The sequence below is a fragment of the Lathyrus oleraceus genome, chromosome 7 (assembly GCF_024323335.1).
Source record: "Lathyrus oleraceus cultivar Zhongwan6 chromosome 7, CAAS_Psat_ZW6_1.0, whole genome shotgun sequence".
Lineage (NCBI taxonomy): Eukaryota > Viridiplantae > Streptophyta > Magnoliopsida > Fabales > Fabaceae > Lathyrus > Lathyrus oleraceus.
This window is the reverse complement of record NC_066585.1, coordinates 166309317-166381016: the sequence shown is the minus strand read 5'-3', so window position 1 is coordinate 166381016 and position 71700 is coordinate 166309317. Positions and strand designations below refer to the sequence as shown.

At 36.2% G+C, this 71700-nt stretch overlaps 6 protein-coding genes across 10 annotated transcripts; all 6 read left to right on the top strand.

The window, feature by feature from the left end:
• The first annotated feature begins 11698 nt into the window (after positions 1-11698).
• Positions 11699-12892, top strand: LOC127105660 (probable ribonuclease P/MRP protein subunit POP5). Its single transcript, XM_051042857.1, has 4 exons — positions 11699-11829; positions 11965-12149; positions 12250-12387; positions 12561-12892. The coding sequence occupies exons 2-4, from the start codon at positions 11975-11977 to the stop codon at positions 12707-12709; spliced, it is 462 nt and encodes a 153-aa protein (XP_050898814.1). The 5' UTR covers positions 11699-11829; positions 11965-11974; the 3' UTR covers positions 12710-12892.
• Positions 11972-29289, top strand: LOC127105659 (probable ribonuclease P/MRP protein subunit POP5). Of its 2 annotated transcripts, none has more exons than XR_007795099.1 (3): positions 11972-12149; positions 16303-16465; positions 28880-29289. XR_007795099.1 is itself a non-coding variant. In XM_051042856.1 (3 exons), exons 1-3 carry the CDS (start codon positions 16053-16055, stop codon positions 16785-16787), a joined length of 462 nt encoding a protein of 153 aa, XP_050898813.1. In that variant the 5' UTR covers positions 16051-16052; the 3' UTR covers positions 16788-17092. The 2 variants fall into 2 exon arrangements, 1 of the variants encoding a protein (XP_050898813.1); XM_051042856.1 differs by lacking the exons at positions 11972-12149; positions 28880-29289 and adding exons at positions 16051-16227; positions 16639-17092 and having other exon boundaries at positions 16328-16465.
• Positions 19855-21171, top strand: LOC127105658 (probable ribonuclease P/MRP protein subunit POP5). Its single transcript, XM_051042855.1, has 4 exons — positions 19855-19985; positions 20122-20306; positions 20407-20544; positions 20718-21171. The coding sequence occupies exons 2-4, from the start codon at positions 20132-20134 to the stop codon at positions 20864-20866; spliced, it is 462 nt and encodes a 153-aa protein (XP_050898812.1). The 5' UTR covers positions 19855-19985; positions 20122-20131; the 3' UTR covers positions 20867-21171.
• Positions 19871-33348, top strand: LOC127105661 (probable ribonuclease P/MRP protein subunit POP5). 4 transcript variants are annotated; one of them, XM_051042860.1, is made up of 4 exons: positions 19871-19985; positions 32306-32490; positions 32585-32722; positions 32896-33348. In XM_051042860.1, the coding sequence occupies exons 2-4, from the start codon at positions 32316-32318 to the stop codon at positions 33042-33044; spliced, it is 462 nt and encodes a 153-aa protein (XP_050898817.1). In that variant the 5' UTR covers positions 19871-19985; positions 32306-32315; the 3' UTR covers positions 33045-33348. The 4 variants fall into 4 exon arrangements, with proteins under 4 accessions (XP_050898817.1, XP_050898816.1, XP_050898818.1 ...); XM_051042859.1 differs by lacking the exon at positions 19871-19985 and adding an exon at positions 23952-24066; XM_051042861.1 differs by lacking the exon at positions 19871-19985 and adding an exon at positions 28044-28147.
• LOC127105656 (probable ribonuclease P/MRP protein subunit POP5) lies at positions 23936-24966 on the top strand. Its single transcript, XM_051042854.1, has 4 exons — positions 23936-24066; positions 24203-24387; positions 24488-24625; positions 24799-24966. The coding sequence occupies exons 2-4, from the start codon at positions 24213-24215 to the stop codon at positions 24945-24947; spliced, it is 462 nt and encodes a 153-aa protein (XP_050898811.1). The 5' UTR covers positions 23936-24066; positions 24203-24212; the 3' UTR covers positions 24948-24966.
• Positions 28161-29289, top strand: LOC127105662 (probable ribonuclease P/MRP protein subunit POP5). The gene is made up of 3 exons (XM_051042863.1): positions 28161-28468; positions 28569-28706; positions 28880-29289. The coding sequence occupies exons 1-3, from the start codon at positions 28294-28296 to the stop codon at positions 29026-29028; spliced, it is 462 nt and encodes a 153-aa protein (XP_050898820.1). The 5' UTR covers positions 28161-28293; the 3' UTR covers positions 29029-29289.
• Positions 33349-71700: the final 38352 nt, after the last annotated feature.

Sequence of the window (71700 nt, the reverse complement as noted above, 5' to 3'; positions counted from 1 at the left end):
TTTTTCCGAATGTTGATTTGTAAATCCATTCGATGTGTGGTACACGTCCGCTCCTCATTTGTTTTGGGTAAAACAATTTTTCGTCAATTAATACAATATAGCTTTCGCTAAAATCGACCAACAAACAAATATTTTCTACCCAGAACTACGTAAGCCTTGAGTTCTCTATTGAGATACGTAGGAGCAGGATTTGTAAATCTTGCCAGGCCCATTAATAAAAACTTAGGTTTAGTCCCCTTCGTTGGAAAAATCCCAAAACATTCTTCTCTTTCCTACTCTTTATTTCCCACTTAATAACTTGAGAAGCCTAACATTTCTAAGCTAACATTAACGTGCACAATTAACCTAATGGTTCCCGTTGAGTACAACGGACATGAGGGGTGCTAATACCTTCCCCTTGCGTAATCGACTCCCGAACCCTGATATTGGTTGCGACGACCATAATCATTGTCGTTATTTCCTGGGTTTTATCGATATTTCCCCTTTCCTTTTTAGGAATAAATAAAGTTCGGTGGCGAATCTGTTTAGTCCATCATGCGAGCGTGTGATTGCGCTTTGCTAAGTCGTGTTCTCATTTTTCGAGGTGTGACAGATGGCGACTCTGCTGGGGAACTCTCCCTAAGTGAGTCAAGCCTAGTTAGGTCGTTTGTTCGCCTTTGTTTGTTTACTTGTTTGGATTTTCTTTCTTGCTTTTGCTATCTTTATTGTCATATTGATATAAATCTGTTGTATTGGTTCCACTATACTTTGGTACTTGGATACTCTGATTGCAAACCTTGAGGGAAAGACTTTTTACCTGAGTCTCGAGTAAAAACATAAGATAGGACGAGGTTGAGTAGTGCGGGTCCGCGGGATGAATTTCTCGTTGGGTCAGTGGGAGAACCTTACTTAGAGTAGATTCTTGAGAGGATGTTGTCGCTCGGAAAGTAAGTTGTCGTAAGCTTTGATATTTTCTTTAGGATCCATGACTCTGAGGACCATTTCTAGAACCCTAATCCTTTGGCCAACTAGGAAAGATGGTTGCGTAGTGTGGGTCCACGAGATGAATTTCTCGTTAGATCGATGCGAGAACCTCACTTAGAGTAGATTCTTTGGATGGAGTTGACGCCCGACAAGTAAGTTGCCACAGGCAGCAAACACTCTAATGGATCCATGACTCTGGGAACCTTTATAACCCTAGATCATACCCGGTGAGAATCTATTCTTAGAAAGTAATTGGATTCATCAGTATCTCATACTTTTGAACCAATATATTAAGAAAAAAACAAATATGCATGGCTTGCATTGCATTCATTCACATTCCATTGCATCTGCATCTCATCATAATGCATGTCATTTTCACAACAAAATACAGAAAACTCATCTATCCTTTGTCCATGATCAGCAAAGCGATTCCTGACACACGTTTAGAACAAAGAACCATGTCTCAAGAGATGATGGACGAGCTAAGAAAAAGTCAAGAAGCATTGAAGGAGGAACTCAATCTTTTGAAGAGCCAAATGGGATGGGTCGTGGAAACCCTGCAAGCCTTATTGAGAAAAGAGGGTCATCCCATACCTATTGCTGCAACGGAGGGAGTTATTACTCCACATCCATCTGGTGTTACCCCAAGTCAAGGGAAATTCTATATGGAAACTCCTCATTTACCGATATATAGACCTCCATCAAGACATTTTCATCAACATCCTCTGGCTATTCCTCCTCAAAATCACCGAAGTCAGGTTCAGAACAAAAATCAGAATCAGAATAAGGGGAACAATGATCACAATGACCCGATTCCGATGCCATATAGCAAGCTCTACCTACAGCTGATCCAGAATGCTTTGGTAACCCCTCGAGCTCTCACACCTACGTCACCATACCTGCCATGGTACAATCCAAATGCAACATGTGAATTCCATAAAGGGGCAGTGGGACATGACCTGGATTCTTGCTTAGCGCTGAAAGCCTTGGTACGAGAACTGATTAACAAAAAGAGCTTAGTCTTTGAAGAAGATCACCCAAAGATCAAGTGCGGATACCATACTGGAACAATGGGGCACTCAATCGAGGAATGCAAGAGTTTTAAGCTCAAGCTGCAAAAATTGATTGACATAAGGTCACTAACACTCAAGGAGGAAGTCTCAGATACATATATCTTGATTTTTGGGTCAGGTAATGAGAAAGGAAAAGGACCCCTGAAACCCCTCAAGGTTTTGTTCCACAAGGAAGAGGTCAAGGATATGGCTAACGATATATCATCATTTCTTGGTAAGAGCATTGATATATCGCCTTGGATTTTCAATGTCACGACCCATGCCAACGAAAGAAAAGGAGAAGTAAGTAGTGGATCCAAGAGGGTTGCGTTCAACGATGAGATTGAAGGAAAAGAATTTGAAGATCATTGTGTCAATGTCAAAAAGCTTGTTGATCCCAACTTTCAAGTGGCTGAAAATGAGCAGTTAGCAATGCCCAAAGTGCCATACCAGCAACCACTACCTTTTGGTCTTCATTACCAACAATCCTGGTTTGCTCCTCATCCAAATCAACAAGCCCAAGGCCCGAGATATCAAAATCGTCAAAATCAGCCTAGGCCTCAAAATAACTTGGAAAGAAGAAATGTTCCTCATAATCCAATCCCCATGACATATAGCCAACTTCTGCAGCCTCTGATTCAAAAATCGTTGGTGGTTCCCAAGTCTCTCAAGCCAGTTCCACAACCTTACCCACCCGAGTATGACCCAAATGTGCAATGTGGATATCATGCCGGATCAGAAGGGCACTCAACTAAAGACTGCAACGCTTTCAAAGCCAAAGTACAACAGCTTATTGACAACAGGTACATAGCCTTTCAAGAAGGAAGCTTGGTGGTGAACGTCAACCTATCGCCCGGATAAGTGCGAATATCTCAAGGGGTGTCCCCCTAAGTTAATGGATCAAGTTTGAAGAAGTCATTCCCTAAAGCTGGCAATCATTTGGTTGTTTCAGCATTTCTTTTGTAGTTTCCTTGCATGTTGGTTGTTAATTGCTTTTAAGCATTGTTGTTTTCTTTGAATTGGTAAGATAAATGAAATGTTTATGCATCTTTTGAATTAATCCATTCGTATTCACTCGTTTTTCATTTATGTTAAAAACAAAAATACTCCTCTCATTCACTTTTGTTTATCAAACCGTTGTGTTAACAAAGATTGGAAGGAGGATGATGAAAACAAAACACCTGAAATTGTTCTGGTATGCTTTTGAGTAAAACCTTGTCGATGATGTAAGGCATTGTTTCAAATCCCCAAACACTGAAGAGATAAGGATTTACTCCCTAGTCAACCACTTTAAGCCTAGAAGTTGGAGTTTATTTCGGATCTAAAACCCTTAATCTTAACCTGGGGCAGGGTAGTCGTGTTCAGATAGTTTGACCGTGCATTCAATCTTTCAAAAAAAATCGTCCATATGTACACCCTCCAATTAGGTTCAACCACATGTTATCCTTCACGCACATGTTGAAGTGTCGAAGAAGTTGAGAAAAGCTAAAATTAATGTTGGTTAATCCTCATCCACCAATAATGTGGCAGTCAACATGTTTAAAAAAAACAGAAAAAAGTCCGCTAAGTCAAATACCACAAAATGACTTAGGCAAAAGTTAGGGCATCCCGGTGGACCGAAAGCTTCAAATAAGCGGTCCAGGCAAAATTAGGGATAAAGAAAATCAATCAAAAGAGGTCACCAAAATCCTCAACAAAAACAAAATAAGGTGACTGCCATTTCAAGGAAATCTCATCTTGAATCTTTATTTTAACTTTCGCACCTTCGAAGTCGAATGCTGGTATTGAATTAACTGAACGTAGGAACTGGAGATCATCAAGAAGAAGGGGTGGGTAAAAATTAATTTTGAGCCTTATATCCTTTTGTTTCAAAAAACCGTGAATCAGACCACATTACAACCCTTAAAAGACCTAATTGAGGCAGGGTCTATTTTGAAAGCATATTGTAGTAAGGTTGTGTTAACCTGACTCCAAACGATCTTTGTTAATCATTTGATAGCACCATCTTGCATACTGTGAGTGACTAAATCATCATTGTGTTCTTATCAGTGACCCATTCACTTTATTTCACCCATTCATATCAATAAATTTTAATTTCAATTTTTTTTCATAAGCATTGCATTAAAACTACCATTTTTTGAATGAACAATCTTATTTGCAAGTCAGCATAGCATCAAAAAAATTCCAACAATATACAGTTTAAGAACTTGATAAAGTGACAAAAGTCCAGTCGGGGGAAATCACTCTGAGTATCAGTCAATCCGGGCCAATCACCCCAAGGTTCAATTAGCCAAGAGTAATTTGCTTCAAGACTCGAACTGGGGCAAGCCACCTCAGAAGCTCATTGAGTCCAACTATCCAAGGACAGTCAATCAAAAATCTACCATTCCAAGATTTGGTTAATCAGGGACAGACCACTGCAAGTTTCAAACACTTGGGGCAAGCCATCTCGAGGATGCAACATGGCAAGTTATTTACAAACTCACTTTCAAGATGAACATCTACAAAAACCCAACATAATAGGGCAAGATGAGCCATAGAGGGGCAACCCCCCATTCATGCTTTCAAACTGGCCAAACAAATTTTGCCATATACGTCTATGACTAGTGAGTTTAAGATGAGTGCCCAAAAATTATGCTAGCATGATTCATTAATCCTCCAAAAGGATCGCATTGGATAAGTTGTGGTTGTCAAGCTTGATATAATTCTCCTTTGACAACATCTATCACAAAATATTTGGTTGAGTTCTCGGTGTTAAGGAATCATGACTTCCATAAAAAGCCTTTACAAACTCACAGTCCACTCAAGTGTCAACATTCTCATATCATGATCATTCATATATCATGCATAAAAAAATCCAAATCATGCATAGCCTAAATGTACTTCGTGCTCATTTTGTATTGACCCAGGTCTTGTTGTTGATCCTATATTCTTTGACCTCTAATTCCAGTTTGTCTTTGGTGCCCTTAAACCATCATTCGGTTTTCGCAGTCATTTTCAAGTCCAACTCAGTTGGCACCTATCAAAAAAATTTGTCCACGAGGTTCAATTCCTTTTTGGATTATCCGATGAATTTCTGGATTACTCCATTATTTATTGATGTGTTTCCATAACTTGTCTGATGTATTTCCAGATATTTCTCCACTTATCTGATGTATTCTCGAATACGTTTGTCTTGTATTCTGATGTATTTCCAGAATATCACTTGTAATTCTGATGCATTTCCATAATTCGTTTCTTTTACTCTCCGATGAATTCTAGAACATGTCATTTTTGTTCTGACGCACTTCCAGAACTTCTATGCCATTCCTTGGCATTATTTCAAGACTCATTGGTGTCTCTTAAAATTCAGTTGTTACTAGGCATTATTCCAAGCTCGGTGGTCACTAGAACTCATTTTAAACCCAATTTTCGTTGGCATCACTGTCACTCCATTTGTAAATACAATCGTAATTGATATCTGAAGTTTGGTTGACGCCAACATCATTTCAAAGTCCAATTGTTGTTGGAAAACTCCGTTGTAGCCGATATTTGTTTTACTAATGCCTTCGAACAAGTCCAATTGTTGTTGGCAAAATCCGTTAAAAGTTGGTTGTAATCCATTGCTTACGGGCAAAGTCCAATTGTTGTTGGAAAAATTCGTTAAAAGCTGGTTGTAATCCATTGCTTACGGTCAAAGTCTAATTGTTGTTGGCAAAATCCGTTAAAAGTTGGTTGTAATCCATTGCTTACGGTCAAAGTCCAATTGTTGTTGGCAAAATCCGTTAAAAGTTGGTTGTAATCCATTGCTTACGGTCAAAGTCCAATTGTTGTTGGCAAAATCCGTTAAAAGTTGGTTGTAATCCATTGCTAACGATCAAAGTCCAATTGTTGTTGGCAAAATCCGTTAAAAGCTGGTTGTAATCCATTGCTTACGATCAAAGTCCAATTGTTGTTGGCAAAATCTGTTAAAAGCTGGTTGTAATCTATTGCTTACGGTTAAAGTCCAATGGTTGTTGGCACATACAGAGAGTTTGATTACCCTGTTTTTTCTGATGGTTCCGTGAAAGTCATGTATGACTCATCATCTTGAGGAATTCCTAAAAGCTTGGAGGTTTTTGTGTTAGAAAACTCCAATGATGTTTGGTTTTGTTTGATTTCTTTGTAAAGAATCATTATAGCCTTTTGCATGGATTATCTACTTTTAAGAAGACTTCCGCTTATCTTTGTTTTGCATAAGTTCCCTGTTAGAAATCTCCAGAACTGACAGATGTATTCTAAAGTGTCAGGTCATGTATGAACTTGTTGATGGAACTTTTTTGTATGTTTTCCAGTATTGTCAGGCCATGTTTGAACCTGTTGATAGAACCTTTTGATATCCCCCAGCATTGTCAGGTCATGTTTGAACCTGTTATTGAAACTCTTTGAATATTCTAATGGTCATGTCATGTATGAACCTACTGATGGAATTCTTTGATTTTTTTCAATGTTGTCAAGTCATGTATGAATCTGTTGATAAAAACCCCTGTGAAATTCCCCAGTTTCTTTTCCACGGCATTTTGTTATCCCCGGTGAGTTTCCACCCTTATTTTTTTTGTTTTTTGTGGGCCACCTTTATCACATATCTCCATCATTCTCCACAGATCTTTGTTTCATTCTGCATCCATCATAAAACATCATGCTAGGGTTTATCTTATGTCTGATCATATCACTAGCAAACCAAAAATAAAAACGAGTCATTCATACATTCATAGCATCTCATATCATATCATATCATTTTCATTTCAGGATCAAATTCGGGTCTTCTTAGTATTTAACTATCTCCCACTATGATCATATGAAGAGTATACTGCTTCATATTCTCATGTTGAAGATACTTAAATAGGGGCAACTGTCACACCCCAATTTTGATCCTGAATCGCTGATTCAATACATTCATCATAGTTATTGCATCTCTACATATCATACCATGCATTCCATACCGCATAGTGCCTAGAATATCAGTCGAAATAATTTTTTCGGATCTACAGGCAAACCGGTTGAATTAATCGACGGATGTGCGTCAAATCAGTGGACGATTTTTTTTAAAATCAAGCTTCCAGACATCAACTTTATTAATCTACGTTTCGTATAGTTTAATCTGGTATGCTCGATTTATTTTTCAGCTAATTTTTCTGCCACTTTTTGATCAGCTTGAGCCTGTTTAACCGGACAAAATTTATTTCAAAATTAGATCAAACGCTGTATATTTCTGAGAGTTTTATTTTATGCTGATCATTTTCGTGCATTCAATTTAATTTTTCAAGCACTTTTGTGCTCGACTTTATTTTATTTTTGAGTCATTTTATTTTTATTTTTATTTTTGTTAGAATAATTGAAATATTTAAATAGGATTAGTTGTGGTTTTTTTTCAATTTTATTGTATTTATTTTTTAGTGTTTTATTTTTATTTAATTTATTTTAGTTTTAAATTAATTTGGTTTCTTAGATAAATATCCAAGGGTATTTGTGGTATTTGCATTAACTTGTAACCCTAAGGACTATTATATATTTGAACTTATGCATGACCATGAAGGATAACCAATAGTACACAGGCGACCACCCCCATATGCCAACGTCTCTCATAGTGTTTTAGGGAGAAACCTCATTTTTCTACCATTTTTTATGAATGTCATGTACCTTATCTTCTCTTCATATTCAGAAAGAAAGTCAACTTAACTCACTTCATTTCCTCTTATTAATCACAACCCCTCACAAACTATATATCATTCATCTTCCATGTAAAAAAAACCATGAAGAAAACCAAGATCTAAACATCACTCTTCCACAAACTTCCATTCTAACACTCACACCATGAAAACCAACAACGCACTCATGCTTCCATTCATCACCTTCATCATGAAACTCATTAAACCATAACACCTCATTCTCATCTTTTATTATTCTTCATTCTCACAATCTTCATAAACATAACCTCTTCTAATGATAAAAAAATCCTCTCCATTCAAACCAAAGATAAACATGAAGACATCACCTATTTCTACACTCTTAATATTTCCTTCTACACTCCCTCCACCATGAATAACTCAAAAATATTTCCAATAGATCTAACCTCCATACTAGAAAAAAACATTTCAATCACCTTGTTATAACTCAACACCATTGACCACCAAACTCTACACTCCGTCGTACCCCTCCATCGTCAGACCACACACCGGTCATCTTTTCGGTACCCCTTTAATCACTTTCTCTTGTTTGTTAAAATATTGCCATGAGTTCTTTTTATTCTAGATCTAAAATTTATGTTTAAGTTTTGTTAACTTGTGTTTGAGAGTCTTTGTTAGTTTTTATGATTTGAGAACACCCATGAAGAAGAAAAGAGACATATTTGACTTTGTTTATTGTTTTGTTTAATTGTTGGTGTTGTTCATGGAACCTATGAGAGGGTGATGTTTTCGTGTACCAAGGCCATGCGAGAGAGAGTTGTTTACGGAAATGTTTTTCATCAACTTTTTTCCTACTGATATGAAAGAGATAAATGGATGTTTTTTTTTATGTTTACTCAACTATAACATGTGTCACCGTCTCAATAATCTTTATGAATTTTTATTTTTTTTTAAAAAGAGACCTGGGATTTTATTTTCAGGTGAGATGTTGCCCCTATCCCCTTTGTTCTCATATGTTTGTTATTCTCCTTCTCTTCTTATTACTTTATTTTTTAAAATTTAATATTAATATATAAATTAATTAGGCGTTTCTTTATTTTTTTTAAAAAATAAATAATAATAATAAAATATATAATTTAATTAGTATACCAAATCATTTTTCACCTTTTATTTATTTCATTAAATTTCTACATTTCTTATGATTTAGTTCAATCATTTTAGTATTTATTTAATGATTTAAATCTTTACTTAATTAGTTTATTAAATCTTATTTAATTAATTGCTTTACTTTAATTACTAATTGTTTGGTTAAATAATGTTTAGTCAGTTAATTATGTAATTTTGTTACTCATGTTCATATTCTCATACATGTAAATAATCATGTTCCACATCTCACTATCGATTAAATAAATGTTATTTAATTAATTGCTTTACTTTAATTACTAATTGTTTGGTTAAATAATGTTTAGTCAGTTAATTATGTAATTTTGTTACTCATGTTCATATTCTCATACATGTAAATAATCATGTTCCACATCTCACTATCGATTAAATAAATGTCTTAAATAAAATCTGAAGAAAAAGATTACTCTGGATGGAATATCCAGTCGTAATCCCGAATATTAGGCCCAAGTTGTAAGAGCTTGCAAGCCTTATATTCGTCTTCTCTTCAAAACACTCCAATATTCAAATCTATTTTTCTCAATAAAATTTGAAGAAAAAAATTACCCTGGATGAGATATCCAGTCTTAATCCCGAATATTATGCCCAAGTTGTAAGAGCTTGTAAGCCCTATGTATTCGTCTTCTCTTCAAAAATATTTGTAAATATTCAAACGTCTTCTCTCAATAAAATTGAAAGAAAAAGATTACCTGGGTGAAAGGTCTAGGCGTAGTCCCGAGTATTAGACCCAAGTTGTAAGAGCTTGCAAGTCATAAATATTCGTCTTTCAAACCCAAAAATACATCCAACCAATCAAACTCTTTTTCGTCGTCGTGCGATTGATAAGAAAAACCTTTTCAAAACAAAAGACATCTTGTTTTAAGGAGATGTAAAGCAATGCTTCGGCCACAATTGTTGAGTTGAGATAAGTGACGTTTTTCCGAATTTTAATTTGTAAATCCATTCGATGTGTGGTACACGTCCGCTCCTCATCTGTTTTGGATAAAACAATGTTTTCTTCGATTAATACAATATAGCTTTCGCTAAAATCGACCAATAAACAAATATTTTCTACCCAGAATTACGTAAGCCTTGAGTTCTCTATTGAGATACGTAGGAGCAGGATTTGTAAATCTTGTCAGGCCCATTAATAAAAACTTAGGTTTAGTCCCTTTCGTTGCAAAAATCCCAAAACATTCTTCTCTTTCCTACTATTTATTTCCCACTTAATAACTTGAGAAGCCTAACATTTCTAAGCTAACATTAACGCGCACAATTAACCTAATGGTTCCCGTTGAGTACAACGGACGTGAGGGGTGCTAATACCTTCCCCTTGCGTAATCGACTCCCGAACCATGATATTGGTTGCGACGACCATAATCATTGTCGTTATTTCCTGGGTTTTATCGATATTTCTCCTTTTCTTTTTAGGAATAAATAAAGTTCGGCGGCGACTCTGTTTAGTCCATCATGCGAGCGTGCGATTGCGCTTCGCTAAGTTGTGTTCTCATTTTTCGAGGTGTGATAGAGTGAAAATTTGGATCGAGAATGGAAGAGTTTTTGGTAAGGGTTTGGAGTAGAAAATAAGTATGGATGTCTGATCATGCAGGTGAGCGTTTTATCAATTTATTTCAGAGATGCATCTCCGAAAATATCTGACATGCAAATGTAACAAAAATTTCAAAATCCCGCCTCAAACCTCCGTAGATGAATCTCCGAAAAATCCATTGGACTGCTCAACTATCAATATATTTGTTAAAAATACCCGAAGATGCATCTTCAGAATAATTTTGTGTTAATCTGGGATGAGACTTGTTTAATGCATCATAAAAGTGGTGCATGGTGTGTTTGGAGATACATCTTCGAAATGTGAAAAATATTTTTCGATTTTTTATAAGATGTTTTTCCTTCCTGTAGGATGGGATAAGAAATTCTCATTTTCTTATCATAATTATATTTTAAATTAATTTTCGAGTAATAAAAACAATTTTCTAAAATATATTTTAGTAGATTAATTTTTGATTTGGGAATAATTGTAATAGGCAGTCATGAAAATTCTCTTTTAAAAAATTTAATATTAATATGATACATCCAATTTTTTTTACAATTCTATCAAAATATTTATTATAAATTTAAATATTTTTGCTGTTATAGACAAATATTGCAAATATTGCAGTTGAAAAATATAAAAGGTAAAAGAATATAAGATCTTATAATTAATGAAGAAAATAGAATGATTAATAATATTTTATAAGAGCCCTGCACTAATTTTTTTTGTACACTTTTAATCCATTATAACCATTATAAGTGCTATTTTGAGATAGTAAAAATCTAAGTTAAATAATTTTGAAGGTTCGATGATTATGATTATCTGACTATACAAAAATCAAATATTTTTGCATAAGTTGATACATATGAATTAAGTTTATATTAAAATAGTTTGAACTTTGAACGTATATTTATAACTTATAAGCAATGTACGTGTAAATATTAAAAGCTTCCTATTCTCATAATTTTTTTAAAATTTTTATATAATATAATTAGCAACGTCTCTTATACGAAAAGAAAAAAAAAACCAGTAACGTCTTTATTGAACTTGTTACCAAAAAAATCTTTATGGATCTCTTTTTTACTTTATTTTGGAGCACGTGTTCCGCAACAAATCTCCACGCTCTCAATGTGTTAATTAATTTATTTATTTTTTCTTCCAAAAAAAACTAAAACCGGATAAGGATGAGAAATAAAAAAGACCGTACCGCGAAGACTCTATGTTCCTATCAGAGATAGACACGCGTCACCCTATTCTATTGGGCCCCGACTTGGGCTCAACGGGTCAATAGAACATAACCCGAAATTGATTCTTGTTAGGGTTTATTTCAGTAGTTGCCTCCACCTTAATCAATGGTGATCTCAACTGAGATGAATTTACACCGTTAGATTGAATCGGTGCACCATATTTACAGTAGATTCTCCATACCCTAAACTTCTCGGTTGTGCGATTCTCACAGGTTTGCCATCTTCGTCTTTACTTGCGCAATTGCTTTTGATTTTCTGGATTTTGCATCGGTTAGGTTTAGTTTGTATTTCGGTTTTTCAGATTTGATTTTATTGTGATAGTTTGAAACTTTGTTTTTGGGTTCTAGAAAAAGAGCGATGGTGTTCAAAAACAGGTACATGGTGATGGAGGTTTTTATGAATCCTAATAGAGAACAAGCATCGGGTGATTCTATTATAATTACTCAGTTTAATATCTCTAATGCTATAAAAGATAGCATCATGGTGAATTTTGGGGAGTGTGGTTTGGCGGCATCACTAGGATCATTTCAGGGTGAGTAACAAACCTGTTGCTGATAATTCTTGTTCTAATGTCATCGAGTTAAATTCTAACTTTTGTATTTGATAGTTTTCACTTTTGGATCTGTGTGCAGTTAAGTATGTGAATCCAATCACTAATGTGTGCATTATTAGAGCTTCAAGAGAGGAGCATGAAAAAGTATGGGCTTCTATTACTATGGTTAGAAGTATTGGAAATTTTCCAGTGGTGTTTAATTTACTTGATTTATCTGGTAAGAACAAATACTACATGATTGACTGTGTTTTGTAACATTTAGATACAGATTGCATTGCTTTTCTTTATTTTTCAATTAACAAGAATTCATGATGCATCACGCTATCATGTTCTGCATATTAGTTTGATTCAGGAACGTATAAATCTAATGAAATTGTAACTTTGGTTCAGGAAATTTACAGGCTTCTAAAACCGCCGCATTGAAGTGGGAAAAAGCAAAATTTGAACAGTACAAACTTATGGTTGGTGATCGATTGTCAGCTGACGATACTCATCGTATGAATAATCATCTTGCAAAGATTGAACTTTTGGAGCACTGAATACTTGGCCATCATCAAGGGTGTCAGTAAGCTTTCTCAGTTTCACATGATTCGTCTGTATTCAGTCACAAATTGCTGCATTAAACATCATGTGATTCGTGAAGTTTAAATCTCAAATTATAATCATAACATTAATTTTATCTATGCTAGTTCTGTACTCTCTCACAGAAGATAAATGCATTGTGGTTTTACTAGCATACAGTATAGTTACAACTTTAACCATGAGTGAAGAGGCTTGTGAAATGTGAAAATTTGCACCCTTGTATGGTTTTAAAATTGCAAATCTATTGTAGTTCATTTTTTTACTTTTGAGTGTGCAGGTAGTTTCTTTTGGTCTTCACTTCAATTTTCTAGAATTCTAGGAAGTGATACAACATATTTTTAGCATTTATACTCATTTCAAATAGTGTTTGTTATTCTTATATGTCACTCATCAAATGAAACTTTTCTTTTTCTCTTACTGCTGAGAGTATCAGAGTTACTTCAGAAAATAGTCAAATGTTTCACTTTTGTGATAAATTTGAACAGTTTTATATTCCTAGGATCCTGCTGATCCATACAAAGTTTAGTGCTAAAATTTCAAATATATTAAATATCACGATTAAGTCTCGAAATGGATGCGGCTCATTTGGTTAGGGAGTACTGAGCTTGTGGGAAATTTTCACCGAAAACAACTCTTGGGGAGAGGTGAAGAGTTTCGAACTGCAACCCAAGCATTCAAGCAGAAAACAACTTTGATTCTTTGGAACAAAATCTCTATTGCAATACGTTGCATCCTACTCAATCTGCAAAACAAACAACAGCACACCTAAAAAGTAGTAGCACCACAAAGCAAAATCACACTCACATTCCTTATGCTGTGACTCACCTGTTCCCCCTTGAACCATGGGCCTCGATTTCCCTTTTGCACTATGTTGTGACTCACCTGTTCCCCCTTGAACCATGGGCCTCGATTTCCCTTTTGCACTATGCTGTGACTCACCTGTTCCCCCTTGAATCATGGGCCTCGATTTCCCTTTTGCATGCATATCTTGTTTATCGCATTCCCAGTTTTATTCTCTACTTTGCATTATCACGTGCCTGGTTTGATCTGTGTATTTTAATAAACACCGGTTGGACCTGTCCTCAAAGTGTTACACTGCATTAGGCTGTACTCAAGCTCCACATCATTGATATCTAAGTTCTTGATAAGTAAAAAGAGGCTTGTATCCAAGATTTAAATGACAACATGCAGCACCATGACTTCGACAAGAACATAACTCCACACAAAAAGTGCAGCACATGATACGTAACCTAGGGGTGTTCGCGGTGCGGTTTGGGCGGTTTTGATGATAAAAATCATCCGAACCGCAAGAGAAAAAAGCATGCGGTTCGGTTTGGTTCGATTGATTTTTAGAAATAAAACCAAACCAAACCAAACCAAACCAATGCGGTTTGGATTGGTTCGGTTGGTTCGGTTTTTTACAATATTTTTATTGAGTCATACATACACCTATAGAGAATAACGTAACTTTGTATTTAGTCCTTCATACATAATTAAATAACATAAAAACTTATCATATTTAGACAAAAACTTTGCATTCAATATACACAAAATTAGATTAGACAAAAATGGAATAAAAAACATATATATAATAATAGAATAAAATAATATCAAAGACATTATAATAAAACATAAAAAACATATGAGATGAGAGATTAGAGAAGATGAAAAAAAGAACATATGAGATGCGGGATTGAGAAGAAATGTTCAATAAAAACGTAATTGGAAGAGAAAATAGTAACATAAAAGATAAAAAAGAAAGAACATAAGAGATGAAATATTAGAATAGAAAAAGCGAAACGTATATGGTAAAGAAGATGAGAAGAATGTGCGATACAACTGAGAGAGATTTAAGAAGGTTGAAATTGATATCCTAAGTGTGAGTAAGAGAAAATCATTTTTAATTGTAAGGTTAAGGCATACTAAGTTTGAGTTTTGGATTGGATGTGCGATAATTGAAGTTTGAGTTGTAACATAATGCGGTTTGGTTTGGTTTAGTTCGGTTTGAAAAATACAAACCGCAAACCAAACCAAACCGTGCGGTTTTGTTAGAGAATGATCCAAACGGATCCGAACCAAATGCGGTTTTTTGCGGTTTGGGTTGGTTTGGTTTTAAATTAATTTTCGAGTAATAAAAACAATTTTCTAAAATATATTTTAGTAGATTAATTTTTGATTTGGGAATAATTGTAATAGGCAGTCATGAAAATTCTCTTTTAAAAAATTTAATATTAATATGATACATCCAATTTTTTTTACAATTCTATCAAAATATTTATTATAAATTTAAATATTTTTGCTGTTATAGACAAATATTGCAAATATTGCAGTTGAAAAATATAAAAGGTAAAAGAATATAAGATCTTATAATTAATGAAGAAAATAGAATGATTAATAATATTTTATAAGAGCCCTGCACTAATTTTTTTTGTACACTTTTAATCCATTATAACCATTATAAGTGCTATTTTGAGATAGTAAAAATCTAAGTTAAATAATTTTGAAGGTTCGATGATTATGATTATCTGACTATACAAAAATCAAATATTTTTGCATAAGTTGATACATATGAATTAAGTTTATATTAAAATAGTTTGAACGTATATTTATAACTTATAAGGAATGTACGTGTAAATGTTAAAAGCTTCCTATTCTCATAATTTTTTTTAAATTATTATATAATATAATTAGCAACGTCTCTTATACGAAAAGAAAAAAAAAACCAGTAACGTCTTTATTGAACTTGTTACCAAAAAAATCTTTATGGATCTCTTTTTTACTTTATTTTGGAGCACGTGTTCCGCAACAAATCTCCACGCTCTCAATGTGTTAATTAATTAATTTATTTTTTCTTCCAAAAAAAACTAAAACCGGATAAGGATGAGAAATAAAAAAGACCGTACCGCGAAGACTCTATGTTCCTATCAGAGATAGACACGTGTCACCCTATTTATTGGGCCCCGACTTGGGCTCAACGGGTCAATAGACCATAACCCGAAATTGATTCTTGTTAGGGTTTATTTCAGTAGTTGCCTCCACCTTAATCAATGGTGATCTCAACTGAGATGAATTTACACCGTTAGATTGAATCGGTGCACCATATTTACAGTAGATTCTCCATACCCTAAACTTCTCGGTTGTGCGATTCTCACAGGTTTGCCATCTTCGTCTTTACTTGCGCAATTGCTTTTGATTTTCTGGATTTTGCATCGGTTAGGTTTAGTTTGTATTCTCGGTTTTTCAGATTTGATTTTATTGTGATAGTTTGAAACTTTGTTTTTGGGTTCTAGAAAAAGAGCGATGGTGTTCAAAAACAGGTACATGGTGATGGAGGTTTTTATGAATCCTAATAGAGAACAAGCATCGGGTGATTCTATTATAATTACTCAGTTTAATATCTCTAATGCTATAAAAGATAGCATCATGGTGAATTTTGGGGAGTGTGGTTTGGCGGCATCACTAGGATCATTTCAGGGTGAGTAACAAACCTGTTGCTGATAATTCTTGTTCTAATGTCATCGAGTTAAATTCTAATTTTTGTATTTGATAGTTTTCACTTTTGGATCTGTGTGCAGTTAAGTATGTGAATCCAATCACTAATGTGTGCATTATTAGAGCTTCAAGAGAGGAGCATGAAAAAGTATGGGCTTCTATTACTATGGTTAGAAGTATTGGAAATTTTCCAGTGGTGTTTAATTTACTTGATTTATCTGGTAAGAACAAATACTACATGATTGACTGTGTTTTGTAACATTTAGATACAGATTGCATTGCTTTTCTTTATTTTTCAATTAACAAGAATTCATGATGCATCACGCTATCATGTTCTGCATATTAGTTTGATTCAGGAACGTATAAATCTAATGAAATTGTAACTTTGGTTCAGGAAATTTACAGGCTTCTAAAACCGCCGCATTGAAGTGGGAAAAAGCAAAATTTGAACAGTACAAACTTATGGTTGGTGATCGATTGTCAGCTGACGATACTCATCGTATGAATAATCATCTTGCAAAGATTGAACTTTTGGAGCACTGAATACTTGGCCATCATCAAGGGTGTCAGTAAGCTTTCTCAGTTTCACATGATTCGTCTGTATTCAGTCACAAATTGCTGCATTAAACATCATGTGATTCGTGAAGTTTAAATCTCAAATTATAATCATAACATTAATTTTATCTATGCTAGTTCTGTACTCTCTCACAGAAGATAAATGCATTGTGGTTTTACTAGCATACAGTATAGTTACAGCTTTAACCATGAGTGAAGAGGCTTGTGAAATGTGAAAATTTGCACCCTTGTATGGTTTTAAAATTGCAAATCTATTGTAGTTCATTTTTTTACTTTTGAGTGTGCAGGTAGTTTCTTTTGGTCTTCACTTCAATTTTCTAGAATTCTAGGAAGTGATACAACATATTTTTAGCATTTATACTCATTTCAAATAGTGTTTGTTATTCTTATATGTCACTCATCAAATGAAACTTTTCTTTTTCTCTTACTGCTGAGAGTATCAGAGTTACTTCAGAAAATAGTCAAATGTTTCACTTTTGTGATAAATTTGAACAGTTTTATATTCCTAGGATCCTGCTGATCCATACAAAGTTTAGTGCTAAAATTTCAAATATATTAAATATCACGATTAAGTCTCGAAATGGATGCGGCTCATTTGGTTAGGGAGTACTGAGCTTGTGGGAAATTTTCACCGAAAACAACTCTTGGGGAGAGGTGAAGAGTTTCGAACTGCAACCCAAGCATTCAAGCAGAAAACAACTTTGATTCTTTGGAACAAAATCTCTATTGCAATACGTTGCATCCTACTCAATCTGCAAAACAAACAACAGCACACCTAAAAAGTAGTAGCACCACAAAGCAAAATCACACTCACATTCCTTATGCTGTGACTCACCTGTTCCCCCTTGAACCATGGGCCTCGATTTCCCTTTTGCACTATGCTGTGACTCACCTGTTCCCCCTTGAACCATGGGCCTCGATTTCCCTTTTGCACTATGCTGTGACTCACCTGTTCCCCCTTGAATCATGGGCCTCGATTTCCCTTTTGCATGCATATCTTGTTTATCGCATTCCCAGTTTTATTCTCTACTTTGCATTATCACGTGCCTGGTTTGATCTGTGTATTTTAATAAACACCGGTTGGACCTGTCCTCAAAGTGTTACACTGCATTAGGCTGTACTCAAGCTCCACATCATTGATATCTAAGTTCTTGATAAGTAAAAAAGAGGCTTGTATCCAAGATTTAAATGACAACATGCAGCACCATGACTTCGACAAGAACATAACTCCACACAAAAAGTGCAGCACATGATACGTAACCTAGGGGTGTTCGCGGTGCGGTTTGGGCGGTTTTGATGATAAAAATCATCCGAACCGCAAGAGAAAAAAGCATGCGGTTCGGTTTGGTTCGATTGATTTTTAGAAATAAAACCAAACCAAACCAAACCAAACCAATGCGGTTTGGATTGGTTCGGTTGGTTCGGTTTTTTACAATATTTTTATTGAGTCATACATACACCTATAGAGAATAACGTAACTTTGTATTTAGTCCTTCATACATAATTAAATAACATAAAAACTTATCATATTTAGACAAAAACTTTGCATTCAATATACACAAAATTAGATTAGACAAAAATGGAATAAAAAACATATATATAATAATAGAATAAAATAATATCAAAGACATTATAATAAAACATAAAAAACATATGAGATGAGAGATTAGAGAAGATGAAAAAAAGAACATATGAGATGCGGGATTGAGAAGAAATGTTCAATAAAAACGTAATTGGAAGAGAAAATAGTAACATAAAAGATAAAAAGAAAGAACATAAGAGATGAAATATTAGAATAGAAAAAGCGAAACGTATATGGTAAAGAAGATGAGAAGAATGTGCGATACAACTGAGAGAGATTTAAGAAGGTTGAAATTGATATCCTAAGTGTGAGTAAGAGAAAATCATTTTTAATTGTAAGGTTAAGGCATACTAAGTTTGAGTTTTGGATTGGATGTGCGATAATTGAAGTTTGAGTTGTAACATAATGCGGTTTGGTTTGGTTTAGTTCGGTTTGAAAAATACAAACCGCAAACCAAACCAAACCGTGCGGTTTTGTTAGAGAATGATCCAAACGGATCCGAACCAAATGCGGTTTTTTGCGGTTTTGGGTTGGTTTGGTTTTAAATTAATTTTCGAGTAATAAAAACAATTTTCTAAAATATATTTTAGTAGATTAATTTTTGATTTGGGAATAATTGTAATAGGCAGTCATGAAAATTCTCTTTTAAAAAATTTAATATTAATATGATACATCCAATTTTTTTTACAATTCTATCAAAATATTTATTATAAATTTAAATATTTTTGCTGTTATAGACAAATATTGCAAATATTGCAGTTGAAAAATATAAAAGGTAAAAGAATATAAGATCTTATAATTAATGAAGAAAATAGAATGATTAATAATATTTTATAAGAGCCCTGCACTAATTTTTTTTGTACACTTTTAATCCATTATAACCATTATAAGTGCTATTTTGAGATAGTAAAAATCTAAGTTAAATAATTTTGAAGGTTCGATGATTATGATTATCTGACTATACAAAAATCAAATATTTTTGCATAAGTTGATACATATGAATTAAGTTTATATTAAAATAGTTTGAACGTATATTTATAACTTATAAGGAATGTACGTGTAAATATTAAAAGCTTCCTATTCTCATAATTTTTTTTAAATTATTATATAATATAATTAGCAACGTCTCTTATACGAAAAGAAAAAAAAAACCAGTAACGTCTTTATTGAACTTGTTACCAAAAAAATCTTTATGGATCTCTTTTTTACTTTATTTTGGAGCACGTGTTCCGCAACAAATCTCCACGCTCTCAATGTGTTAATTAATTAATTTATTTTTCTTCCAAAAAAAACTAAAACCGGATAAGGATGAGAAATAAAAAAGACCGTACCGCGAAGACTCTATGTTCCTATCAGAGATAGACACGTGTCACCCTATTCTATTGGGCCCCGACTTGGGCTCAACGGGTCAATAGACCATAACCCGAAATTGATTCTTGTTAGGGTTTATTTCAGTAGTTGCCTCCACCTTAATCAATGGTGATCTCAACTGAGATGAATTTACACCGTTAGATTGAATCGGTGCACCATATTTACAGTAGATTCTCCATACCCTAAACTTCTCGGTTGTGCGATTCTCACAGGTTTGCCATCTTCGTCTTTACTTGCGCAATTGCTTTTGATTTTCTGGATTTTGCATCGGTTAGGTTTAGTTTGTATTCTCGGTTTTTCAGATTTGATTTTATTGTGATAGTTTGAAACTTTGTTTTTGGGTTCTAGAAAAAGAGCGATGGTGTTCAAAAACAGGTACATGGTGATGGAGGTTTTTATGAATCCTAATAGAGAACAAGCATCGGGTGATTCTATTATAATTACTCAGTTTAATATCTCTAATGCTATAAAAGATAGCATCATGGTGAATTTTGGGGAGTGTGGTTTGGCGGCATCACTAGGATCATTTCAGGGTGAGTAACAAACCTGTTGCTGATAATTCTTGTTCTAATGTCATCGAGTTAAATTCTAATTTTTGTATTTGATAGTTTTCACTTTTGGATCTGTGTGCAGTTAAGTATGTGAATCCAATCACTAATGTGTGCATTATTAGAGCTTCAAGAGAGGAGCATGAAAAAGTATGGGCTTCTATTACTATGGTTAGAAGTATTGGAAATTTTCCAGTGGTGTTTAATTTACTTGATTTATCTGGTAAGAACAAATACTACATGATTGACTGTGTTTTGTAACATTTAGATACAGATTGCATTGCTTTTCTTTATTTTTCAATTAACAAGAATTCATGATGCATCACGCTATCATGTTCTGCATATTAGTTTGATTCAGGAACGTATAAATCTAATGAAATTGTAACTTTGGTTCAGGAAATTTACAGGCTTCTAAAACCGCCGCATTGAAGTGGGAAAAAGCAAAATTTGAACAGTACAAACTTATGGTTGGTGATCGATTGTCAGCTGACGATACTCATCGTATGAATAATCATCTTGCAAAGATTGAACTTTTGGAGCACTGAATACTTGGCCATCATCAAGGGTGTCAGTAAGCTTTCTCAGTTTCACATGATTCGTCTGTATTCAGTCACAAATTGCTGCATTAAACATCATGTGATTCGTGAAGTTTAAATCTCAAATTATAATCATAACATTAATTTTATCTATGCTAGTTCTGTACTCTCTCACAGAAGATAAATGCATTGTGGTTTTACTAGCATACAGTATAGTTACAGCTTTAACCATGAGTGAAGAGGCTTGTGAAATGTGAAAATTTGCACCCTTGTATGGTTTTAAAATTGCAAATCTATTGTAGTTCATTTTTTTACTTTTGAGTGTGCAGGTAGTTTCTTTTGGTCTTCACTTCAATTTTCTAGAATTCTAGGAAGTGATACAACATATTTTTAGCATTTATACTCATTTCAAATAGTGTTTGTTATTCTTATATGTCACTCATCAAATGAAACTTTTCTTTTTCTCTTACTGCTGAGAGTATCAGAGTTACTTCAGAAAATAGTCAAATGTTTCACTTTTGTGATAAATTTGAACAGTTTTATATTCCTAGGATCCTGCTGATCCATACAAAGTTTAGTGCTAAAATTTCAAATATATTAAATATCACGATTAAGTCTCGAAATGGATGCGGCTCATTTGGTTAGGGAGTACTGAGCTTGTGGGAAATTTTCACCGAAAACAACTCTTGGGGAGAGGTGAAGAGTTTCGAACTGCAACCCAAGCATTCAAGCAGAAAACAACTTTGATTCTTTGGAACAAAATCTCTATTGCAATACGTTGCATCCTACTCAATCTGCAAAACAAACAACAGCACACCTAAAAAGTAGTAGCACCACAAAGCAAAATCACACTCACATTCCTTATGCTGTGACTCACCTGTTCCCCCTTGAACCATGGGCCTCGATTTCCCTTTTGCACTATGCTGTGACTCACCTGTTCCCCCTTGAACCATGGGCCTCGATTTCCCTTTTGCACTATGCTGTGACTCACCTGTTCCCCCTTGAATCATGGGCCTCGATTTCCCTTTTGCATGCATATCTTGTTTATCGCATTCCCAGTTTTATTCTCTACTTTGCATTATCACGTGCCTGGTTTGATCTGTGTATTTTAATAAACACCGGTTGGACCTGTCCTCAAAGTGTTACACTGCATTAGGCTGTACTCAAGCTCCACATCATTGATATCTAAGTTCTTGATAAGTAAAAAAGAGGCTTGTATCCAAGATTTAAATGACAACATGCAGCACCATGACTTCGACAAGAACATAACTCCACACAAAAAGTGCAGCACATGATACGTAACCTAGGGGTGTTCGCGGTGCGGTTTGGGCGGTTTTGATGATAAAAATCATCCGAACCGCAAGAGAAAAAAGCATGCGGTTCGGTTTGGTTCGATTGATTTTTAGAAATAAAACCAAACCAAACCAAACCAAACCAATGCGGTTTGGATTGGTTCGGTTGGTTCGGTTTTTTACAATATTTTTATTGAGTCATACATACACCTATAGAGAATAACGTAACTTTGTATTTAGTCCTTCATACATTATTAAATAACATAAAAACTTATCATATTTAGACAAAAACTTTGAATTCAATATACACAAAATTAGATTAGACAAAAATGGAATAAAAAACATATATATAATAATAGAATAAAATAATATCAAAGACATTATAATAAAACATAAAAAACATATGAGATGAGAGATTAGAGAAGATGAAAAAAAGAACATATGAGATGCGGGATTGAGAAGAAATGTTCAATAAAAACGTAATTGGAAGAGAAAATAGTAACATAAAAGATAAAAAAGAAAGAACATAAGAGATGAAATATTAGAATAGAAAAAGCGAAACGTATATGGTAAAGAAGATGAGAAGAATGTGCGATACAACTGAGAGAGATTTAAGAAGGTTGAAATTGATATCCTAAGTGTGAGTAAGAGAAAATCATTTTTAATTGTAAGGTTAAGGCATACTAAGTTTGAGTTTTGGATTGGATGTGGGATAATTGAAGTTTGAGTTGTAACATAATGCGGTTTGGTTTGGTTTAGTTCGGTTTGAAAAATACAAACCGCAAACCAAACCAAACCGTGCGGTTTTGTTAGAGAATGATCCAAACGGATCCGAACCAAATGCGGTTTTTTGCGGTTTTGGGTTGGTTTGGTTTTAAATTAATTTTCGAGTAATAAAAACAATTTTCTAAAATATATTTTAGTAGATTAATTTTTGATTTGGGAATAATTGTAATAGGCAGTCATGAAAATTCTCTTTTAAAAAATTTAATATTAATATGATACATCCAATTTTTTTTACAATTCTATCAAAATATTTATTATAAATTTAAATATTTTTGCTGTTATAGACAAATATTGCAAATATTGCAGTTGAAAAATATAAAAGGTAAAAGAATATAAGATCTTATAATTAATGAAGAAAATAGAATGATTAATAATATTTTATAAGAGCCCTGCACTAATTTTTTTTGTACATTTTTAATCCATTATAACCATTATAAGTGCTATTTTGAGATAGTAAAAATCTAAGTTAAATAATTTTGAAGGTTCGATGATTATGATTATCTGACTATACAAAAATCAAATATTTTTGCATAAGTTGATACATATGAATTAAGTTTATATTAAAATAGTTTGAACGTATATTTATAACTTATAAGGAATGTACGTGTAAATATTAAAAGCTTCCTATTCTCATAATTTTTTTTAAATTATTATATAATATAATTAGCAACGTCTCTTATACGAAAAGAAAAAAAAAACCAGTAACGTCTTTATTGAACTTGTTACCAAAAAAATCTTTATGGATCTCTTTTTTACTTTATTTTGGAGCACGTGTTCCGCAACAAATCTCCACGCTCTCAATGTGTTAATTAATTAATTTATTTTTTCTTCCAAAAAAAACTAAAACCGGATAAGGATGAGAAATAAAAAAGACCGTACCGCGAAGACTCTATGTTCCTATCAGAGATAGACACGTGTCACCCTATTCTATTGGGCCCCGACTTGGGCTCAACGGGTCAATAGACCATAACCCGAAATTGATTCTTGTTAGGGTTTATTTCAGTAGTTGCCTCCACCTTAATCAATGGTGATCTCAACTGAGATGAATTTACACCGTTAGATTGAATCGGTGCACCATATTTACAGTAGATTCTCCATACCCTAAACTTCTCGGTTGTGCGATTCTCACAGGTTTGCCATCTTCGTCTTTACTTGCGCAATTGCTTTTGATTTTCTGGATTTTGCATCGGTTAGGTTTAGTTTGTATTCTCGGTTTTTCAGATTTGATTTTATTGTGATAGTTTGAAACTTTGTTTTTGGGTTCTAGAAAAAGAGCGATGGTGTTCAAAAACAGGTACATGGTGATGGAGGTTTTTATGAATCCTAATAGAGAACAAGCATCGGGTGATTCTATTATAATTACTCAGTTTAATATCTCTAATGCTATAAAAGATAGCATCATGGTGAATTTTGGGGAGTGTGGTTTGGCGGCATCACTAGGATCATTTCAGGGTGAGTAACAAACCTGTTGCTGATAATTCTTGTTCTAATGTCATCGAGTTAAATTCTAATTTTTGTATTTGATAGTTTTCACTTTTGGATCTGTGTGCAGTTAAGTATGTGAATCCAATCACTAATGTGTGCATTATTAGAGCTTCAAGAGAGGAGCATGAAAAAGTATGGGCTTCTATTACTATGGTTAGAAGTATTGGAAATTTTCCAGTGGTGTTTAATTTACTTGATTTATCTGGTAAGAACAAATACTACATGATTGACTGTGTTTTGTAACATTTAGATACAGATTGCATTGCTTTTCTTTATTTTTCAATTAACAAGAATTCATGATGCATCACGCTATCATGTTCTGCATATTAGTTTGATTCAGGAACGTATAAATCTAATGAAATTGTAACTTTGGTTCAGGAAATTTACAGGCTTCTAAAACCGCCGCATTGAAGTGCGAAAAAGCAAAATTTGAACAGTACAAACTTATGGTTGGTGATCGATTGTCAGCTGACGATACTCATCGTATGAATAATCATCTTGCAAAGATTGAACTTTTGGAGCACTGAATACTTGGCCATCATCAAGGGTGTCAGTAAGCTTTCTCAGTTTCACATGATTCGTCTATATTCAGTCACAAATTGCTGCATTAAACATCATGTGATTCGTGAAGTTTAAATCTCAAATTATAATCATAACATTAATTTTATCTATGCTAGTTCTGTACTCTCTCACAGAAGATAAATGCATTGTGGTTTTACTAGCATACAGTATAGTTACAGCTTTAACCATGAGTGAAGAGGCTTGTGAAATGTGAAAATTTGCACCCTTGTATGGTTTTAAAATTGCAAATCTATTGTAGTTCATTTTTTTACTTTTGAGTGTGCAGGTAGTTTCTTTTGGTCTTCACTTCAATTTTCTAGAATTCTAGGAAGTGATACAACATATTTTTAGCATTTATACTCATTTCAAATAGTGTTTGTTATTCTTATATGTCACTCATCAAATGAAACTTTTCTTTTTCTCTTACTGCTGAGAGTATCAGAGTTACTTCAGAAAATAGTCAAATGTTTCACTTTTGTGATAAATTTGAACAGTTTTATATTCCTAGGATCCTGCTGATCCATACAAAGTTTAGTGCTAAAATTTCAAATATATTAAATATCACGATTAAGTCTCGAAATGGATGCGGCTCATTTGGTTAGGGAGTACTGAGCTTGTGGGAAATTTTCACCGAAAACAACTCTTGGGGAGAGGTGAAGAGTTTCGAACTGCAACCCAAGCATTCAAGCAGAAAACAACTTTGATTCTTTGGAACAAAATCTCTATTGCAATACGTTGCATCCTACTCAATCTGCAAAACAAACAACAACACACCTAAAAAGTAGTAGCACCACAAAGCAAAATCACACTCACATTCCTTATGCTGTGACTCACCTGTTCCCCCTTGAACCATGGGCCTCGATTTCCCTTTTGCACTATGCTGTGACTCACCTGTTCCCCCTTGAACCATGGGCCTCGATTTCCCTTTTGCACTATGCTGTGACTCACCTGTTCCCCCTTGAATCATGGGCCTCGATTTCCCTTTTGCATGCATATCTTGTTTATCGCATTCCCAGTTTTATTCTCTACTTTGCATTATCACGTGCCTGGTTTGATCTGTGTATTTTAATAAACACCGGTTGGACCTGTCCTCAAAGTGTTACACTGCATTAGGCTGTACTCAAGCTCCACATCATTGATATCTAAGTTCTTGATAAGTAAAAAAGAGGCTTGTATCCAAGATTTAAATGACAACATGCAGCACCATGACTTCGACAAGAACATAACTCCACACAAAAAGTGCAGCACATGATACGTAACCTAGGGGTGTTCGCGGTGCGGTTTGGGCGGTTTTGATGATAAAAATCATCCGAACCGCAAGAGAAAAAAGCATGCGGTTCGGTTTGGTTCGATTGATTTTTAGAAATAAAACCAAACCAAACCAAACCAAACCAATGCGGTTTGGATTGGTTCGGTTGGTTCGGTTTTTTACAATATTTTTATTGAGTCATACATACACCTATAGAGAATAACGTAACTTTGTATTTAGTCCTTCATACATTATTAAATAACATAAAAACTTATCATATTTAGACAAAAACTTTGCATTCAATATACACAAAATTAGATTAGACAAAAATGGAATAAAAAACATATATATAATAATAGAATAAAATAATATCAAAGACATTATAATAAAACATAAAAAACATATGAGATGAGAGATTAGAGAAGATGAAAAAAAGAACATATGAGATGCGGGATTGAGAAGAAATGTTCAATAAAAACGTAATTGGAAGAGAAAATAGTAACATAAAAGATAAAAAAGAAAGAACATAAGAGATGAAATATTAGAATAGAAAAAGCGAAACGTATATGGTAAAGAAGATGAGAAGAATGTGCGATACAACTGAGAGAGATTTAAGAAGGTTGAAATTGATATCCTAAGTGTGAGTAAGAGAAAATCATTTTTAATTGTAAGGTTAAGGCATACTAAGTTTGAGTTTTGGATTGGATGTGGGATAATTGAAGTTTGAGTTGTAACATAATGCGGTTTGGTTTGGTTTAGTTCGGTTTGAAAAATACAAACCGCAAACCAAACCAAACCGTGCGGTTTTGTTAGAGAATGATCCAAACGGATCCGAACCAAATGCGGTTTTTTGCGGTTTTGGGTTGGTTTGGTTTTAAATTAATTTTCGAGTAATAAAAACAATTTTCTAAAATATATTTTAGTAGATTAATTTTTGATTTGGGAATAATTGTAATAGGCAGTCATGAAAATTCTCTTTTAAAAAATTTAATATTAATATGATACATCCAATTTTTTTTACAATTCTATCAAAATATTTATTATAAATTTAAATATTTTTGCTGTTATAGACAAATATTGCAAATATTGCAGTTGAAAAATATAAAAGGTAAAAGAATATAAGATCTTATAATTAATGAAGAAAATAGAATGATTAATAATATTTTATAAGAGCCTTGCACTAATTTTTTTTGTACACTTTTAATCCATTATAACCATTATAAGTGCTATTTTGAGATAGTAAAAATCTAAGTTAAATAATTTTGAAGGTTCGATGATTATGATTATCTGACTATACAAAAATCAAATATTTTTGCATAAGTTGATACATATGAATTAAGTTTATATTAAAATAGTTTGAACGTATATTTATAACTTATAAGGAATGTACGTGTAAATATTAAAAGCTTCCTATTCTCATAATTTTTTTTAAATTATTATATAATATAATTAGCAACGTCTCTTATACGAAAAGAAAAAAAAAACCAGTAACGTCTTTATTGAACTTGTTACCAAACAAATCTTTATGGATCTCTTTTTTACTTTATTTTGGAGCACGTGTTCCGCAACAAATCTCCACGCTCTCAATGTGTTAATTAATTTATTTATTTTTTCTTCCAAAAAAAACTAAAACCGGATAAGGATGAGAAATAAAAAAGACCGTACCGCGAAGACTCTATGTTCCTATCAGAGATAGACACGCGTCACCCTATTCTATTGGGCCCCGACTTGGGCTCAACGGGTCAATAGACCATAACCCGAAATTGATTCTTGTTAGGGTTTATTTTAGTAGTTGCCTCCACCTTAATCAATGGTGATCTCAACTGAGATGAATTTACACCGTTAGATTGAATCGGTGCACCATATTTACAGTAGATTCTCCATACCCTAAACTTCTCGGTTGTGCGATTCTCACAGGTTTGCCATCTTCGTCTTTACTTGCGCAATTGCTTTTGATTTTCTGGATTTTGCATCGGTTAGGTTTAGTTTGTATTCTCGGTTTTTCAGATTTGATTTTATTGTGATAGTTTGAAACTTTGTTTTTGGGTTCTAGAAAAAGAGCGATGGTGTTCAAAAACAGGTACATGGTGATGGAGGTTTTTATGAATCCTAATAGAGAACAAGCATCGGGTGATTCTATTATAATTACTCAGTTTAATATCTCTAATGCTATAAAAGATAGCATCATGGTGAATTTTGGGGAGTGTGGTTTGGCGGCATCACTAGGATCATTTCAGGGTGAGTAACAAACCTGTTGCTGATAATTCTTGTTCTAATGTCATCGAGTTAAATTCTAATTTTTGTATTTGATAGTTTTCACTTTTGGATCTGTGTGCAGTTAAGTATGTGAATCCAATCACTAATGTGTGCATTATTAGAGCTTCAAGAGAGGAGCATGAAAAAGTATGGGCTTCTATTATTATGGTTAGAAGTATTGGAAATTTTCCAGTGGTGTTTAATTTACTTGATTTACCTGGTAAGAACAAATACTACATGATTGACTGTGTTTTGTAACATTTAGATACAGATTGCATTGCTTTTCTTTATTTTTCAATTAACAAGAATTCATGATGCATCACGCTATCATGTTCTGCATATTAGTTTGATTCAGGAACGTATAAATCTAATGAAATTGTAACTTTGGTTCAGGAAATTTACAGGCTTCTAAAACCGCCGCATTGAAGTGCGAAAAAGCAAAATTTGAACAGTACAAACTTATGGTTGGTGATCGATTGTCAGCTGACGATACTCATCGTATGAATAATCATCTTGCAAAGATTGAACTTTTGGAGCACTGAATACTTGGCCATCATCAAGGGTGTCAGTAAGCTTTCTCAGTTTCACATGATTCGTCTGTATTCAGTCACAAATTGCTGCATTAAACATCATGTGATTCGTGAAGTTTAAATCTCAAATTATAATCATAACATTAATTTTATCTATGCTAGTTCTGTACTCTCTCACAGAAGATAAATGCATTGTGGTTTTACTAGCATACAGTATAGTTACAGCTTTAACCATGAGTGAAGAGGCTTGTGAAATGTGGAAATTTGCACCCTTGTATGGCTTTAAAATTGCAAATCTATTGTAGTTCATTTTTTTACTTTTGAGTGTGCAGGTAGTTTCTTTTGGTCTTCACTTCAATTTTCTAGAATTCTAGGAAGTGATACAACGTATTTTTAGCATTTATACTCATTTCAAATAGTGTTTGTTATTCTTATATGTCACTCATCAAATGAAACTTTTCTTTTTCTCTTACTGCTGAGAGTATCAGAGTTACTTCAGAAAATAGTCAAATGTTTCACTTTTGTGATAAATTTGAACAGTTTTATATTCCTAGGATCCTGCTGATCCATACAAAGTTTAGTGCTAAAATTTCAAATATATTAAATATCACGATTAAGTCTCGAAATGGATGCGGCTCATTTGGTTAGGGAGTACTGAGCTTGTGGGAAATTTTCACCGAAAACAACTCTTGGGGAGAGGTGAAGAGTTTAGAACTGCAACCCAAGCATTCAAGCAGAAAACAACTTTGATTCTTTGGAACAAAATCTCTATTGCAATACGTTGCATCCTACTCAATCTGCAAAACAAACAACAGCACACCTAAAAAGTAGTAGCACCACAAAGCAAAATCACACTCACATTCCTTATGCTGTGACTCACCTGTTCCCCCTTGAACCATGGGCCTCGATTTCCCTTTTGCACTATGCTGTGACTCACCTGTTCCCCCTTGAATCATGGGCCTCGATTTCCCTTTTGCATGCATATCTTGTTTATCGCATTCCCAGTTTTATTCTCTACTTTGCATTATCACGTGCCTGGTTTGATCTGTGTATTTTAATAAACACCGGTTGGACCTGTCCTCAAAGTGTTACACTGCATTAGGCTGTACTCAAGCTCCACATCATTGATATCTAAGTTCTTGATAAGTAAAAAAGAGGCTTGTATCCAAGATTTAAATGACAACATGCAGCACCATGACTTCGACAAGAACATAACTCCACACAAAAAGTGCAGCACATGATACGTAACCTAGGGGTGTTCGCGGTGCGGTTTGGGCGGTTTTGATGATAAAAATCATCCGAACCGCAAGAGAAAAAAGCATGCGGTTCGGTTTGGTTCGATTGATTTTTAGAAATAAAACCAAACCAAACCAAACCAAACCAATGCGGTTTGGATTGGTTCGGTTGGTTCGGTTTTTTACAATATTTTTATTGAGTCATACATACACCTATAGAGAATAACGTAACTTTGTATTTAGTCATTCATACATTATTAAATAACATAAAAACTTATCATATTTAGACAAAAACTTCGCATTCAATATACACAAAATTAGATTAGACAAAAATGGAATAAAAAACATATATATAATAATAGAATAAAATAATATCAAAGACATTATAATAAAACATAAAAAACATATGAGATGAGAGATTAGAGAAGATGAAAAAAAGAACATATGAGATGCGGGATTGAGAAGAAATGTTCAATAAAAACGTAATTGGAAGAGAAAATAGTAACATAAAAGATAAAAAAGAAAGAACATAAGAGATGAAATATTAGAATAGAAAAAGCGAAACGTATATGGTAAAGAAGATGAGAAGAATGTGCGATACAACTGAGAGAGATTTAAGAAGGTTGAAATTGATATCCTAAGTGTGAGTAAGAGAAAATCATTTTTAATTGTAAGGTTAAGGCATACTAAGTTTGAGTTTGGATTGGATGTGGGATAATTGAAGTTTGAGTTGTAACATAATGCGGTTTGGTTTGGTTTAGTTCGGTTTGAAAAATACAAACCGCAAACCAAACCAAACCGTGCGGTTTTGTTAGAGAATGATCCAAACGGATCCGAACCAAATGCGGTTTTTTGCGGTTTTGGGTTGGTTTGGTTTTAAATTAATTTTCGAGTAATAAAAACAATTTTCTAAAATATATTTTAGTAGATTAATTTTTGATTTGGGAATAATTGTAATAGGCAGTCATGAAAATTCTCTTTTAAAAAATTTAATATTAATACGATACATCCAATTTTTTTTACAATTCTATCAAAATATTTATTATAAATTTAAATATTTTTGCTGTTATAGACAAATATTGCAAATATTGCAGTTGAAAAATATAAAAGGTAAAAGAATATAAGATCTTATAATTAATGAAGAAAATAGAATGATTAATAATATTTTATAAGAGCCCTGCACTATTTTTTTTGTACACTTTTAATCCATTATAACCATTATAAGTGCTATTTTGAGATAGTAAAAATCTAAGTTAAATAATTTTGAAGGTTCGATGATTATGATTATCTGACTATACAAAAATCAAATATTTTTGCATAAGTTGATACATATGAATTAAGTTTATATTAAAATAGTTTGAACGTATATTTATGACTTATAAGGAATGTACGTGTAAATATTAAAAGCTTCCTATTCTCATAATTTTTTTTAAATTATTATATAATATAATTAGCAACGTCTCTTATACGAAAAGAAAAAAAAAACCAGTAACGTCTTTATTGAACTTGTTACCAAAAAAATCTTTATGGATCTCTTTTTTACTTTATTTTGGAGCACGTGTTCCGCAACAAATCTCCACGCTCTCAATGTGTTAATTAATTAATTTATTTTTTCTTCCAAAAAAAACTAAAACCGGATAAGGATGAGAAATAAAAAAGACCGTACCGCGAAGACTCTATGTTCCTATCAGAGATAGACACGTGTCACCCTATTCTATTGGGCCCCGACTTGGGCTCAACGGGTCAATAGACCATAACCCGAAATTGATTCTTGTTAGGGTTTATTTTAGTAGTTGCCTCCACCTTAATCAATGGTGATCTCAACTGAGATGAATTTACACCGTTAGATTGAATCGGTGCACCATATTTACAGTAGATTCTCCATACCCTAAACTTCTCGGTTGTGCGATTCTCACAGGTTTGCCATCTTCGTCTTTACTTGCGCAATTGCTTTTGATTTTATGGATTTTGCATCGGTTAGGTTTAGTTTGTATTCTCGGTTTTTCAGATTTGATTTTATTGTGATAGTTTGAAACTTTGTTTTTGGGTTCTAGAAAAAGAGCGATGGTGTTCAAAAACAGGTACATGGTGATGGAGGTTTTTATGAATCCTAATAGAGAACAAGCATCGGGTGATTCTATTATAATTACTCAATTTAATATCTCTAATGCTATAAAAGATAGCATCATGGTGAATTTTGGGGAGTGTGGTTTGGCGGCATCACTAGGATCATTTCAGGGTGAGTAACAAACCTGTTGCTGATAATTCTTGTTCTAATGTCTTAAATTCTAATTTTTGTATTTGATAGTTTTCACTTTTGGATCTGTGTGCAGTTAAGTATGTGAATCCAATCACTAATGTGTGCATTATTAGAGCTTCAAGAGAGGAGCATGAAAAAGTATGGGCTTCTATTACTATGGTTAGAAGTATTGGAAATTTTCCAGTGGTGTTTAATTTACTTGATTTATCTGGTAAGAACAAATACTACATGATGGACTGTGTTTTGTAACATTTAGATACAGATTGCATTGCTTTTCTTTATTTTTCAATTAACAAGAATTCATGATGCATCAAGCTATCATGTTCTGCATATTAGTTTGATTCAGGAACATATAAATCTAATGAAATTGTAACTTTGGTTCAGGAAATTTACAGGCTTCTAAAACCGCCGCATTAAAGTGCGAAAAAGCAAAATTTGAACAGTACAAACTTATGGTTGGTGATCGATTATCAGCCGACGATACTCATCGTATGAATAATCATCTTGCAAAGATTGAACTTTTGGAGCACTGAATACTTGGCCATCATCAAGGGCGTCAGTAAGCTTTCTCAGTTTCACATGATTCGTCTGTATTCAGTCACAAATTGCTGCATTAAACATCATGTGATTCTTGAAGTTTAAATCTCAAATTATAATCATAACATTAATTTTATCTATGCTAGTTCTGTACTCTCTCACAGAAGATAAATGCATTGTGGTTTTACTAGCATACAGTATAGTTACAGCTTTAACCATGAGTGAAGAGGCTTGTGAAATGTGGAAATTTGCACCCTTGTATGGTTTTAAAATTGCAAATCTATTGTAGTTCATTTTTTACTTTTGAGTGTGCAGGTAGTTTCTTTTGGTCTTCACTTCAATTTTCTAGAATTCTAGGAAGTGATACAATGTATTTTTAGCATTTATACTCATTTCAAATAGTGTTTTTTAGAATTCTAAGAATCAAACTGCTAGCACATCAACCAAACCCACACTGATGTAAAATAGCCAGAAAGCTCCGAATATCTTCACCCTTCAACTCAATGCAAAATCAGCTTTTAGTATCCAGTATGATATTCACAGTCACCATACTCCACTCTAGCTGCCAGGCAAACTGAATGAATAAGCACAAGAAATGCCAAGAACCGGCCCCAAAATTAATGCACCCGAGTAGCACACTGATGATACAAACGCCAACCGGTCGAATCTCCCATATCCAAGACAAGTAACCGACCAAATAATACCTTTGGAGCATAAATCGTAATTCATGTAGCATTGAAATACACTTCGATTTAAACTCTTATAGTTAGATATTCCGTCAATTCCGCAAGTTCCTATGCATTGTTTCAACCACTGCTCAAACTCCAGCTAATGAATTTATACCGAGACTAAAATTGGCACATATCCCGCACTGTCAATATCTCCTCAAGCCATCTGCCTACTGCTGCACCTAATCTTGAAAATGCACAATAATTGTCCTCCCTGCTGCTCTTCCACAAGCCTGATGAATACATGGCAAGCAATTGCTACTATGAATTCAGTCCATATATATACCCGACTGACGATGCCACAAACAGATTAATAGCATGCATCAATTTTTGCTTCAATACTTTAGGACTCAATGATTTACTACTCAATGAATACGAATCAGATTTCAATGTGTTTTCTCGTATAAACGATCACATGCACAAGGAAAGCTCTGAACCACGGGGTAAGTTTCCACATAATTTTGCTGTATAAAAGCAAAATCAACATTGCAATTTGTATTTTACTTTTCGTTTTAATTTTATTGCTTTTGTAAAACTTTTTCTTCCATTTTAAACATGCAAAATGATATTCTTTAGCCCAAGTTTTGAAATATCAATGACTAGAAAGCTCAAGAGTGATCTTGTCCAAAAAAGGAAAGAAGCCAAGAATGATACGCATCGCAATGAGTAGTGCAAATATTTTTGTTATTGGCACTTCCATTAAAACATAGATAGGCCATAAATGCAAGGATCGGTTTTAGTATAAAAATTTGATCCATCTCATAGAAACCAATACCAATTATCGATAGTGATTTGTTTGTTTGTGTAAAAGTGAAGATATCATTTTAATTCAAATCTAATGACGAGAGACAGGAACATGATTTTTTTATTTATTTATCATTGTTACTCTTATAAATTGCAATACTTTATTGTAACAAGAAAATTAGTTTTAATAGAAAAACTAAGCTCAAAGTATCCATCGAAGTCCGCTTTCACGTGTCCATTACCAAATTTTAAACTCTAATTGTCCGCTTTCGCGTGATACAAATTACAAATTTAAAACCTCTTTTGAAAATGAGTGATTTCTTATTCAATTTAGAAACTGCTTTCACTATTTTAAAAATTAAAAATCTGATTTTTTTTAGTAAAATACCATTTTCACTCTTTCGAATCGAAATCGGTATTTCGATATTTTTACTTTTGTAACAAATTTTAACTTTAAAAGTATAATTTTTGAAAAAAAATATTCTCATGACATTTATTATGCACACAATTTACAAAATCCTGTCGATATGACAATTATTCATGTTTCAGACTCAACCGATTTAGTCCGACATGATAAAAACAACACTTAAATAACAATTATTCATGGTACTCATAATAAAATTTAGCAAGTAAAAGAATCTAAAATTATGCAGAGAAGTTGGAAATTGCATATACTAATTTCTTCTGAAGGAAGACTTTTATCTAATACAACAATGAAAATGAAAAACAACAACTAATTGAACTCGAAGGAATTAAATAACATCTACCTGAAGTTTTACTTGCAGCAACATAAATTCAAAATAATGTAAAAATTAAAATTGCAAAAACACCTCAATGTGAGATAGTATTGCTTTTACAAGTGATTATAGTGCTACATGTAAGCTTGGATGATAAAATTATGAAACTAAAGTCCTATTTATACACTAAATCTCGCCCTGGAACTACTGGAAATCGTGCAACATAAGTGGAGAAAGTGGAGGAGTGGAAACAACTGAATTGCTGATCATGAGCGATTTTTCTAGTTGAAGACGTCATGACGGGCGTCACTGAGGTGACGGTCTGCGCATCATGTCCATGACGAGCGTCACTCAGGTGACAATTTGTCCGTCATGGCATTTGCACATGCGCCCATTGTTTTCTCTTCCCTGACTTACGATGTGGCCATTGTAGAGCTATGACGACCATCATGACTGGATTGCGCACGTCATAACAGTCAGAACTTAGTATATATTTTTTTTCTTTCTGTTTTCATGATTTTTCTCCATTTTTCTGTGCTGAGGCCACTAACTGATTAATATCTGAAATACAACACACAATACAGAGTAAAAGAGCAAATGTGACACAAATGACACTAAAAACATGTGAAAATCGAATATAAAATATGGTAAAATTGTGCGTTATCAAACTTCCCTACACTTGAACTGTTGTTTGTCCTCAAGTAACTTAGCTTGCATACAGAAATGGTAAATGTAATAACATGAAATAAAATGGACTAATAAAAAGTAACAACACTAGTACTCATGCGTGGTTCCAAATTTGAACCGGCTATAGGTTAATTCCATAAGTACTAATTCTAACACCAAGGATATCATAAAAATAAAGACCACATTTAGCGGACAAAAGTCTCCCTCCTAGCATACCAATTCAAATCATATTGTTGGATCGTAATCTCACTATCCTAATTCTTTCATCCTCGTTCATTCAAGACAGTAACATTAAGGCACTTAGGTATCTAAGTAATCATCACACACATGGTAGGAAAGCTGGTAAGCATTTTATTCATGTTTTTGCATTTAGACTTTTGATCAAAGACACACACATTTTATTCAGATTTTTGAGGTTTAACCATCATTGGGCTAAGTAACCTGGTGTGGGTTACCCAAATTAGTAGATGAAATTGCCCTTATTTTATTTACGCTTCAAATTTTTTCATTTGACGTTAGACATATGAATTTGTAAAACTTCTAAAAATTTGTCACCGAAAGAATGTGGTTAAGATTTCTCTTTCAGGTCAATCGACTAAGTATGTGGCTATGCCACCTAAAGAATGGACCAGGCTCAAAGGGTTTATCAACAGATACAATATATTCTTTTTCAAGTTCACATAAGAAAGAGATTAAGTTAAAACAAACAACTTGCCTAAGTGTGTAATCAGACATACAATAATTCATCAGTAATGAAAATCGTAACAAATGAACAATCATACAAACACTCATACAAGAAAGAATTTAAATAGTGGAGTTATTTAGCTCAAATCTTGCTAAGATTTTTGATGATTGAGTAAAGGGTCATCGAATACTACTCCCCTTCTTGTCTCTCTGCTTTGGAACTTCTTTGACAACTTAAATTTCTCTTTTCTTTTTTTCTTCTTTCCTACTGTCTTTGTTCTTTTGGTCATTGGTAAAACATCATTCTCTAAACTGAAGAACACAATGAAAACAAAATCGTTAATCAATTGAAGCACATGTAGTTTTACAAAAGGGAAAACATTACACATAAATAATTGAATTCCTTAACAATTCAAAAGTACAAATATTACTGAAAGGAAAAAGAAACCTAAAATCTAAGATGATTGTGAAATGTCCGAATAACATCTCGTCAGGGTTGATATAGTGGTGAATCACATCCACAATATCCTCAAAATCTTGATTTTTCCAAGCCCAAGTCGCTCACATCTGATCACACCTATTATCCATTGCTTGATCTTGATCTACGAAGTAGGCTTCCATAGCTTGCGAAGTCGCAAATTGCTCCCTCAAGTTCTGAGTTGGCATGTGATCTCATAAATTATTGAAGTATGCCTGAAAATGTTGACCAAATTGAGGCCGCTCTGTGTAAAAGTTGGGTGAAATGTCAGTTGCCCAACTTACCATGTCTACTACAGACTCTTCAAGTCTTTGAAGACAATCAGAAGCCTAGTACTGTTGGTGTAGGTTTTCTTGTTGTTGTGGAACCTCTAGATGTTAAAATTACTCTTGGCCTTCTTCTTGTACTCCTCTTTGACCATCTCTTTGAAATGAGTCTATTGGCATCATGCGTATAAAAACAAGGTTGATTGAGAGCATTAGTAAGAGCTTGTCATCCCTGGTTGAATTCATACATTTGTCGACATGCATAATTCATTAATACACAAAAGTGGCCACATGCATACAATGGTGCATCTGCCATGGCCATGATGTTCTAAAAAATCAGGAGCCCAACATTGATGGACTCATTATGCATTATTACCGGTAAACCAAAAACTAATTTTACAATAAACTCTAAAGTGTTTGAGGCAGCCTCGAGAGTATGAACAAAGAAAGAGGTCCACACCTTTAGAATTGAGTGCATATCTATTGTATGAGCCTTTGTTGAATGCCATAGTGACCAACCCATTCTGCCCCATATTGGCACAATTCATCTTTATTAGCTTCCCAACCTTCATCCCTTGGCTTGTTGTTGTGATCCCTTCTATTTTGGACCCGCATTAATAGAATATAATATTTTGTTAAAATTTGTCATAATTAGTTTCTTGTAATTGGAATATATTTTCATAATTAGTTTTCTGTAACTATGTTGTGTAATAATTAGATAATTGACTAAATGATGTATATATTCTACTCACATGAATGAGAAACGCAAGGATTCCACTTATCTTACATATATAAATAAAGATAAGTATGTAAATATTTTATTAAGAAAAAATAAAATTATGACAAAATATTGTAATATAATTGGAATCCTTGCGCATCTCATTCATGTGAAGAGAATATATATATATATATATATATATATATATATATATATATATATATATATATATATATATATATATATATATATATATATATATATATATTCTCTTCACATGAATGAGATACGCAAGGATTCCAATTATATTACAATATTTTGTCATAATTAGTTTCTTGTAATTATGTTATATCATAATTAGATAGTTGACCAAATTATATATATATATATATATATATATATATATATATATATATATATATATATATATATATATATATATATATATATCATTTGGTCAACTATCTAATTATGATATAACATAATTACAAGAAACTAATTATGACAAAATATTCTAATTACAATAAACTAGTTATGAAAAATTATAACAAAATATTTTATTCTATCAAATTATTAAAAATTTAATAATTAAAAATTATTACAGATTTAATTTTTGTGTGACGACTCACCACTGACAACAATGTCTCTGTTTCCTTTGTTCATTTTGCCTTTACTATATCTGATTTCCAAACGGGGATCGCTCTCATGAGGTCTGACAGTCGTGACGATCTCTATCTAGTCACCACTTCCTCAGACTTTGTCGGTCTTACTTCCAGTCTCAGGCACAACCGTCTTGGTCACCCTGGCATTTTTGTTTTGCATTCCTTTCGTAGTAATAAGTTCATATGTTGTGAGCCTCTTAATTCTTATGCTATTTGTTACTCTTGTATTTTACGAAAACATGTTAAGTTACCATTTTTTAATTCTCAAACTATCACTTTGATGTCTTTTGCTATTTTACATAGTGATTTATGAACGTCTCCGATTTTAAGTTGTGCTTGTTATAAATAATATGTATTATTTTTTGGATGATTTCACAAATTTCTTGTGGACCTTTCCTATTAGCAAAAAATCCCAAATATTTGAAATGTTCACGTCACTCACAAACCTTATTAGCATACAATTTTTGCAAAATGTCAATGTGACAATGGCGGTGAATATAATAATGACCTATTTTGCAAGTATTGGACTGATCATGGTCTTGTTTTTCGTTTCTATTGTCCCCACACATCCTCACAAAATGGGAAAGAAGAATGAAAAATAAGAACCATTAATAATATGATACGTACTATGCTAGCTCAGTCTTCTATTCCCACGTCTTTTTGGAATCATGCAATTCAAATGACAACTTATCTTTTAGACATTCTATCATACCCTAAATTTACCCATAAGATTCCACCTATCATATCATTTTCATTCCAACCAAGATCACAAGCATGGTATCCTCATAATCCCCACCTCTTTAGATTTACCTTAGTGGGAGATCATCAAGTATCCTTTGTGTTTTTCTTTTATCTTTTGGCTTGCTTACATTCTAACTTTGATAACCTTATTAAAAATACAGAAATATATGTTGTTTCCTTTTCCTTATTGCACAAGGTATGGACTTGCAATCAAAGTATCAAGCTTGGTTTTTAAAGTAGGGTTAGGTTTCCCAAGGTCAAAGTTTAATCAACAAGTGGTTCACAAGAGCTTCTACTTTAAGGAATGACCTATAATCTTAGGTCACATTCATGTCAAGCCTCATTCAACATTATTTGATCAAGAGAAGTTCAAATTTGGTGCATGATGTCAAAGTTGATTCATGTATGGTTCACGTGTTTATTTCCATGCCATCTTCATCCAATTTTCCAGCAATTATCAATATTCTTCAAAGGACAATCAAGTTTCTTCCATTTGGTATTTAAGTGGTCATCATTAGGCCTTTAGATGCAAGAAATGGCAAGAAGTCATAAGTTGGCACATGTATGGTTGGCCTAAAATCAAGTATGGCATGCCACTTGGTCCGAACACCTTAACTCTCTCATTTCTTAACAATTTTTGAATCTACTTCGAGCCAAATGTCACATTTGAACTCCTATACAACTTCCTTCAAGGGTAAAACATCAAATTTTCCTCTAAGTCCATCAATTTTTGAATTGGCCAAGATGCTCATATGTGCACAAACTTTTTAGACTAAACTTATACTTACCTCAATAACATCGCGGATACACTTCTCCCGCATTTCCTCCGTCAAATTCTCTCGCTCATCATCACTAAATCTCTCTCGCTCCTTCTAGAACCTATCCCACACCTCATTCAATAACCTCTCTCGCTCCTCTAGAGGTACCCTCTCACGTTCCTCTTAAGTCATACTCTATCACGTCTCCTGAGTCCACTTATCTCTTTAGTCTGTTTCTTAAGGATTACTTTGTTACTTGTTTGCAATGTTCCAAAAAATAACCTCAAGACGACGCCTTTTCCAAGACCACAAACACACCCACCGTGCTCATTTGTTCCAATCACTTCAACCAAGATGTCATGAATTTCTCGTGGAACAAAGATATCATCTTTGGATTTTTAAATAAGTTAATCCTACTACACATATAAAAGTTCATCTTTACTAAATTGAATTAATTTAAATAAGCAATGTTGAAAAAAGTATCTACTTACAATATTTTCAGTAACTTCGTGTGAAGCCTATAATGTGAACTCGCCTCCTGGTATTTGAAGAGCCCTTTTCCATTTTGCATGGCTTGATGGGGGAGATGGGATGAGATCAAGGATTTTAGAAGGATCTCCCATCTCTTGTTGTCTTTGTTTTCTATTTTCTTTAATCATTATTTGCTCTAGCTTATCATATCTCCCACGAGACAATCTATGTGAATAAATATTTCTTGATCTATTCTACTTTCCTTTTTGAATCTTAGCCAATAATTCAAGAGACCTACGAGACTTGGAAAACTCCTCATAAACCTTCTTATCAATATATGAATACATAATGTACGAAGGCTCTAAGTTATGCTTTGTTTTTGTAATATAATCACTTGTGAGCTCTGTCCTAAATCCCATCCAACGCTCACCAGCATATCCAATCCATTTCTTTTTCATCATATCATCCTCTGGAATAATAAAAAATTCCTACGTTTATATAATAAAGTTGATATTAATATTATACCAAAAAAATAAATGGTCATCTCTACTTGTAAAACAAATCATAAAATTTAAAATAAATACCGTAATATCTGTCCATAAGTGATCTTTTAACTCATCGTGAACTCCATGCCAATTATCTATTAAAATGTTGAGTTTGCTTCTAACTTGTAATGACACATAACCCCTAAAACTATTTGCATGTTCACCAAAAGCCATACCAGTTTTTGGACAAAAATCAACCAGGAAGCGAACATTGCTTTCGTGGAATTTTTCACCTTGGTCAACATCGTGGCACCTCTAGTTTTTCTTTAACATTTAGTATTAGAAGAGGTTATAACAGATGTTGTATCAATGTTAGTATAAGAGGTGTTGGTAGAATCACCCATCTTTGTGTAAACCAAGAACTATACTACTCAAATCAATAAATATTTGCTAAGGAACCTAATGCATATGAACTATATTACTCATGGTACACTTTCTAAGAACATACATTCAACATATTCTCAAACTAACACTATTCAAGGAAAAAACTTTTAAGTGGTCAGTATGTAACACCATTTTCTCAAACTAACATTATTCAAGAAAAACAACATTTATATAAATATCTCAGTAGTAAGTGACATCATTTTATCAAACTAATACTAGATAAAGTGAGTTACGGGCCGAAAATTTGATGACGAAGCTTCCTTCGAGTTAGGTTGGAAAAGATGATGTTCGAGTTTATGTTGGAAGAGATGATGGAATATGAGTTTTCATGATGATGAAAATCGCATAGGTTTTTAAGAGACTGACGATGAACGACGAGTGTTAATAGGTAAATGAAAATTAAGAGTTTAGTTTTGTGAAATGTTCATGCAAAAAACTTTCACATCGGTTATAGGGGATAACCGAGGGAGTAAACAAATTTAAAATAAAAAGCCATAATTTTCTAGGAAATTCATGTAAATGATATTACCCATCGGTTGGGCAAAGTAACTGAGGGTAAATACAATTTTTTTAATAAAAAAATTAATAGAAAAATAAGGGCATTTGAAAATATTAATTTAGTAAAATTCAAAATAAATTAGAAATAGGGAAAAGAGAAAGGCACCAACTGAGAAAATGCACTTTGGTCCCTAAGATAATTGAAAAATAAATAAAAAATAGAATATCGAGTAACTAGGATTCGAAGCGAGGTTCCTTGTAGATCCATTCCCTAGGTTTTTTCCAAAATGAAGGGAATAAGTTGTATATATATTTTTTTTAAAATTAATCATGGCGCTCCCTGGACATATACCTTAGTTATTTGTTAGACGATGTGAAAGCTTTGTCATATAACATATTATTTGTAGTAGTGTACACGAGATTACAATATGAGTTACAATAAAATAGTATTTAGAGTTACCAAAAATAAACCCTATTTTCTACCCAAGTGTTTTCCAATTTCTCCAACTTTCAATATAGGAATTACACAAACACAAGGTGTTTAAACTTTTTACCAATCCCTTTGATAACCCCAAAAGGCTGCCAAAATTCCCAGAATATAATTCTAAGGCATTTTACCCTTTGTTTCTCACTAGGATTTCTACCTTATACAACTTCTGCAACTTGTATTACAAAAATGAGAGAAACTCATATTTATAACTACCAAAACCTAAACGTGCCCAATCCTGAAAATATGTCAGTACCAATTTTTTTTATCACTTGAGGTTTTAAGGTATATTACAAAATTCCCCACCTTGACTTCAAATCGATGGTGATGTCAATTTAACAACCAACCACTTTGCTTCTTGATGACACTTTGTCATTAAGGAATTTTACGAGCAAAAATCAAACAAAACGGTGGAATTATGAGTAAAAGCAAAACCAAAGTGTGGAAGAATTAAACAAAGTCGCAAAAGAGTGAGGAATATGGACATAATGAAAAAGTTAAAGATAAGAAGAACAAAAAACTGATTTTGCCTCTGGATTTCTAGCGGTCGTGATGTTGACATCGTGTGTGCGGTGACGTCACACTGTGGCCGTGATGAGAAATAATGCGGGTGCGATGTCATGATTTTATGCCTCACTTTTTGCAGCTTTAGAAAGGGAATTTTGGGTACTTTTTAGGGGTTCTGATATTTAATATTTATATATGAAACTTGTTAATCTGCTACAACACTCTACTTCTCATTTTAGCATGTTTCTCTTTGACTAAATCCACGTTAGTTTCTTGGATAGTGAAGTTCGATGCTAGTGATCATATAACTTCATGCAAGTGATCATATAGTACCATATATGAGTTTTTAATATCACATTTGTATGCATTTAAAGAGATAAAAGGTCAAACTAGTTGGGTTGAGACTTCGTAAAATAATGAAAGTATAAAATTAAGTGTCAAAACTTAATTTTGTTTGTGCACAAGAATGAAGGATAAGAAGATGATGGAAGAGTGAAACTTCTAACTAATTTTACTCTCAACTGAAAACGGTTACAATGAAAATTCTGCTACAAACTGAACTTGAGTTTAATTTTTATATCATAAAAACCACTAAATAAAACTCAAATTAAATATAAATTCAACTTGAATGTGAATTTGGATTACATTTTAACACCATCCCTTAACCCACATTCAAGAGTAAAATCAACAACACCAATTCCATCCCTCAAATGGATAAAGTGTTCAGTATTGATAGTTTTAGTCAGCACATCTGCAAGTTACTTCTGAGTGCTACAATGAACAACCTCAAGCACTCCATTCTGAACCTGATTACATATAAAGTGAAACTCCGTGTCAATGTACTTGCCCCTTCCATACAACACTGGATTCTTGGAAAGGCCTGTAGCTGGTTTATTATCAATCATTAACCTTAACGACTTGCTCACCTTGATCTTTAGATCCTACAATAAGCTCATAATTCAAATAGCTTGACATGCAGACAAAGCACCTGCAATGTACTCAACTTCACAGGTTGACAATGCAACCACTGGTTGCTTCTTCGAGCACCAAGAAATGGGACATCTACGATACTTGAAGAAATATCCAGAAGTACTTCTTCTGTCATCTTTGTCTCCATACTAATCAGAGTCTAAATAACATATCAACTTTGGGTCAAATTTAGCACCAGAAGGAAACAAAACTCCATACATCAGAGTCCCCTTAATATACCTCAATATCTTGATAGCAGTTTGGTAATGTGACCACTTTGATTTGTTGATAAACCTACTCACTATTCCAACTGCATATCAGATGTCAAGTATGGTGTTACGGAGATATCTCAATGAGCCCACCAACTGTTTAAAAGTTGTAGCATCTACACCATCACCCTCAACATCAGAATACAACTTGTAATTTATTTCAGCAGGTGTGATTGCAGGCTTGCTATTTATTAGCTCAAATATCATCAGAAGCTTAAGTTCATACTTCAACTGGTGCAAACAATTATATCCTTATCAGAGTCAAAATCTCCACCCCTAGAAAATATACCATATTTCCTACATCAATCATCTAAGATGCATTCATCAACACCTTCTTGAACTTGACTATCTCATATGAACAACTCCTTGTTACCAATATGTCATCAACATAGAGACACACCATAATCATATTGCTATCAAATGTATGTTGAACATAAACACCATACTCCATCTCACATTTTCTGAATCCTTGAAGCTTGAAAAATGAATATATTTTCATATTTCAAGCTATAAGAGCTTGTTTCAGTCCATACAAGGCTTTATGCAAACTATACACCATCACTTCTTGATTCTTTTTCACAAATCCAAGAGGTTGTGACACATAAACTTCCTCTTGTAAAGGACAATTCAGAAATGCAGATTTCATATCTAAATGCATCAGAGGCCAATTTCTATTAGCAACTATAGCAATCATCAATCTGATTGTTTCATGCCTAGCTACAAGTGCAAACACGTCAAAGTAATCTAATCCATATTTTTTTAGAAATCCTCTAGCTACTAACATTGCTTTGTGTTTGCCAATTGATCCATATGACTTCCATATCAACTTGTAAACCCATCTCACACTGATGTCTTTCTTGTTCTTTGGAAGCCCAGTCAACTCCTAAGTCTTGTTTATTTCTATAGCCTCAAGTTCTTCTTTCATGGCCTTCAGCCACACTTTTTTCTTGATTGATACTGCACCATAGTTAGTTTGAGACTTATTACAATCCCATGCTTCTGTTTCCTTTACAATGACATCTCTGCTAATTTTAACTTTGTTGGTGACATGACAATAAATTTTATAAGCACTTGTACTGTGGAACGTAATTAGTAACATTACTTTGCTTATCATCCAGCTTCTTTCTAGTAGCACTTGGAACATGTTTGTAACAAACATAACCAAATACTCTGAAAAGACTCACATTTTGCTTATCTCTAGTCCACTTCTCAAAAGGAACAGTTTCCTCCAGCTTCTTGGTTGGACACCTGTTGAGCCTATATGTTGTAGTGGTAACAACTTCTCCCCCACAAGGTGTGAGGGAACTGATTCTTGATCAGTCACCATTTATAGTAAGTTTTCATTACTGATTCGACGCAAAATAGAGACATTTGATACACTGTGCAAGCATTTAAGGTACAATTCGAGTAGTTTTACTTCCGTTAAGTTATTTACGCATTTTTTATGTTTTACTTTGTTTATCTTGATTTTATGCGTGGGATAGTTGTGTTTTTGTCAGACATATCCAGATAGAAGAACCGGAGAACTCAGAACACGACAGTGCGAGAGTCCTGTACGAAAAAGAGCAGAAAATCTTAGTACAGGAGGCCTGACACGGCCACCCGTGTCACCTGACACGGGCCGTGTCAGGGAAAGGGAAACAGAAGAAGAAAATAATAGCCTGACACGGCCACCCATGTCAGGCAGAACTTCACCCCGTGTTGGGCATGCCATGGGCGTGTCAGGAGAGCCAGTAGGCTGACACGGCCACCCGTGTCAGCTGACATGGGCCGTGTCAGCCCAAGCCCAATATTTCCAATTTTTCTGGGCTTTTCATTCTTCGGGCTTTGTGGAGACATCTTTGGACCTGTCCAACTGCTGCTGGGAACTTTCACTATAAAAAGAGGTCTTTTGTCAAAGGAAAAGGCATCTTGGAATACAACAAACAACAGTATTGTGAAGCAATCAAGTATTACAAAGATCAAGGCATTTGGAGAGCTGAAGAGATTCATGAGCGGGAGCGATTGAAGATCAAAGTCATCCAATTAGTTGTAATGTGTAATTTTTATCTTGAATTGGTTTTAAACAATATGAGTAGCTAAACCCCCCCAATGCTAGGGGGTGTCCCTGATTTAGAATTGTAATGAATTTGAGTTTACATTTGCATTTATAATATTTTATTTACGGTAACCTTTTGATGTGTTTATTGCTTTCTCTTTCGGATCAATCGAGATTGATCTATGGTTATCACTTAGGCTGGACCGCCAGTGATAAGGTTTTCATCAGGTTACTCTGCAGTAGATATCACCTAGGACTAGGGATACCCTGTATGAACCAGAGCATTCTTGATATTATACAGCTTAACTTCACCCTCATTGGCTATGGACATATGAATGAGGGTAGATTGATTAAAGGTTTTCTCACCAAGGACTTGGGAGAAAATACCCTTGAGAACTGATAGTAATTGATATTTATTAATGCAATAGTAACTCAGAGTTATTACAGGGATAAATCATACACCTTCCCTGGCATTGTTCCTTTTTCTCTATAAACTCTTATTTTTCTTTATTATTTTCTTTTTACACTCAAAAACCCAAATTAATACTTTTTGTTTAATTGAATGATAATTTAAACTCAATACTAACGTGCAGTCCTTGAGATCGACATTCAGGGATTTTCCCCATTATTACTATAAAAGGCAAAATAGTACACTTTCTATTTTTCCGATCAAGTTTTTTGCATCGTTGCCGGGGACTGCAAAAAATATAGTTTAAATTTTATTTCAATTAAAATTTTGTTGCTCTGCAATAAAATTATTTTTCTGTCATTTATATTTTACTGACTAGTGTATGCGAGGAAAACCCTCAGCTGAAATTCTTTTTGACGCAAAGATCGAGAGAACCCTTCACAGAAGATGCAGAGATCAAAGATTGGATTTGACAGAAGAAAGTACCTCGGATCAACCAGAAGTCAAGGAACCAATGGCTGAAGTTCCTCCAATTCCACCTCCTCCACCTTCGGAGAGACTCCTAGGTGACTATGGAGGTGCAAACGCACCGGGTGGTCGACTGACAATAGTTAACCAACCGGTGAATGTGACAAATTTTCAACTGCATCCTAGCACTATCAATCAATTGGAAAGAAAACCTTTCACCGAAAAGGTTAATGAGGACGCCAATAAACACCTGCAGAGATTTCTGACCATGAGCACCACCTTGAAAATTGATGGTCACACTGATGAAGCAAAAAAATTAAGAATGTTCCCGTTCACTTTAGCTGAAGAGCGGAAGAATGGTTCTATTCTCTCCTGGCCGGTAGTATCACTTCTTGGGAGGAGATGAAAACTGCATTCTTAAATGAGTATTTTCCAGCATCAGTATTCCTGAGAAAAAGGTATGAAATTCTGAATTTCAAATAGAAGGATGGTGAATCATTGGGAGACACATACAAAAGATTCAAAAGGATCTTAGTCGCGTGTCCCACTCTGTAGCGGGGTATTCGTTACCATTAGAGATATTGACTAAATCCAAGGTAAATCATACAAGTCGAGTCGCCACCGCACTTCTATTTATCCAAAGGAATGGTTAGAAAGCAAACAAAAACCTAAAAGTTTTATCGAATAAAAAACTAGTAAAAATGTCAGAGATCGGGGTAAGAGGGTTGGTTATGCAATGGGAAGGTTTTAAGCACCCAAAACATCCTAGGTACTCCTAGGGAGCCCTTTTCACATTTGTTGTAAGGTTTGTGTTTTGTGAAAATTTATTTGTGCAAACATGATTGAAGAGATGAGAAGAGAATATACAAGTTTATTTACATTTTGTGTTTGGATGGATAAACCCATTGCCTATGTACCATCTTTAAAAAGATTAGGATCAAAACCTCGTAGTTCGGGGTAAAAATCTCAAAATAAGTTGGTGAATTGATTGGTCCAAAAGCCTTAAGGTCTTTTGTTATCCAAGGGAGAAAACTCAACTCAAAACCACAAATCCACCATGTGAGGATAGCTCCAACATGCTAGTGAGGGGTTAACCCTATAATAAGCATGGAAGACTCATTGTCCATCACTAAGGATATAGGGGAGTATTACATCTACCTCAAGGATAACTCAAACCTAATAGCTAAAGGTTATGAAAAGTTTGATTAAGAGAATGGCCATTGAAACCACAAAAAAAAGGTATTTGAATGAGTGGTATTTACCAATGAAAAGTATGTACAAAATATGGTCAAAGTTGATTTAAGAGTTCAATTCAAAATGAGTGTTATGAAAAGAAAGTTTGAAAATCAAAAGCATAAGGCTTAGGTTTCTAATGTTTGAAAACAAGTGTTAATGTTTGCACAAAAAGTTTTGGCTTGGGTTAGAGTGGAGGTAAGAAGAAGAATGGCTAAAGTCCTAATCATACAAGAGATAAGGGATAAGAAAACAAGACCACAAATGGAGTTCCTCTCTTGAGATCATATTGATGATCCAAGTAGCTCCCATCCTTTGGAATAAGAAATCACAAACATAAACTCAAGCAATCAACAATCAAATGAACTCTTGGAGAGCTCCTCAATGTATCTTAGGTCCCTCTCTCTTAGAAGCTCATGGTAATGGTTCCTCAATTTGGATCAAGTTGGAATCCCTAGCACAAGAACACACACATCAAAAGATTCTAGCAAACAAACAAGTAATGGACAAGAAAAGTTTAGAAGTTGGTCCTTTCAAGGTTATCTTCAACATTAAGCATTCTAAAGGCCCAATGCCTAGTTGCTCCTTGACTTTTATAGCACTCTAAAGGCCCAATGCCTAGTTTCTATTTGACTCCAAATTTGTATAGGGAAAGTCCTAAAGTCTAAGTCCATTTGTCCATTTCTTTGCATTTTGGTCCACCACAATCAAAACAAAAACACAAGCACAATAGTATATACACAATTATGTGCTCAAGTGAGCAAAAGGCAAATTGCATTAACATAAGCATGTGCTCAAATGAGCAAAGGAAAAAGCAAATGAATAATATGTACAAGAATAGTAAATTGCATAAAAAAAAATTGCAAAAGGTAAATGTTAATGGTTAATGATTAGTGTTAGTAGTTAGTGTGCCATAAGGCAAATTTAGCGCTATGTTAAGCAATCGTAATTGGACTTATGTAGAAGTCACAACTATCTGAGGTTGGTCAATAATAATGTAGGCAACGACACAAGTTAGAAGTCTTGATTAGTGAACCAAGTTCCAACAACTTGCCATGCCAAAAAGAAGAAGAGAATTGATCTTGTATTGGTTTAAGCCTTTTGTATGATTTAGCAAGCAACATATCCTTAATACAAAGCCATTCACTTGACCATTTGATCAAGATGAATTAGACTTGGATTGAGGAAGATTAAACCTTCTTAATCAATACTAACTTATCAACCTTTAACTCATTGATCAAAAGGAAAAGAAGAAGAAAAAGGAGATGAATAATGGAAATGGAAATAAAAAGAATAAAGAGCATTAAATGAAATAGAATGAACCAATCAACAAGTGTTGACCAATGACATTGAGGATCATGATCAAACAATCAAAAACAGAAGTGAGATGAAGATTGGAAGTGAAGAAATGAACAAAATATTTTTGGCATTTTTAATATTCAAAATAAACTTGAATTAAAATATTAAAGAAATGTCAAACTTCAAAATCACTTCAAATCAATTTTGAAAAGTCCAAGTGACTTATCCTAAGTTCAACAAGGTCAAACAAAGTTTGACAAAAAATTTCAGCATTTTTAAAAGTCAGAAACTATTTTTAATCAATTAAAAATGAATAAAAATAACCTAATTGAACTAAAATCTCAAATAAATCTCAAATCAATTAAAAAATTGATGAGAATGTTTTTCATAAATCCATCATCATTCAAATAGGTTGAGAAAATATTTTTGTATTTTTTGAATATCAAAAACTATTTAAAATGAATTAAAAATGACCAGAAAAGAGAAAATTCACAAAAAATATCAAATGATGAAATAAAAAATATTAAAAATCATTTTTAGAAACTAGAATTAAAAGGAGAAATAATGCAATTGGTCCCATATTTTTTGGATTAAAAATGAGAGAGTTATGAATTTTTAAAGTTAAATGAAATAAAAGAAATAAAATGGAAATTATAAAAATCAGGAAAAACCACGAGCGTCTGATCAAGCCTCATTAATTGACGTGGCTGATCAGAAGGCTCTCAAGTGCGCGCTTACCATGTACATGAGTCAAGCGCGTGGTTCCATGCATTAAATGGAGTCAAACATAACAAGGGCCAGGATTAGATCGTGGGAAACGCATCCAATGGTCCAGATTTAATCTGGCATGGTGGACGGTGGTGTACACCACCGTCTTCTCCGGCGAGCACACCAGCTCCAGCTAGAGTTGCAGGTTTGCAAAAGTTAACCAAAACTCACGATCCATATACCAAATTAAAGCTGGGGTGATGTACATCACCCCTGTACCATTAGTTTCTCTTCTAGATCCCCATAGTAAGAGAAATCAGAAGGAGAAAAATACGGTGTTCATGCTGAACTTCATGGATTTCAAAAATTGAGCATATAGCAATGATGCCTCTATAGAGAGGACTTCAGACAACATAATATCAAGGCCAAAAGATCAAAGAATAAGGAGTTTCGAAGAAAAAACCAGTTGATGCACACCTTTGAATTGTGAGGCTTTGAGTCCCTTTCCTTAGCTCCTTTTACAAAACAGAACCTCAATGTATCAGGTGATGAAGGTTTAGGAACTTTAGATCTGAAGATTAAACCAAATTCAATTGAATTTCAGATCTGATTTTTTTGAAGAAATATGAACTTAGTTCCTTTGGTATGGTTGGGAATTCACTCTTGCAGCATTTCAGGCGCCTTTAGGTTGAGTTTTGAAGTGAGCAATGCCTTCTATTTATAGATGGAGCTGATGCAAAGTCATGAAGAATTCGTGTGCATGAGAATTGGGTCCTCCATGCATGGGCCAGTACAGGCGCATGTGAGGCCCAAAACCTGGTGCAAATGGATGTTGAGCTTGTTTGGAGAAGGTTTGGACGTGTGATTTGCAAGGCAATGGCTTGTGTATGAAGTTTCATCATGAATTGCATAATTGTGACTAAAACTTCATCTCTTCGAAAATGTCAATTAGAAAATCCAAACATATGCATGTGGGTAATGGTTGGAAAGGTACTGACATAAGGAATAAATGTTATGTTGGGCAAAAACTCATTTGAAGTGTGGAAATTTATGAAAACAGGCCATGAAGTTCATAGTGCAAAACATGCCTTTGAGAATTTAGTCAAAATGGACCAACTTCAAGCCCGTCTGTTTTGATGATGCAAGCCTCAAATGAAAAAACTTCCAACATCAAAGTTGTAGATATTTTCAAGACAATCAAGATGGACTTAAATTTTGCATCATTTGGATTTTTATGAAGAAGTTATGGGCACTTGAAGTTGGACTTTTTTGCCTTTCAATGCATTTGGTCCAAAGTGACCTATAATGTTTTGCATTATCACATGTATTTCTTTTGAGATTTTGAAGTTTTGTTCAACATAAAATTTGAAGTAGACATCTTAAAATTTCCAATGCATTTGATCCCACCTCAAAATCATAAAAAAATGAATGAGTTATGTTCTTGGGAAGTTGACCCAAAATTAGGGTTTCAGTCAAAATGACCTATAATGTCTTGGAATGGGAGATGACCTTCCAAGCTTCAAATAAATTTTTGATGAACATAAAAGTTGTTCATATTGTCCTTAAGAACAATTTTTATTTTGGGATCATCTCCATTTGACCAACACATAAAAAGTTAGGTCTCAGTGCATTTCAAAATAGTCAGATGAATTGACTGATCAACTTTTCAAGTCCACAACTCATATCTTGATGAATTGATGATTGAGGACACTCAAATAAGCTCAAATATGCATGAAACGATGAATTAGAGAACTTCCCTTGATTGTATTTGACCATGGGCTGTGGTTGCTTCATTAGCAAGGCATTGTGGGTGATTAGATGAATTAGGGTTTCCTTGAGGAACAAACCCCAAACCCTTTGACTTGCTTTGATCAAAATGATGAATTGAGATGCTAAGGAGGCATATTTGATGGATGAGAGTTTTGGGAACCATTGCCATGCTTGCCTTCATCTTCTCTTGGCCATATCTTTGCACCCATGATCTCCTAGAAGCTTTGGACCTTGTGATTGCTCAAGCTACAAACAAAAGATGTTAGTAACATATTTTTGTGCTTTTGGTTAGTGAATAAAGATGAGAAAAGCAATAATATAAAATTCAAGTATGCTTAGTGATCTCAAACCACTCACAAGAGATCCCACCCAAAGGCAAAGGGAACCAAGATGCTTATGATCCTTGAGGCTATGCAAATGAAATGTTATGATGCCATGAGGGATCTTAGGGTCAAAATTGGGGTCTTACACACTCATAATATGGATCATACAGAACAAATGCAGATGTTCGTTAATGGGTTGAAATTAAAGACAAAACAGTTGATTGATACAGCAGCGGGTGGCTCAACAAATTTCTCAACAACCACTGGTATCAAGAGGATCATTGAGGCAATAGCTGCCAACGAGCATCTAGAGCTCTATGACCAGTGTACCAGGCAGCCAGATGGGGTGATTGATCTAAAATTAGAGACAAATAAAATCCTTCTGGAAGACACTGTTGCTGCCGAAGTCGACAAAAAGCTGAAAGCGATGAATATAGGTACTCAACAGATAGCGCAGGTTCAACCAGTTCAGGAGAGCACTTGTGAAATCTGTAATGGACCTCACCGCATTGTCTATTGCTTTACGGCTCCCCAACAAATTGAAGAGATCAAATTCTTGAAGCAGAATAATCCCTACTCTAACACGTACAACCCAGGTTGGAAGAATCATCCAAACTTCTCCTGGAAAGATCAGAGAGGGAATGTTCCGCAACAAGGTACAGGGCAATATCAGACTCAGTATCAACAACAACAACAACAACAGGCACCTAAAAAGGCAGACTAGGAGATCGCCATTGAAAACCTGGCATCTTAAAATAGGCAATTTGAAGAAGAGACTAGAAACAATCAGAAAAACACCACAGCCTCCCTAAAGAATCTCGAAGTTCAGCTGGGGCAGATAGCACAACAATTGGCAAGTTCTCGAACACCAGGTTCCCTACCAAGTGAAACAGTTCAAAATCCGAGAGGTCAGGAGAATGTTAATACTGTCACGACGACAGAGAAAAAGGCTGCTAAAAAGAAAAAAAGTATATCACCGAGCGAGCCGACAAAAGAAGAAACTCCAAGAGGAACTAAACTGGTGATTAAGTTGCCCTACCCTCAGAGACTAATAAAGAAGGAACCTAGTGAGTCAGACTTGGAGAAATTCATGACAATGTTTAAAAGGATTGAGGGTCATATGGCCTTGTTTGAAGCACTTGAAAGGATGCCCATGTACAAGAAATTCGTGGAAGAGGTAATGGCTGAAAAGAAACCAACCACTGAAGAACATGTATCCAGTAAGGAACAATATAATGCAAAATCCCTAGAGCAGCACATTCCTAACAAACAAAAGGATCCAGGAACTGTCACAGTACCATGCACAATCAAAGAAAGAACCTTCAAAAAGGTACTAATAGATTCAGGAGCTAGTGTTAATCTGATGCCATTATCGATCTATCACAGGCTGGGTATTAAAAATATCAGTGATATAAATACCAATCTGAAGTTTGCGGATCACTCAAGAAAAGATGCATATGGTATAGTTGAAGATGTGCTGGTAACAATAGCGAACTTGACTTTTCCTGTCGATTTTGTAATCCTAGACATACCTGAAGACAATGAGGCACCCATCATTCTGGGTCGACCTTTCATGAAGACGAGTCGATGCAAGCTCGACATGGATGAGTGCATGTTAACCTTGAAAGTTCACAACAAGGAAATAACATTGAATGCTATTGAAGACCAGGAGATGGAGGAAGGTACAAAATCTCAGTATCAAGTAGGCTTAATCAGGACATTGAGTACTATCAAAGTCTCACCACTGCTAGTAGCCACCATAAACGAAAAGTTTCCTAACACCGAAAGGAAGCTTAAAAGGGAATCGTGGCACAAAAGAGTCCACACTGATAAAAGAGACAACGTCCGAGTTGTGGACAAGCCATGCGACAAGGTTTTGAACCTGAAATACCCCCCCATGATAAGGGAAATGAACCGTCGAGCCATGCGACGTTAAACGCAGCGCTTCGTGGGAGGCAACCCACGCTTTTTATTTCTAATTCCTTGTATGTGTCTGTAGGTATATAAGAGTCCTACAGAGAGGAGCCAAAGGAACCAACAGTTGACCTGACAAGAAAACCAAAAATCGGCCAAAAGGACAGCCTGAAACGGGCCGTGTCAGCTGACACGGGCTGTGTCAGAAGAGGAAAATTTGGAAAAGATGTCTAAAAAATAGTGGCCTGACACGACCACCCGTGTAAGCTGACACGAGCCATGTTAGCTGACACGGGCCGTGTCAGGAGCACTGTAAGAAAAATGATTTTGAGGATGAAAAACAGTGGCCTGACACGGCCCGTGTCAGGACCACTATAAAAGAAGTTGGAAAATGGTTAAAACAATGGCCTGATACGGCCACCCGTGTCAGGCGTGTGTCGCATCATGCGAAAAACCGGCGGGAAAACAAGAACAACAGAGCCGCCACCGTGCGTTATTTATCCCAAAAGAGGGAAAGGAAATGCTCAGAGTAAACCTGGGAAAGGAAAGGTCTCGCGACCAAAGAGATTGGGATCGGGAGTCGGTTATGCGAAGGGAAGGTATTAGCACCCCTACGCATCCGTCGTACTCGACGGGATCCACGCACAATAGGTAGGAAAATGGTTGCTAAAAACGCTGCTCACACACACACAATGGCTGAAAGAGACACAAGAAAACAGACTGAAACTGACTCGGCAGGATATCGCGTCCTGGGCCTACTTAGTCTATCAGGCATAGACATCAGAGTCGAAGTAGTTCGGACTGGGGAAACGACACATGCTCGCTAGGATATCGCATCCTATGCATACGTATCTTCTTGAACGAAGAAGAATCAGAGCATTCGTAGCTCGGCTAACACGCACACAAACAAACACAGGCAAAGGCAAACGTGGAGCCTGAATGCCAATCACTGGACTTACATCAGCATCCGAACCAAAACACATACAAGAAGGCAAACGTGGAGCCCGGATGCCAATTGCTGGACTTACATCAGCATCCGAACCAAAACACACACCAAGGGGCAAACGTGGAGCCCGAATGCCAATCACTGGGCTTACATCAGCATCCGAACCAAACACACACAAAGAGTGTGGAGACACAAAGGTTAAAAAGAAAAAGGGCGCCCGGAGAGATCAGCTCATCTTCTGCCTACGTACCTCATCTGGTATGAGGATCAGGGCGACGTAGTTCCCCTACACAGGGATAAAGGACTAGCCTAACCAGATAACAGAGGGAGACACAACACTAGGGAGACTACGACTCGAGCCTAGATGTTGTCATGCAAAATCATCCCTAAGTTAAGGTTTCTAGCTAACTTGCACAGGAAGCAAGCCTATCCTAAACATGACTTGCACAGGAAGCAAGCCACACCTAACCTAACTTGCACAGGAAGCAAGCTAAAGAAAACACACAAGCACAAGTAGCACACACTATATGCAAGCAATGGGCTCAAACAAGGTCAGGTTTTAGTCGAGGGGTCATATCAACCTCAACAAACAAACCACTGGAACTGGGCAGTGTTAGCTCTTAACCTTGACATTGAGGGTCAAGGTGAAGCAGATGAAAGGTGAGTGAAGATAAGACTTCACAACTCTTATCCCTGGCCTGGGAGAGCTTAAGACAAGAATGTGTGGGTTCAGAAAGTGGGAACCCTTCTACACATTTAATACTGACTCAACTGTACAATTGTACAAGATCTTGGGTTTGTATCTGCAATGCATCAACACAGTGGTGTGAGCAAAGCAGATGACACACAGAATAGAAGGGGATAGGTTGCATATCCCTTGGGTTCTGCCAATTGCCTCTTCACTTAGGAGGTCTTTGACTCTATACAAGGACAAATGTAAACAGTCACAAACATTGCCTCTTAAGGAGGACTTCAGGCAGGTGCCTGGCCAAGTAACAGGCCAGGTCTTCCAGACTACATGGAGTAAGGAATTATACCTCAATGCAAATTGCTTATCAAGCAAAGCAAAGCAAAGTTCACAAGGAACTAAAAGCAACTAAAGTACCTGAAATCAGTCAAGCATAGTTAGTATATCAGACACAAAGTTAGAACAAACAGCATAAACCAAACAGATAATACAATCAATCAGTTGTGCAAAGCACAAGCTCAAAGCAAGTGAGCTAAACAACCTACAAAACACACAAGTTAGTCCATGATAAAACATCAAACTCAAGCAACTGGTATTAATCTCTTTGAACCATTTGTTGCTTAACCTGAAACAACAAGCTTAAACATGAGCAACAAGACCACTAGGACAAGCCTAGGGTCAAAAAGAGATAAGAAAGTCAAAACAGCAAGTGGCAAGTGTGCAAAATCAAGTTCAAACAATCAAGAAACAAACTCAATTGGTTTCACAATCATATCATTCATCATCATCATTTTATAAGCAAAAGAAGTCAAAGCATGGCATATGGAAGCTCATAGAAGTCAACAGCAAGACTCAACTCAAACCCAATCATAAACAATTCCAAAAATCATCAAATAAATCATGATCAATCATAATCCATAGCATGATATGAATGTCAAATTTCAGCTCAATTGGATCATGGGAAGTAGGGAAATGAAAATCAGAAAGGCAGGGCAAGTTTAAGCATGCTCAAAGAAGTCAACCAAACATGTATCAACTTGAAAAAATCATAAATCATAGATGGCATATGATAAATGAATGGGACTAAAACCATGGCAAAGCTTAAGATGTCTAGTAATCACATATCAAATTTCATGTCCATCTAATAAAGTATGAGCATTTCACAAAACAAATGGGAACAAGTGTCACAAAAAAGTCAACATATGACTAAACAGGGGAGAAAATCTCAAAAAATTAGGAAATGCCACAAATAATTCCAAGAAAATTCACATGTAAACTAGACATCCAAGAGTACATTCATGCAAAAATTCAAACCAATTTGAGTTCAAGAAGCATGGTAATGAAAATCATGAAGTTGGACATCAATGGTGTGACACAAATTGTCACTCCCTAATTCAAAAAATCATATCTCACAAACCAGCAATGATAAATTCACAAACTCTACACCAAAATCACCATGAATGTGTCTAGTTTAAGCACAAAAAATTTGGGAGCCATTGGATAAAGCATCATCATTTCACAATTGTTTTGGCAAAAGGTACAAAAAGGAACACATGAACAAAACCCTAGCACCAATTAAAATCCAACCATCCAAAAATTCTGGAAAAAATATGATAATTAACTAGAGATTATGATGAATACAATGCAAAAATTCCCATGAATTTTTGATCAAAATCGGTTGACTTATGATTTTTCAAAGATTGGTCACAAAATGAAATAAAAATTAAGAATTAAAATGATTTAATGATTTATTTAAACCGGAAATGGCATATTGGTAATTCCTGGGAACTTAAATGAAACGGTGTGCCTTGGACAGCCTGCGTGTCACACGCTGATTGGTGACATGGCCCAGGAACTTGGAAGAACATGCAATGTGCAAGCGAAACGTGTTTCTGGGCAGGAAATTAGGGTTCGTACGCTACAGTAAGCTTCATCTTCATCAATCAAATTCGAAAAAAATATTTTTCCAGAAATTCGAAATGAATGCATCATCATGACCAGCAAACAACACACATCAACATTCCAAAAGCCATTTTCTATGAATCAAGCTCAGCATCATGAATCGAGCAAAAACATATTGGAGCAACAAACTTTAAATCATCGTAACTTTCAGAATAGCCAACCATTTTCAATGATTCAAGTTTCAAAATGACCAGCACAACACACTCTATCACAAGCATAGCATAGTTTTGTAAATAGAGAAACTCGAAAACTTACTTGATCTTGAAGAAAATGATGAAACAGGTGTTATTTGGATGTGTTGGCTCAAAACAGATGCTCCACTAGCTTCCACAAGGTGAATGGTGAAGAAAGTTTAGCTCAGCAACCCTTGAAATGGCTTAACTCGAAATCTGCCATTGATGAGCTCCTTTAATGCAGTCCATGAAGAAAGCTTTACAGTTGTGGAATGAGGTTGGCAAATGGTTCAATAATGATGATGAAGGATGCAACACTAACCAAGGCTCGAGTTCCTTTGAGGTTTTGGTCAGAAAATGCAAGAATGAGAAAAATGGTGTTTTAGAGAAAATGAGATGTTCTGTTGGTTTTCAGTGGCTGCTAGGGTTCTGCTCAGAGAGGAAATGAGCTATTTATGTGTTGTTTAAAGTTGCTAAGCATGGTTAAGTTGTGTGGTAATTGGATTTTGTTAAAATGACCTCTTTTGCTAATTGACCAATTTTGTTTAAGTGGTGAGGTGTATGATGGCTGCAGCTCGAAATGGGCCTTCTAACATGTCTCAAATGTCATTTCTGAGCATATTCAAATGGCCAAAGTGATTACAAATGGTTATTTTAAAAAGTCAAATTTCAACCTCACTTGAAATTAATTCATGTAAGTTCAAAAATGCCATTTTGATCTATGATGTTTTGGTGAATGATGGTTGCATATTTGGAAAGAGGGGATCAAATGTGACTTGTTGCAAAAAACCCCACCCAATTTGGCCAAATGGTTTGAGAGATATGGCCTTTTGAAGTTCAAAAATTTCTGAAAATGATTTGATCATAACTTGCCAACCATACATGGGAATTGAGTGTTCTTGGACTTTTTGGAAATGGGAGAACAAGATCTTCAACTTTCATGTTGGGCAAAAATTCATTTGAAGCTTGTATCATGATGTAAGTTTGAGGATCAAGACTTTCCATTTTTGGCAAATTCCAATTACAGGTCAACTTTCTATTTTTTGGAAATTTCTTGTCTGGCTTCCAATTCTTCAATAATGGTCTTTGACATGATACATGAGGCCTATTTGGACATGAATGAGCTCTCTCAAACCAAATCCAACCATCAAAACCATAAAATCAGACACAGTTGACCAAGTTTGACTTTTTAGGGTTTCTGGCAAACTGTGCATTGACTGATGACTTCTGAACATCCAATCCTTGACCAAAACACTTCAAATGGATCCCCAAGTCATGTGAACATGTTGGACCAACCCTAGGGCCTTGTTTCAATGAAAATTGCACTTGCTTGCTTGACTGACTGATCTCCTGACCAGTTTGACCTAATTCTTCTGACTGGCTTGCACTTGAGGAAAAGGGACAATGCAATGTTATGCAGTGGACCATGTTATGTTATGACCTAATATGAGAATGTATGTACAAGAAGTAGGTGCAAATTTGAGGTGCTACAGCGTGCAAATTTTTTGAATTTTTTTTTGAGAATTTTAAATTTTTGTGGGGCCCACCCACTTAAACCATTCTTAACCACTCTTTTTTCCTTAATCACCCATCATTATCAGATTTTTACACCACTTTTCAATACTCTCTCTCATACTTTTCATCTTCTTCTCCCACTCTCTCACAAACTCCATTAAAATTCACTCACCTCACCACACAAAACCCCACATGCAACCAAGTTCCACTCACCTATAGTCCAAACACCCTTCACAAATATTTCTCACCTCGCTGTCCCGGTCGCAACCACGGTTTTAGATTTTTCTAACTCGAAAGTTTGGAATTTTACTATTTTTGCAGGTCCAAAATATCCTCGAACAGAATCCTTACCGGAAAGCAACAACGTGCAGAGATGGCAAAGTCGCGAAAGCGCCCGAGTCGGAATCCTAATCCGCATAATATTGTGTTTGACAACCCGGAGCAAGAGCGACGTTACCAAATTCACCGGAAACGCAAGCTTACGCCGACCCGATATATGTGTTAGAAGACTCTGATCGATCTCGGGCTAAAAATTGAGGTAGACCGAATGTTCCACGTCTTGGGCATGCTCGAGCTTATGAGTTTGGAGGCGCTGACCTACGAACGCATTACTCTCGAGTTCCTCAGCACCTTGGAGTTTCAGCTAGAAAAGCGGTGGGTTAACACCACCAGGTATTATTTTGGCACCTTACGCTTTCGATTATTTAACAATTATCACGAATTGTCTGTTGAGGAGTTAGCTGCTATACTCCGACTCCCGCTGAACGGACCCGGAGCGGTCCCAGACGGGTTTTCTCCTAAGGATTTATGGATCGCCATAAATGGGAGGATGGATTACTCCTCCAAAGGTGCAAAAGCATCGGGCATCCAGAATCCCTGTTTCAGGTACGCCCAAAAAGGTTTAGCCTACACATTGTTTGGTAGAGGCGACATCATTGGAGTATCTACTCAGAGAGAGCTATTCTTCATGTACTCGATGGCTCAAAACTAGACCATCAATGTAGCTGCCTTTGCAACAGGCTACCTGGGGAGAGTTGGCCGAGCAAACTCCAGAGGCATTTCCGTGGGAGGTATGATCACCCAAATTGCATTGCATTTCGGGTATCAGGTTGTTTTACTCGAGGACACGCTAATTGCAGGTAATACTAAAATTGACATGTCTGCTCTGATTGCCCAAGGTATTATTGCAGCTTCCCTCACCTACTATTCCATCCTCATTCATAAAAGATTTATCATTGCTCTGCCGGATTCAGACAGAGTTGCTATCACTGACTGTGCGAATTGGTTATATGTGAGTGCCGATCCCGATGCGGATGAAGGCCACGAAATTGACCACTTTAATGCAGGTGAGCACTGTGTAGATGACCAGGCAGAAGGAACAGAAAGAGAAGAAGAATATCCTCAAGCACCTCCTAGGCAGTTCGTTCCACAACCTCAGGAACCCATCCAACAGGAGGCGGGCTCCTCATCTTGGTCAACTGACCAATGGGGCTGGATACAGACCGAAATAGGTGACTTGAGGGCTGAACAACAAAGGCAAGGCATCGAGCAAGCCCGTTAGGGGGCGATGTTGGATGAGATGAGCAACATGATGCGACAGTTGATGTTGCATTTTCCGCAACCGCCTCCTCAGTAGGACCTTGTAAGTTCCCTCCTCCGCGCTTGGTCACAAACATTGTGGACAATGTTGAGTTCAAGTGTGGGGGAGATTTTATGTCTTTTATTTGCAATTTATTTGTGTTATTTTTACTTTTTAATTTTGTATTGAATTTGTCTGTTGAATGTACATTATGCTACAAGTGTGTGTGTCAAGTCTGTGTTGACATGTTGGAAAAGTAATGATCACAAGTGAGAGTGGATGAAAGATCACACCACTCACCATGGCTTGTTGTGAAGGATCTCCCCAGAAAGTGACACTGCTGAAAGGAAAGATCGGACGCAACGTATACAGCTTAACCGACACAAGTATCCTGCACACTGCGAAGTAAGAAAGCAATTGCACCAAATTATGGAGCACTGTGGATCCTGTCAAAGCTAAACCAAACCAAGTGAGTCAAAAAAAGGCCAAACACATTAGTCATCATGAGCGTCATTCAGGTTTGTCTTTATCACTCTAAATTTGCGTAGACTCTCTAGGACTGTCACTACATGATACACACACTGAGGCACGTTGTTTATAATTAACCCAGAGCCTTTCTAGCCATCCCGCATTATTATATCCTTCGTTAACCCCATTTGAGCCTATATCCATTTTTTGTTTAAAACACAATGAATGTAACCATTGGCCAAAAACACTTCCGCACCCTGCTCAGAGTCATGAGAATATATTCCAACTGTGTTGAAAAGCTAAGTTTGGGGTAAAGACCCCAAAAGCTCTCAAAGCCCTAGAAAGTGAAAAAACGAGAGAAAAAAAAAAGTGATGAATCGAGAAAAAGAAAGAAAAATAAAAATCAAATACTCGATGATTCAAAAGAAAGAAGCATGGAAAAGGGTAGTTGGTAAAAATTCAAGAAATAAGAAAAAAACACCGAGGAAATAAATGAAACCAAACACAGGATATAACATCGACTCTGAGCCAAAAGCCCATTGTTTTCCTCTTTTTTTTTTTGTGTAAATCCATACCCTAACCCAAGCCAAGATACAACCCTAAAGACCTCAAAAGTGTGTGTGTTATGTGTAGGTGATGAGAAAAGAGAGACTATTCAAACTTGTGAGTGATATTGCATACTTTGAATTATGAGTGTAAACAGTTAACCCCGAGAGAATTGGTGAGAATGTGAAATAAGCTGACAGGTGAAACAATGCTTTAAAGTGGAAGTGTGAATGATGACTTACGAGGATGGGTAGGACTTGTGGAAGGAAAAGGGAAGACGTTTGCGAATGATCTCAGCAGTGGTGGAAAGCATAAAGAATTATGGGGAGTGATAGTGAAACATTACTTGGGACAAGCAATGAGCTAAGTTTGGGGTTGTGATCAGTCACCATTTATAGTAAGTTTTCATTACTGATCCGACGCAAAACAGAGACATTTGATACACTGTGCAAGCATTTAAGGTACAATTCGAGTAGTTTTACTTCCGTTATGTTATTTACGCATTTTTTATGTTTTACTTTGTTTATCTTGATTTTATGCGTGGGATAGCTGTGTTTTTGTCAGACAGATCCAGGTAGAAGAACTGGAGAACTCAGAACACGACAGTGCGAGAGTCTGGTACGAAAAAGAGCAGAAAATTCCAGTACAGGAGGCCTGACACAGCCACCAATGTCACTTGACACGGGCCGTGTCAGGGAAAGGGAAACAGAAGAAGAAAACAGTAGCCTGACACGGCCACCCGTGTCACCTGACACGGGCCGTGTCAGGCAAAACTTCACCCCGTGTTGGGCATGCCATAGGCGTGTCAGGAGAGCCAGTAGGCTGACACGGCCACCCGTGTCAGCTGACACGGTCCGTGTCAGCTGACATGGGCCGTGTCAGCCCAAGCCCAATATTTCCAATTTTTCTGGGCTTTTCATTCTTCGGGCTTTGTGGAGACATCTTTGGACCTGTCCAACTGCTGTTGGGAACTTTCACTATAAAAAGAGGTCTTCTGCCAAAGAAAAAGGCATCTTGGAATACAGCAAACAACAATATTGTGAAGTAATCAAGTATTACAGAGATTAAGACATTTGGAGAGCTGAAGAGATTCATGAGCGGGAGCGATTGAAGATCAAAGTCATCCAATTACTTGTAATGTGTAATTTTTATCTTGAATTGGTTTTAAACAATATGAGTAGCTAAACCCCCCAATGCTAGGGGGGTGTCCCTGATTTAGAATTGTAATGAATTTGAGTTTACATTTGCATTTATAATATTTTATTTACGGTAACCTTTTGATGTGTTTATTGCTTTCTCTTTCGGACCAATCGAGATTGATCTATGGTTATCACTTAGGATGGACCGCCAGTGATAAGGTTTTCATCAGGTTACTTTGCAGTAGATATCACCTAGGACTTGGGATACCCTGTATGAACCAGAGCGTTCTTGATATTATACAGCTTAACTTCACCCTCATTGGCTATGGACATATGAATGAGGGTAGATTGATTAAAGGTTTTCTCACCAAGGACTTGGGAAAAAATACCCTTGAGAATTGGTAGTAATTGATATTTGTTGATGCAATAGTAACTCAGAGTTATTACAGGGATAAATCATACACCTTCCCTGACATTGTTCCTTTTTCTCTATAAACTCTTATTTTTCTCTATTATTTTCTTTTTACACTCAAAAACCCAAATTAATACTTTTTGTTTAACTGAATGATGATTTAAACTCAATACTAACGTGCAGTCCTTGAGATAGACATTCGGGGATTTTCCCCATTATTAGTATAAAAGGCAAAATAGTACACTTGCTATTTTTCCGATCAATTCTCCTTCAGCATGCTCCTTGTCATACCAAACATAGTCCCGTTTCTTATTTTAGCAAGACCGTTGGGTTGTGGAATATATGGAGCAGTCATCTCATGTTCAACTCCATTCTCTTCACAAAACCTTCTTAACCCTGATGAGTTGTACTCACATCCACCATCTGTTTTGAGAACTTTCAGCTTCTGACTACTTTGTTTTTCAACCTTCATCTTGAACTTCTAAAACTCAACAAACACGTCATGCTTAAACTTGATAAGTGTTATCCATATCATTCTTGTGAACTCATCCATAAATGACACAAAATACTTGTTTCCTTCAATTGAAGGTACTTCAAATGGTTCACATACATCAGAATGCACTACTCCTAAAACATGTTTTGCTCTTGGAGCCACTTCTGATGAAAATGGCAATCTAGATCGCTATCCTTTCATGCATATCTCATATGACTCCTCAGGCTTCACAATCTTAGGAATGCCATGTACCATCTTCTTAGAACTTAGATGCCCTAAGCTTATGTAGTTCAGATGCCCCGATCTCTTGTGCCAATGATCATTGTCACCTTTAGCACCTTCTGCATTAAGGCGTTTAGTTTTAGCTGTTTCCACATTCATTTTGAATGTTCTGTTGCTTCCCTGTTCAGATTGCATAGTCGGCTTTTAATCAGAATCATACAACTTCAAGAGATTATCCTTCATAGTAATTGAGAAACCTTTCTCAATTATTTGACTTGCACTCATCAGGTTGCTCTTCATGCCAGGAACATACCAAACATCCTTGATCAAAACAATTTTGTCATTCTTCACTCCGACTTTGACATTTCCCATTCCTTCAACATTAAGGTACTTATCATCAACACATATGATCATTGTTCTCTTTCTAGAGTCAAAATTAATCAGCCATTATTTGTTTCCAGTTAGGTTATTTGTGTAGCAAATCTCCATATACCACCAGTCTACCAAATATCCACCATCAGATTTAGAAGTTCATCATCAGAGTCTCCTTTGGCTATGTTTGCTTCTTCCGATTTCCTTTCCTTGTTTGACCAATAATCTACAGCAAAATGGCCAAACTTCTTACAACAATAGCATTGAACCTTCTTCTTGTCAAACTTCTCCTTTCCCTTATGATGTTTCTTCTCATCAGAGTTGGAGGCTTCTGACTTATGATAACCACCACCATGTCTCTTCTTGGCCTCTGACCATGACTGCCTTTGATTCTTCTTACTAGAAGACGCTTTCAGAACCTGTTCTACCTCTCTTTCAGAGTTTCTCTCAGTTAGACGCAACTCTTGTGCCTCTAGACTACTATGCATCTCTTCAATTCTCATGATGCTAAGGTCTTTAGAGTGTTCAATTGCTACAACAATGTAATCAAACTACGGAGTAAGTGATCTCAGTATCTTTTCAATGATTACTTTTTCAGAGAGAGTTTCTCCACAAGATTTTATCTCATTTGTGATCAAAATCACTCTGAAGATATAATCAGGTACCTTGTCATTGTTCATCATGTTGAGATTCTCATACTGCTTACATGGAGACTAAAGTTTCATCTTCTTCAGTGATGCATCACTGCTGTAGCACCGTACCAATGTGTCCCTTGCAGCCTTCGTCATCGTTGAATTAGTGATCTTCTCAAATACATTTGTATCTACACACTGATGGATATAAAACAATGTCTTTTAATCCTTCTTCCTCGTTGATCTATGCGCGTTTCTCTGCACTTCGTTACATTTGTTGCAACAACCGTGTAACCATCATTGACGAGATCAAGAACATCTTGAGCGTCAAACAACACACACATCTTAATCATCTATTAATTCCAATTCTTTCCATCAAATACTAGAAGCTTTGCGTTCAAGCTACCATTTTGGCCGTTCATCTTCATTCCTGTGCAAATTCACTTAGATCTCACCAACACTAGTGTTTTCCAACTGGTTAATGGTAATCTCTTGAGGAACATAAGCTTTCTTCAAGATTTTCAATAAAGCCTCCCTATGCCCCTCAGAGCTTAACAACAAAGATAGAATTGAGATTTTGGACGGAGTCTGCTGCAGATGGTCAACCAGCTTGTACTCAGACTTCTTGATGATCCTCAAAAATTCTTCTGCATCATCATCAAGTTTGCCTTCCGACCCAACTGGCGCCGGTGTCACTACAGGAGTACTATCACCAACCACTGCTTCCCCTTTTGCCCTGGCTAAAGCCTCGACCTTTTCTTTTTTCTCTTTTTCTCCTTCTCCTCCCCTCAGGGCATCCAGAGCAAACAATCTGCCACTGCGAGTGAAACCGCTGGGACCGGCATTATCCACCTTTGACACGGTGGTTTCACTTGCAGTCTGCTCTTCCACTTTTTCACCGTTACAGTAAACCTCTCCACCATAATGCCATGGCACGGCATCATCTTTGTCATATGGAATCGGTCCAGGTACCGTGATGGTAACTGGAGCCGCTTCAGCAAGATTAGACAAATCCACCAGGTCGAAATAAATCGTTATGGTGGAGATCTCATCTTTCCCCGAATCAACCTTCTTCTCAATCACAATATCCCCATTGTCCATCAGCCCCTGGACAGTCTTCCTCAAAAGCATGCATCCCTCAGGAGCAACAGTGCACTCAGCACAATCAATCCCGCAGCCCGGGTAGACCCCATTCTTCAACAACAGCCCCTTGACCTCGGCCAAAGGAGTCTTCAACTGGTCAACAGTAGACAGCCCAACCCTACTCTCCTCAGAGATAGCATTCACCCCCCTTTGACCATGCGCGGGCATGGGATTAGCATTAACATTGGGAGATGGTGCGAAGTTGATAGCCTTTGAATCCACCAGGTCTTGAACTGTGTGCTTAAAAGCTTTGCAGTTCTCAATGTTATGTCCGGGAGCACCCGAGTGGAATTCGCATTTGGCATTTTCATCATAATTGGCCGGCCTTTGATCAGGTCTCAAAGGTGCCAAAGTCCTTAGCTGTACCAGCCCCAAGTCCTGCAACTTTTTAAACAGAAAAGAATAGGTCACCGGAGGCCTATCAAACTGTCTGTCCATAGCTCTTCCCTTCATCTGATAACCAGCCCTCTGAGGCCTCTGTTGAAAGGGTTGTCTCTGCTGTTGAGGCTGTTGCTGTTGCTGTGGTGCAGGCTGATGCTCAGCAGGAATAGTTACCGCAGCAGTGTGCTGGAAGTAACGGTCCCTACTGGATCCCCTCTGTGCGTACACGACACTGGTATCTCTCTCTTTCTTCCTCTGGCCGTTGCCAAAGGGCTTCTTCGACCCAGACGACGAAGAAGAAGCGGTACCCTGAATCTTCCCGAGCTTCAGCCAGCTCTCTATCCTCTCCCCTGCCACAACAATGTCAGAAAAGTTGGTCACCGGACAACCAACCATTCTCTCGGCATACGCCCCCTGCAGGGTCCCCATAAAGAGATCAGACATCTCTCGGTCCACCAAAGGAGGTTGCACTCTGGCAGCCAACTCCCTCCACCTTTGGGCGTATTCTTTAAACCCCTCATTGTTCTTTTGAGACATACCCTGCAGCTGGGTACGACTCGGGGCCATATCAGCATTGAACTGATACTGTTTAAAGAACGCGTCCCCAAGATCTTGCCAGTTCTTTATATCTGAGGACTTGAGCTTAGTATACTATTCCAGTGAGCCTCCGGACAGGCTGTCCTGGAAAAAGTACATCCACAGCTTTTGATCCATGGTATACGCAGAGATCTTGCGAACGAAAGCCTGCAGATGCGTCTCAGGGCAAGAACTCCCATTGTACCGATCAAATGTGGGCGCCTTAAACTTTTGTGGGATCACAATCCCCTCAACTAACCCCATGTTTGACATGTTGACCACCCCAGGAGTGGCATAGCTTTCAAGCACTTTAATCTTCTCAGCCAGCAGCTGAATCTCTTTGCTCTGAGGCGAGGCACTGTATTGACCAAAAGGCTCATTATGCATTGAGAACTGGTCTGCCTCTCTATCTTCCTCTCTGTCGTCATCATCAACTCCGAAGAACGGAGGGAAAAGACTGTCTTTCAAATTCTGCCCCTGACCGGGCCCACCACCAGCACCAAAACCACCGGCATTTTTCACCATACCCACGGTTGCTCTCTTGCCACCGTCTCTAGAACCCCCAATCCCCTGGTTGGAGACACCATCCAGGTTGACACCGCTGTTCGCTGCTGAAGCCCGCTCGAGCTTCTCAACCTTATCAGCTAAAGCCTTCTGACCAACTGCAAAGCCTTGCATAATGTTGATCAGCTCGCTTATCTTGTCTTTTAACTCGAGGATATCTGCGTTAGGAAGATCCATCAGTCTGGAAGTATTGCGCCTGGTAAAGTATCTGTGAGGTCGGGTTGAGTGCAAAGGTACGACTCTGCGAGCACGAGCAATGATTCCTGAAACAATCAAGCACGTTAGCAACAGATACCTACAAAACAAAACACAAGTTATTATGATCATGCATGAATGCAGTGTTTATCCACATGAGGAACACTTTGTCTCTTGATCCTGGCATCATCGAGACAAATAATAATCCGGCAACAACATTTTGATATTCAGCGTTTGATTTCACCATACAAATCAGAGATATATGATTTAGCATGATACCCCCAACCATGTGTGTGCTTGTGTGAGTGCATACGGTAAAGCAAATAAAGCTTGAAGATCAATCACTGAACGAAAATCATCATCACATAGCAAAATGCACAATAAGTGCCATAGTCATACATCACATCAGATACAATTCAGATACAATCCTCCAGAATCGGGAAAGAAATACAAGCAAATGAATTCCGTCAACAAGCCTGACGGTAATCCAACACAAATGAAAGCTAGCCTGACGAGGGTCCCACAGATGGCCCTATCTCATCTTCCATCTTCGCGAATTCTGCGGCGAACCTGAGCTCGGTGTTCTCCTGCTGTAATCTCCCCACCTCCTTCTGATGGATCTTCATTTGCCTGAAGTAGTGATCTCTCTCAGCCATGTAATGATCTCTCTCGGCGATGATCCTCAGGTTCTCTGTCTCCTTAACCTTCAGCTTGGCCTCCCACTCAACAATGAGAACTCGGACTCTGTCGTCCCTCTGATCTCTCACGAGGATTTGCCTCCTCTTCTGCTCTTCAATAACCCTTGCAGCTCTGGACAGCTTCTCCTTAGTGATGTCGTGCTCCCTGGTGGACGATGCTAAGGCTTGGCTGATCTTCCCATAGTAGGCAGTATCCATCTCAAAGCGCTTGGCTTCCAAGGCGTGTCGCTTGTCTTGGTCTTCCATCTTCACTCTGATCTCCTGGTTGGACGTCTGAATTCGAGCAACACTCCTCTCCAATTCCGCTTTCTCTGCAAGCAACTGATCTCTGGCTCTCTTCATCTCGAGGAATTCTTCCATACTGACAGAAGAACTTGGACCCTCAATCATAGGAAGCCCAGGATCACCTCCTGGAAATGGTAGAAATGTGATCTCAATCCTCTTCCGCAACCAATCATCGAATAAAGGAAAATACTGACTATTGACCTTGCCATAAGGAACCTTGCCCTTCCTCTGGATATCACGCCACTCATCCAACACTTGCCTCAGCTTGGCCTGGTTGCCATCAATTGGGAAGTAAAAGGACTCCTGGATCTCTCGCCCGAGAGGAGGACCCTCTACAGCAAACCCCATCTGTCTCCTGAGAAGCACCGGGTTGTAATTGATGCAACCCTGAACTCCTACCAGAGGCACATTAGGTAGACTCCCACAGCTATATATGAAATCCCGTCCAGCCATACCATTATGAGTCCAAGCGACGTCAGCAGCCCGCAAACCCATCAACCTGAATGACCACTTGACCGTAGGATCAAGATGAGCAAAAGCACATCGGGAAGGCAAATACCCCATAAACCACCTGAATAGCAACTGAGCACAGCACCGGATCAAACCCCCACGCCGCTTCTCGTTCCTGTTATGAACCGAGTAGTAAACATCCCCGATCAGAGTAGGAATAGGGTTTCTCTGCACGAACAATCTGATAACATTATGGTCCACAAAGTTCTTCTGATTAGGAAACAGAATAACCCCATAAATGCTCACAGCAACCAAAGCACAAACCGTCTTCCAATTACCCACTGCAGCATGTTCCTTGGCATTAGCTTCCAAGAAACTCAAATGAAATCCAGGTAATTTCCCCTTTTCCTTCAGACCCTCCTTGATCATCTCCGGACTCAAATAAAGAGCACGGGAAATCCCAAGGACATCTGGCTCCACCCTAGTAACATGGAAAGGAATCTGATCACGGATCTGCATACCCAGGATGCTAGCATAATCCTCCATCAGAGGTCCCAACAAATAATCAGGAAAGACAAAACACCTCAGGCCCGGGTCATAAAACTGGAGAAGAGTATGAATGGCACTCCTGTCACTGTCAGTGAGTCTGAAAACCATCTTCAGGATACTACCGTATGCCTCTCTGAACATCCCCACATGGTCGGGTGTAATCAATGTTATCATCTCCTTCAGCACACCAATCTCTGGGTCGAAGAAACTGTAGGCCACATCATGCTTCAAACCGGTCCTCATATCTGAGCAGAAAGTCTCTCAACCAGGATCTCGATCAAAAAATGTCCCTGCATATGGGTAAACATGTGTTAGATGGAAATAAATGCAAGATGTGAATGATGCTGATGAATGAATGCAATGCGTTGCCATCCTCCAAGTCATCTGATCATCTGCACTGAAACCTTGATCTCTGAACTGATCACAACCATCTGAAGGAACATGTAACCACAAATCCACCTCAAGGGATTCCGAAATAAACGGAAGATACATCACCATCATCATCATCTGACAATCTCTGAGCAGACAACCCTCTGAATCGGCCCGGGGAATCCTGAAATAAACGGATCCCCACTGATAGAATCGGCCCGGGGAATCCTGAAATAAACGGATCCCCGCTGATAAACACCACGGACAGCACTCCGGCGTCTCAGAAATAACTGACCATAAATCCGACTTATAAATAGGACTCTGATCCACGGAACAGTCACCATCAAACACACATCTGAAAGAATCACCATCCCTTCACAGGTTAATTCTAAACAGGTCATCCTAAGGCGGATAATAGTCTCGACAATCGGGCAAAGATAATCAATGGGTTTGCCCTTTCGGGTGTGCCATTGTAGCTCTCTTAAGATCGTCTAAACCAAAGATCCGGGAAATGATCGGTCACCAGAGTCAACAGTTCAGATGAAGTAACTCAACCAAAGTGGAGTACCCCACAGAGGAGAGCACTATCAAATGAACCTCGTCCGGCTTGTGGTACATCACGTCGCCAGGCACATGTTGACCTAACATGAAGGAGGCAACATGAGATCACACTAATCCTAAGTGTACACCCGGGCCTGGGTTTTAGCCCCACTCTATACACCCACCCCACACAGAGGAACCACCTGCACAGAGGACGGCAACATGATAGTATGATGCATGCAAATATTTATGCAAATATA

Coding starts and splice junctions, on each gene's coding strand:
- LOC127105660 (XM_051042857.1), top strand. CDS start 11,975: ATGGTGTTCAAAAACAGGTACATGGTGATGGAGGTTTTTATGAATCCT. Junction 12,150..12,249: donor ATCACTAGGATCATTTCAGG/GTGAGTAACAAA, acceptor ATCTGTGTGCAG/TTAAGTATGTGAATCCAATC. Junction 12,388..12,560: donor TAATTTACTTGATTTATCTG/GTAAGAACAAAT, acceptor ACTTTGGTTCAG/GAAATTTACAGGCTTCTAAA.
- LOC127105659 (XM_051042856.1), top strand. CDS start 16,053: ATGGTGTTCAAAAACAGGTACATGGTGATGGAGGTTTTTATGAATCCT. Junction 16,228..16,327: donor ATCACTAGGATCATTTCAGG/GTGAGTAACAAA, acceptor ATCTGTGTGCAG/TTAAGTATGTGAATCCAATC. Junction 16,466..16,638: donor TAATTTACTTGATTTATCTG/GTAAGAACAAAT, acceptor ACTTTGGTTCAG/GAAATTTACAGGCTTCTAAA.
- LOC127105658 (XM_051042855.1), top strand. CDS start 20,132: ATGGTGTTCAAAAACAGGTACATGGTGATGGAGGTTTTTATGAATCCT. Junction 20,307..20,406: donor ATCACTAGGATCATTTCAGG/GTGAGTAACAAA, acceptor ATCTGTGTGCAG/TTAAGTATGTGAATCCAATC. Junction 20,545..20,717: donor TAATTTACTTGATTTATCTG/GTAAGAACAAAT, acceptor ACTTTGGTTCAG/GAAATTTACAGGCTTCTAAA.
- LOC127105656 (XM_051042854.1), top strand. CDS start 24,213: ATGGTGTTCAAAAACAGGTACATGGTGATGGAGGTTTTTATGAATCCT. Junction 24,388..24,487: donor ATCACTAGGATCATTTCAGG/GTGAGTAACAAA, acceptor ATCTGTGTGCAG/TTAAGTATGTGAATCCAATC. Junction 24,626..24,798: donor TAATTTACTTGATTTATCTG/GTAAGAACAAAT, acceptor ACTTTGGTTCAG/GAAATTTACAGGCTTCTAAA.
- LOC127105662 (XM_051042863.1), top strand. CDS start 28,294: ATGGTGTTCAAAAACAGGTACATGGTGATGGAGGTTTTTATGAATCCT. Junction 28,469..28,568: donor ATCACTAGGATCATTTCAGG/GTGAGTAACAAA, acceptor ATCTGTGTGCAG/TTAAGTATGTGAATCCAATC. Junction 28,707..28,879: donor TAATTTACTTGATTTACCTG/GTAAGAACAAAT, acceptor ACTTTGGTTCAG/GAAATTTACAGGCTTCTAAA.
- LOC127105661 (XM_051042860.1), top strand. CDS start 32,316: ATGGTGTTCAAAAACAGGTACATGGTGATGGAGGTTTTTATGAATCCT. Junction 32,491..32,584: donor ATCACTAGGATCATTTCAGG/GTGAGTAACAAA, acceptor ATCTGTGTGCAG/TTAAGTATGTGAATCCAATC. Junction 32,723..32,895: donor TAATTTACTTGATTTATCTG/GTAAGAACAAAT, acceptor ACTTTGGTTCAG/GAAATTTACAGGCTTCTAAA.